Below are 70,436 nucleotides of genomic sequence, written 5' to 3'. Positions count from 1 at the left end.
AAGCCTGTTTATTCATCTTTTTAAATAAGAGAAAAGACCTTAGTACCTAGTAGTTTTAACTAGATAATGAATTGACTAATGTACTGACAGTGGACCTAATTGTCCTCTAGCTGCCAGCTACCATTAGCTCAGCCATCGATGTTACTAGAGACTTGAGAAGGATAAAGTGTAACTTAGATGAATCTATGTATCAGTTAAAATGACAGATATGACTAGCCAGTCTGCCACCTAGACAGTTTTCTCACCCAGGCTCCTGTGGTTTCCTGGTATCATAAGCATTGGCAATCTGGCCATCAGGCACAAAAGATGAGAGGCTGTTTCTGTGGAAGAAGAACATGAGAGACTGACCTCACCTTGTTTTGAGACAATAACTCTCCAGATACCCAGCTTTTTGTCCACAGTACATGCTGGACCTAGGAGCAGATGAAGCATTGGGGTAGCTTCCCCCAGTGATTAGAATGCCACAGTCCCACATAGAAGTCATTTGCCATGCCAAAAATCTTCTCAGAGACCTTGGGCAGTTACTGCTAGCATGTAGGATTCTCTGTCATAGTTAGTTTAAATATATTTAATGCCATATTCGGCAGATCTCTGACGAGCTTGAGGGCCAGCATATCTATGCTCACTCCTTGTCTGTCTTCAGCTATCTGCTCTAAGCTACATCTTACAAACATAAAATAGGATGTTATAATCTATAATCTGCAGACAAGTGTTAGAGGACCACATCTGTCTAATTTTAGTATATCTGAATTGGTTGTTTTTAGCCATATAGTGGCTGATTATTTTAGAAAACATCCACGATTAACTAGAAACCATAATTTTTAGTTATCTTAAACAGTTTGTGACAGTAGCTTTTGAAAGGACTGAAGCTGTACATAGTATTTTAAAGAAATACATAGGTATAACACCTTAAAAAGAATTGATACATAGTATGTTGTATTTAAAATACAACCTTAATTTTGTATCAATATACAAGGATTTAAACAATAAAAAACCATTTTGGGAATGGGATATTCTTTTCGTAGAATTATTTTATTAACTATCAGACAACTGAGTACCTGATATAGCTGACTAAAAAAATTAATAAATCTTAACTTAAAAGTATCTTTAGAATTACCCATTTTAAAAGTCTGCAATATAACAGTCTGTTAATCTGAATCAATCTTTTTAACAAGTAGAAAGCTCATTAGGACAAAGAAGCTCAAAAATTGTTGTCTTATACCATGTGTCTACCTCAAGATGGTGGAGTCACATGGCAGGCTGAAGACACATATGCACACAATGGCTGTTATTTAAAAACATCTGTGTTACAAACATATGTGCACACATATATGCTCTAAACAAGAGTTTGAACTTAGATTTTAAACAATCATACTCAATAAACACACTATAAACCTTTCGATAAGAGTTCATAGTATAATCTTAAGTTATATTGGCTGGAGGTACAGCTTTAATACCTTATTAAAGAAACATTGTTTAAAATATTATCTTTTATAAGTCTAGTTTTAAATACAGGACAAGAATTACATAAAAATCTCGATTTAAAAGTATCTTTGGAGACCTCTTGGCTTAGGTCACTTGTTGTTTAGAATGGCTCCAAATTTAAATTACAAGTTTAAGTTAACCTTTTTGTTATAGATGTTAATGATTTTTAACCATCCTTAATAACTATTAATTTATAACCAAGGTATATAGAACACAGTACATTTATACATTTAAATAAAACAAGTTAAATCAAACATATAATGGCCACATATTAATACATTTAAGATAGACAGACAAAGACTTCTTTACTTTCTCTAGCTGTAATTTGAAGGGAAGAGTACCTTGTCACCTGTTGAACCCAATTGATGCAGACAGGAGCTGGGGCTTTGTAGCGGTGTCCTGGATCAGGTGTGTAAGCTCAATTTTCTTAACAACTATATTTTATTATGAACTTATCAAACGAGCCTATCTCCCTTACAACCCAAGTAACTCAAACAATAGGAAAAGGAGATTAAAGAACTCAATAATGAAACCTTGAGGATATTAGTTTTGAGGAACAATTCTCCTGGGGTAGTCAGCAGGACCGCAGCAAACCAGCAATCCCACCAAAGTTGCTGCTGGAACCTGGAGCCTCAGCTGGAGCCCAAAGCCTGGAAGCTTTCCCTGCAGCAGTTCTCTCTAGGAGCGTCTCTTGAAGTGTTGATGAACAGCCAAAATAAACCCAAGTCCTCTCTCTCTCCTCTTGTTTTGGGCATATATATCCTCTCAGAGACTCTACTAGGATGTTTTCAGCTGGCAACATCCAAGCTCCCCCACAAAATGGTTTGACTTCTAAGGGGATAAACATCCTGCTTTCTCACTAGTCTGTTCCCCATCCCACACTTGGGATCAACACAAAAACATGTTCATCTCTCCTACACAGGTGACCAATGTACCACACTTGAGGGGCCAGGCTTGCGACAAGCTGGAAAAAGCTCTCACCAAGGCCGAACAGCAGCCACCCCAAAGCCCCACAGTTCCTGTGTCCTCCTGGTGCTTGTTCAGTGGAAGTGGTGGGACATTTTAAAAGACAAGGAAGGAGTAGGCAGCCCTTGACAACCCTGCTTTACCCCGCTCCAAATGCTGCATGCTCAGGTGTCTCATACCAGCAAGGATCCAATAGCCCCCATGTTTGTGGCTGGGGCTCCAGGAGGGCCCTCCACCCAGGCTCAGCAGCAACCAAGTGTTCAAGCAGGAAGCGGGAGGCACCAGGCTCAAGCCTCCGTGCTTGAGACCTGGCCCATTTCCAGAACTGAGACAATTACAAGCAAACAGAAATATAAAAAGAGCACACAAACAGAACTGTACCAGTACGGTGCATGAACAGAATAAAAATTCAGAACTGCAGACTGTTCTACAAGCCAGCGGGCTCTGTTACATTCCTCTAGAAACCCAAACAGTAGCCAGGCTCTCCTTGAAATGAGCCTGAACTGAGTTTAGGGATATAGATGGAGTCTGTCCCACAGCGTAACTCTTGGTCTTGTCTAAATAAGATCAATCACCACAGATAACCAGACAAACACAAAGCCAGACAACAGATTCCGCCAGGTGAGTGCGGGAGCGACCTGCTTCCTTTTCCCCAGTCAACCAGACTGTCTTGGGGACCCAGCCTTACACGCTTGGGGTGTACTATATCACCCCCTATTGGGACCCAGAATGCCACTCTTGGAACCCAGCATTCCACTCTTGGTGCTGTCCGTCTTCCCCAGAGTCTAGGGCATCCCACTGACCTCCATGGCGGCAGGGTCTTTGACCATGCACAGCCACACATCCGAAAGCTCCACACCTGCTGTGAGCTTAGCTGCTGTGAGCACTCACTAGAGGACACAGGACAAAGACACAGGACATGATATTTGGCCAAGACAACGCTCACCCGGGTTTAGATCCTCCGGTTTTGGGGTTCCTGAGGCTTTTGGGGGTATCCCAGATGAGCCCCAAGATGTTGTGCCAGATCTTGAGACCCCCCAAAAAAGGAGTAAAAAGACCCCAAACCGCTGTAATTGCAAGAGGAATCTTTCATCTTGAGCTGGGTCACGCCCGACACCAATTCAATAGTATTGAGAAGCGGACCTGGGGCGTTGATCTGGGGATCTTTTATAAGTCCCTTCCCCCACCCCCAAAGTCCCTTTCCTCACAATGCCCCTAAAGCAGGGGGGTCCTAGTTTGGCAGTCATCTATTGGTTGAGTAACATAGGGGCTGTAATGTCCAAAGGTGACAGGCCACAGAAAAAGGCGCCAAGACTGTCCATGGCTTAACTTTCTTTGTTCTCTTTGTTCACCATTTTGTCCTAGGAAGTGTCTGTTTCCTTAGTAACCCTATCTTGTAAAGAAAAGTTGTTTTTCAACCCTGGCCACTCAGTACCTTCTGAGATGGCCTCAGGGCTGTTCTATACTTTCTGAGAAAAACCACACCCTTTTACCTGTCCTGCACACCTGACAGTACATGATGTCCCAAGCTGATCTCTTGCCCCTTCAGGGATAAAAAAACTAGTAACTAATCATTTTAAAGGGCACTCTTAAGAACCAATCATGGTCCAACAACTCTGATTAACCGCCAATTCTGCTTCTCTAAGAGTATAAAAGACCTAAGCTTTGCTTATTGGGGGTCTCCAGCTCAATAGAGCTTGGTAGACCCCGTTGCGATGGATCAATAGAGCACCCCCTGCTGTTTGCATCGGACTGGACTCTCGTGTCTCATTGGACCTAGCCTAGCCTCTGGGGCTTACAATCTCAGGTGGGGCCCTTCAGGTCAGTTGCTAGGTAACATTGTCTCTGGTAGGGCTCTTCCTTGCAGAGTTGAGCTCAAATCACTTTATAGTGGTTTTCCTACGTTTTAAGTCTGTTTCTTCAAAGAACTTTGTGACCCATAGATAGGCCATACATGAGTTCTGGCGGCCTTGGTTTTAATGGCCATCCGGGTGGTTTGCTAGGGAGCGGTATATCATGTTAGCTCAGGAGGAGATGTGCTCCCCAGTTGCTCCCTGGGTCTGCTTAACTGCTTGTCTCTTATGTCAGGTGTTAGACACATTTAAAAATCTTTTAGGCCTCTCATTATCTTGTGCTTTGAGCTTGCTTTAAGACCCCACTAAAATCACTGCCATGGAGAACTGGCTTCTTGTTTGCTAGCTTTGGTACCGAATAACAAGGTAAGATGGATGCCCACTTGGCATCATTCCTTTGATGCCAATAAATGAAGTATTTTGAAAGAGGAATTTCTTATTAGAGATACAAAGACCCATTATGCTAATTGTAGCCGATTTCCCCCGCATCAAATGTCTCCCTGCTTCTGTTACTGGCAGTGACTGACGGCTGGCTTCATCAAATTCAAGCACTTTGCTTTCCTTGACCTTTACCAAGAAACAAATTTTTGAGCACTGCACATAAATGGGGTGTTTAATGTGGGGAGAATAATATGTGCATCATTCCTGGCAGCGAGGAGATCTGATTAGCTGTGCCATCCATATCCCACTCCAGAGTGGCATGGGAGGTGGCTGGGTTGTCACAGGTCTCATCCCAGCCAGCACATGCTGGTCTCTGGTTGAGGTGAGGAGGCTTGTGGCTAACCACTGCTCTCAAGTGATTCCCAAGTCCGTTTGTTTGAGTCGTCCCTGTGGGTTACAGTTTTCTTTGGGCTGGTTGAGTTGAACAAATTCCTAACTCCCACCCCATCCCCCTTTCCCCTGATTCCTGCGTCCTCTCCCGGTAAGACTGGGTAGTGCAGCGGCTGAGCTGCCAGGCCCTGTTGGCTCCGATTCCTTAAAGATTCTACTTTATTAGGAATTTATTAAAGGCATGAACCTCCCTTACAACCCGACTACCCTAAATAGGAGGGAAAGGAGATCAAGGAGAGCAAGAATGAAGCCTTCTGGGGATCAGTTCCGTGGGGCAATTCCCCTGGCGTAATTCTCAGGAGCCTGTCATCTGACAGAAGCAGCCACACCAACCCAAGGCACTGAACTTGGAGAGGTTCCTGTTACCGCTGCTGTCGTAGTCCTCCTATTCCCTGCACCATGTGGTTGGGCAAGAATCTCCCATCTCTCTCTCCAGTTCCCTCCTCCCATCGATGGTTGTTTTGCGGCACAACAGCCTGGCTGGAGTCGCGGCCCCTGTCTTTTGTCTTGGGCTGATATGGCTCCTCTGAGTCTATGTCAGGTGTTTACCCATGTGTAGAGACAAAGTCTCAGTGGGGTGGCATCCAGAGACTGTTTTCACCTTGGGCCCAGACTAAGACAAGATTACATTCTCTTCACAGTGCCCTCTGAAGTGTGGCCTGCTGACCACTAGAATTCAGGCCTTGCAAGGGTAAGGCAGAGGACTGCCCGTGTGTCCAGCATTCACTTGTTACCTGGTGTGGCGCACGAGCCACTCAGCGGCTTTTTACTTATATATCTAAAGCCGTCTCTATGAGTCCTCTTTCGCTTACTGTGTGGTCTTTGACATTCTGACTTCTAAAGTCCTTAGAAAATTGCCTGCGGGAAAAATTTCCCCTCCACACCAGGATTAGTTGAGCTATTCCAGAACCCGCTGGGGCATTTTACCCACCTGGTTGTCATCTCCTGGCACTGGTGAGTGAGCTCTGTCTGTGGGTGGCAGCCTCCTCTGTGAACAGCATCCAGGAAAAGTAGTCAGGGTTTTCAGAAGCATGTGCTCAGCGGTGCAGGTGTCCCTGTGAGTCAGCCATGTGCCATGAGTCCAGCCATGCAGCTTCCTAACATTCGGAGGCACTAATGATTTAGAAGCAAATTATTTTTTAAATGAATTTTAATAACTAGTAAGTTAATTATATTCTATTAGGAGATGTGTAAAGTTGTACTCAAACTGATTTTTCAAAAATTAAAATTAAAACAAGTTTATATATATATATATATTTTATCAAAACTGGATATTCTGAGCTAAATGACATTAGTATATTTATTCTTTGTAATTTAGTTAGGTTCTTGTACTTTATTCGGTTTCTTAACTGCTTTTCATTCTGTGATATGAATATTTTACTGAGGAATACACTTATGACCTTATTTTTATGTCTTCATTGTTTCCGTGTATGGGAAACCAACTTGAAATCACTTTACTTTTCTTCAAAGAACACAAGGTTGTTAGTGGATGAAATACCTACTACAGATGCTGAAGTATCCAGAGACCTTAGAGAAAACTTTGCTAAATAGAGCTATCCCAAATATATTTAGTTTTGTATTGATAGAGCGCTATGTCAACTCAAATATTTTTAGAACCACTGTCTTGTGTCTCCACTCTGAATGTCTTTCTATTGTCTATTTTTATACAATAGACGCATCAAATGTATGTTCAGCAAAGGACTGTAGATGCATTAAAAATCATAGATCTACTCAATTTCATCCGATTCCAGCACTGGATGTGATTATAAATAGGCACTCCATCACAGTTTCTCCTTAGAGGGACCAAAAAGCTGCAAGACACAAAGAAAACAAAATGAGACAACAACAGTTCTCCCAGTCTATAATTATATCAAATCTAAGTAAGATTAAAGCCCCCATCAATGTGGGTGCACAGGTATCGCTACACTGGGATACCGAGTCCTTTGGGTGGATGCCCACCGGTGCTATAGCTGGATCATGTGATAGATTGCTTTCCAGCTTCTTGGAGGAGCCTCCACACTGATTTCCATAGTGACTGAACCAGTTTGTGCTCTGACCAGCAATGAGTAAGTGTTCCTCTCTGTTTACAATACCCAGGACAGAAACAGCCTAGATGCCCATCAGCTGATAATGGATCATGCAAATGCGCTACATTAGCACAGCACAGCTTATTCAGCTGTTAAGAAAAATGACATGCCGGGTGTGGTGGTGCACACCTGTAATCGCAGCCCTTAGGAGGCAGAGGCAGGTGGATCACTGTGATTGGAGGCCAGCCTGAACTACAAAGCAAGCCCAGCACAGCCAAGGCTAACCCAGAGAGTCCCATCTTAAAAAAACAAACAAGAAAAAAAAAAAAAAAAAAAAAAAAAAAAAAAAAAGAAAAGAAAAAGAAAAGAAAAGAAAAATGACATTAAAAATTCTCTGAATCCTTATTATCACCCTGTATAAAGTAGTCCTTTCTTTGAAACGTATGGCTGCTGGCATGAGAGACATGTCTGACGTCTCTTTTCCAGTATCATCATCATCATCATCTTCTTCTTCTTCTTCTTCTTCTTCTTCTTCTTCTTCTTCTTCTTCTTCTTCTTCTTTCTGAGACAAGGTCTCTCTGTGTAGCCTTGGCTGTCCTAGACTCACTTTGTAGACCAGGCTGGCCTTGAACTCACAGAGATGCGCCTGCCTCTGCCTCCCGAGTGCCAGTACGTGCTTCGTGATGAATGCTGTCTTCTCTTTGCTTAGTGCCTTCTAACTTCAGGACCCTGGGGAGTTTCAGCTAGTGCAGCATTAGCCAGCATGATTATTCCCATGGAGAAGGTACCTCGCCAGCGATGTGTTACCCTCATAGATGTTTGCTCCTCTTGGAAGCTCTAGGTACTGTGAAATGCTGGCCAGGGTTATGGCTTGGCCCTAGACACCTAAAGGGCTTTTCATGCAGGGAACACAGGTTAGAATACTTGATGCCGTGGGAGCTTCCGGAGGGCTGACAGAGATGGGAGGTGACTATTGAGTACACTGCTGAGAAGGTAACTACAATGTAGCAAGCACAGCTACAGAATAGCACTCTCCTTTCATTCTGACAAGGAGAACCTGCAAATGTATTCTGTGATGGAGAACGTATTAAATTTTGTCCTCTTATTGACCCTCTATCTTATAAGAGGTACCTATGCTTTAAACAAAGATTAACAGGCATCCCTCAGACATTGTACGTGCAGTGTGGTGTTACTAGAACACAGACTGTTACTTTTGCTTGATTTGAAATCTTTTCTCAGAATGGGAGAATCAGAAAGGGACAAAAATTGGCAAGGAAAGAATATGGAACCAGAGGGAAAAAGCCATGTAACCCAGACTTCTGCCCTGCTCACCCCATCACTCCTTATTCAAAGGAAGCAAGTCCCATTGATTTGTGGTATGAACTCCATTTCCTTTAGGTGACAATTTGAGTAACAATAGAGCGTCTGTCTGGTTGGTTGATTTACTTTACATGTTTTGGGAGTACAGGCTACCCTACCCAGTGCCAATCTTTCCATTACTTTATACTTGTCATATAAACTTCTATATTACAGTCTAAAGCATTTTCTAATTTCTAATTTCCACAGTGGCGCTTTCTCAGGACGTCCATGGGTTTAAATATGCTGCTACACTTAAAGATCCAGGTGCCATGTACTAAGTTCTATATTGGTGCCGCCTGTCATCCAGAGTCTAGAACCCTCTGTAAGCCGAGAAAACTGATGAGCTGAAAAGAAACTTGCTGATCACCTCTGAGGTATGTGGAACTAAGGACTGTGTTTTCTATGTGCATCACCAAACAGTAACTACAACAAGATTGCTGCTCCATTATATAATAATTTGTGTTGATAAAGTTGTGAGGAGCAAAGACTAAAACGCAGTTCCAATGGGAGGCTGGTTATCTACCCAAAATTGGTCAAATGGCAGGTTTTCACTCTCTCTGAAATAAGCTCTGGTGTTGGTGCTGGGTAGATGAAATGGTACTTTGCCCTAAGCTAATTGTGCGAACACCCATCCTTCTGCATTGCCGATGGGCCTTCTTGCTTTTGAAGTGACTCTTCTTCTGAGTACTGACTGTCCCGATCGGAGTCCAGCAAGTGTTTGGCAAGTATTGCTTGATTGACAACCTGAGAGAGAAGTGATGTGCCTCGTCTGTCGATCCTGTTTATAGACCCATATGTTTGAGGCTAGTGTATACAAACGGCTGAGCAGTTGGTAGACAGCACCAGAATCCAGGGTAAGTATTTGCAAAGGTGTTGTCCTTTGAGCTCTGAGGCCCCAGGTGCGCTGCAGCAGAGATCCAGATGAGCAGAGGTGGGGTGGTCGTCGAGTCTGAAGCTGTAACGGGCCTGTAATGGAGTACGGAGGCTGTTCCCCTGGAGTGAGAGCAGGCGCCCATTCAGATTCGCGCTCTTAGGCAGAGAGAATCCATATTTTCATGTCTCTCTGAGGGAAAAGGCCCTGGTGTTACACGCAAGCAGGAAGGGAGTCCAGATGGCACAGTGCTTGGAAAGTGCCGAAGGCAGTCCCCAGAACCACAAGCAGTGAAGACAGGAGCTAAACTTTGTTGTGTATTCTAAACCTCATGCATTACGAGAAGTCTAAGCTAGGTCAAAAAGACCAAAAGGAAGGATGAAAGGGAAGGACCAAAAAGGCCGACCCCAACTTGTGAATCAGGGGTTAATAAGCCCTGGGAGTCATAAAAAGGGGAGATGCCAGGATATGGCTTCTGTTTGTAGTAACTACCTTGAGAGCCTTATCTCAAGGAGGGGAATCAGCCCTTGGTAATGCGGAGGTGGCTGTGAAGTTTTTATCAGAGCAGGACCAGGTCTGTGACACCTCTTACCAGGTGGGATTTAGGAGCCTGCTGAGATCAAAAGGGAGTCACCGCTCCCTGCCCCAATGGCAAATCTGAGGAGGTGGACTTCGACCTTGCCCAGCAATGGCCCACACAAAGGTGTTGGAATAAGCCCACATGTCCACTGGCAAAGCCTCCTGGAGGTGACTGCATCCCGGTACAGACAGTGTTCGCTTTTGTTTTGAGTTCAGGTGCAGCTAACAATCAGACCTCTTCCTTAAAACTGTTTGCGCTGAAAGAAGGTTCATTTTGCTGTATTTTATGAAAGAGATTTCAGCTGTGCCTCTCGATGTTATCATCAGATCATATTCCCCCACCCCCCAGCCCCCGCCTTAAGGCATTTGTGAGTTTTCTCCTCTGTCCAGGCTTATAGATTCTATCCAGATTCTAGGGGGCATTTTGAATACCTTTAAGCCTCCACTTACCAAATACTGCCCTGTGAATAGTCAAGGTTAAATATATGTTCCTTTTCCCTTCATGCTATCTATCACTGGATACTTTCCATAGCTAGCCCAAGTTAGCTTCCATTGTCTAATTTTATCTACAGTTTTGATTGCATTGTGGATAAAATAAATTTATATTTATACTCATTAAAATCATTAACATGCCAATATACAAAACAATGTTTATTTATATCATTAAAAAACAAAAAAAGGAAATTGTGAACTCTGCAGGTAAATGAATCATGCCGGAGACAGTCATCCTGAGTGAGGCAACCCAGACAGGCGAACACCATGTCTTTTCTCTCATTGGTGTGTGTTGGCTTTGACTCTTCAGATATGCGTGTTCCGTTTGGAATGCCTGTAAAGATCAGGACCTTAGTAAAGGGGCTTGGGGTAGACTTCAAAGAAGAGCAGTTACAGTGAAGTGATAGAAAGGGTTAACAGCCAAAGGTAAGCGCCCACGCTGGGGCCACTGTACATAGGAACCCACAATGCTGAGTCTGCATGCACGAGACCTACACACTCAAGCCTGACAGAGGTCTAGCTCACAGGGTGGAGGTGGGTGCAGAGACCCAGCCTAGACAAGGAGCTATGGATGGCTGATGGCTGCGGAGAGGGGAGGGTGGGGGAGCTTTATCTAAGGGTGTGGCCCCTTGCTGGCCGATCATGCTCCAGCAAAGGCCACACATCCACTTCATAGTTAAGGATATTAAAGTGAGTAGGCTGCTTAGTGGCCGAACACTTGCCTAGCATTTGGAAGGCTATAGATTTGATCTTCAGCGTAGGAAAAAGGAATAGGTAGAAAAAGATATCCCACAAAATCATAAACATATATATTAATACTACACCAAATATACTTTAAGTTAAAGACTGTTATAAAAGACAAGCGAGGATATCATGCAATGATTAAAAGACTAACTTACCATGAAGGTGAAATAATTATGAACATACATATATCTCATGTTCATTATATGTGTGTATTATACATTAGAGCTCCTTAGTGTACAAAACAAATGTTGATAAAATTGAAGGGAGCGTCAGACTGACATACAAAAGCGGTAGGAAACTTTAACACTCTCTCTCTGATAATGAATGAGTCACCTCATAGAAGCTCAAGAGGCAAGCCGGGATGTGGACAAGAGCAAAGGCAGTTAGCGCTAAGGAGCATGTAAGGAGCATCCGCCTAACCGGAGGAGCATGCACATTACCCTCAGGTGCACACGGAATGTCCTCCAAGGTAGAACACATACTAAACCCCAAACAACTCTCAGCAAATCAAGATGATGGCATGAAACTAGACATTACTAGCATCTAGAACCTGGACAGACAGCAGGAAGGTTGGCAGTTGAGCAGCACGCCTCTTAACAACCAAGTGACTCAAGAAGGAATTGGAAGGGAGAGTAGAAATGATCTGAAGAAGATGAGAAGGAAGCAGCAGATTGGGTCGCGGGATAAAATCGGCACCAAAAGGAAATTTACAGCACCTTAACACACACATTAAATGAAAAGCATCCATTTATACTGTATAGGACAAGAGAAAGATGAGCCCGAAACTAAGACAGGAAATAATTAAGACTGGAGAAAGACAAATAAAATGCGAATAGAAAAGCAACGGAGACAGCAAGGCAAGAATTGGTTCTTTATAAATGTCAATGTCATTAGAACATTAGCTGGGTCATGAGGAATAGGGAATCCAAATAACTAAAGGCAAAAGGAAAATGGGGGACACTGCAACTAATTTTACAGGATTTCAAGGGGTTATAAGTTTATGGCAACTGGCTACCCAGCAAAGAATGGGTTAATTTCTACACATACAATCTACCTAGAGTTTGACTACATATATAACTTGCTGGGAGTGGGTGTAGGGTGGGAGGGGTGTGTGGAGGGTGGGAGGTGTGTGTGGAAGGTGGGAGGGTGAGGTGGGGATGGGGTGGGTGGAGCCAGTTATGAAGTCAAAGAAAAGCTCAGGGCCCACTGTTGCCCAACTGTAAACTTCTTCTGATACCAGAGCCAAACACAAGAAAACATTTGTCTTCAATGTCCTCAATATAGATGCAGACAGAAAAAAAACATTTGACAAAATTCTATGCCATTTTATGAAAAAAAAATTATGAAAGAAGAAACCTAAAGAAATCAGATGAGCATAATATAGACTACACGGGAAAACCAGGCAGCTAATATCATAGCCCAAGGGGAATAATAAGACAAGAGACCCTACTTTTATCACCTGGGCTCCACTGAAAGTCCTAGACAGAGAGCAGACAAGAAAAATGGAGAAAGGGCAGAAAAAAATTTTAAAAGGAAGAATCATTTCTATTTGCTGAAAGCATATGTAAATCCCTTAAAGATCATGCATTCACATACATGTGCTCACGTGAATGCAGGGACATATACACAATCCTGTTCTAGCCCATATACAAGTCGGCAAAAGTTAGAAGATATAAACTGAAACATGGAAAATTCATCTTCTCTTCATCAAGATAGAATAATCTAAGAAGGACGTTAAGGAAATAATTCAGCTTAGTATCCAAAACAATAAAATACTTTTAAACACAGACAAGTGACGTGTGCAATGAAAGCTATAAAACATGCTGAATGGGGCTAAACAGAACACAAGATCATGGAAAGACACTGGAGGATCTAATGCTGCACAGAATGTCACGCTTTCCGAAAGGACCCACAGAGTCAACAGAAACCCTACAGCACTTCTGGAGGTGTGACACCACCTCACACTTGTTAGGGTGGTGGGCATGAAACAAAACAAAACCCAGAAACTGACAAGTGTCGGAAAAGATGTGGAAAACCTGGAACCTTTGTCGTCCACGGGAGGGCTGAGTGGTGCGGCCACTGGGCTGAACTGAAAGTATGGTTTCCCCGTGACTCACACATGCCACTTTGAACACAGCCAGAGGAGCTGAAAGGAAGATTTCAAAGCCGTGTTCACAGACGCATTCACCACAATCGCCAAAAGGTTCAGGCGGCTCACGTGCCCAGCAGAGGGCTGGAAAGGCAGGGAGGTGCGTGTCTTCAGTGGAGTCTTACTCAACATAAACAAAGGGGAAAGCTTGCATGCAGGCGACATCACAGGAAGCTTGAGGGTGCTGTGCTCAGTGCAATGATCCGTAATAAAATAAGAGTAGAATTCCACGAAGGAGCTGTAGGAACCAAATTCACAGAGGTTGAGAAGTAGAGGGCATGGATGGAGTGGGGACCAGCTAATTTCAGGTACGGAGTTTCAGCTTTGCCAGAGGAAAAAGTCTGCGGGTCAGCTACCAAACAGACAACACAGGAGCAAGCAGTTCGCGTCCCTGAGCAGTGCACTTAGAAGTGGCGAAAGTGGAAGTTTTCGTGCTGTGTGGTGTTTGTTTTGCCACAGTTTAGAACAAGATTCTTTTCATGGTATTCCAAAGTACCCTCAGAGTTAAAACTGTGTTGTTTGATTTTTTTATCCCCTCTTTTCAGTTCTTTTAGCTTTTCCCAATAGGTACATGAATGTTTCTGTTTAGGTAGGGCCTTTGCTTTCAGTGATCTGCAATTTTCTTAAAGCTACAAAATTTAAGTAATTTTTTCATAGTCATTGAGTATATTAACTGAAAATTTTAAATTGCTTATACTCAAAAAGGAGCCAAAAAATGTAGAGAAATTTAAATTTTAATATAACTATAAGATACATTAGTTGAAAAATACTTCTTCAAAGGCATAAACATTTCTAAAATCTGACTGACAACAGAACCCATGAAGCGAGGAACTATCTTTAAAGACACCCATGGTATGTCCTCACTTATAAGCGGACATTAGCCATATAGTACAGGATAACCATACTACAAATCACGGACCCGAAGACACTAAGTAACAGGGAGGGCCCAAGGGAGACGCTCCTTGGATCTCACTCAGATGGGGAAATAGAACAGACAGTGGAAGAGGAAGCAGAGAGGGAACTGGATAGGAGACGGTGTGGGAGTGATATGAGGAGGGGGTTTAGATGTGCGGAGAGTGGGGAAGGGGTGTTTGAGGACCTGGAGAGAAAAAAGAAACCGAAGGCAGGGGCATCACTGAGACAAGCTGGAGGCTTGCAACAGGGTAGGCGACAGGGAGGATATGGGGCTGTCTCTAGCTGAGCCTCCTAGCATCAGGGGACAGGAGACTGAGGAGGCCACCTTCTGGTCAGGCAGGACCTATAGTCGTGGGAGGGGCACACCAATCTACCTATAAAAACCTTCTAACCAAAATTGAGCCTGCCTACAAGATGTGCAGAAATAAAGGTAGAGTTGAAACTGAGGAGTGGCCAACCAATGCCTGGCCCAAGCTGAGACCCACGCATGGGAGGGAGCCAACCCGTGACACCATTAATGATACTCTGATAGCTTTACAGACAGGAGCCTAGCTTAACCATTCTCTGAGAGGCCCCCAAACTCCACCAACAGCTCATCTGATCGATGCTGAGACTCACAGCCAAGCATTAGGCTGAGCTCGGGGAGTCCTGCGGAAGAGTGGGAGGGAAGGATAGAAGGACCCGGAGGGGACAAGAACACTGCAAGAAGGCCAACAGAGTCAACTAACCTAGACCCATGGGGGCTTACAGAGACGGAAGCACCAACCAAAGAGCCTGCATGGGCTGGACCTAGACCCCCTACACATATGATGGGCAGGTTGATCTTCCTGTGGGGTCCCCTGGTAAGGTAAGTGGGTGCTGTCTATGACATGGACTCTGTTGACTGCTTCTGAGCACTTTGTCCTAACCGGGCTGCCTGGCCTGGCCTCAGTGGATGAGGAGGAGCTCGGTCCTGACTTGACTGGATGTACTGGGGTAGGTTGGTGGGAAGGGCTCCCCTTTTCTGAGGACAAGGGAAAGGGGATAGGGAAGAGGATGGGAGGGAGGGACCGGGAGGAGAGGAGGGAGGGGCCTACTATCAGGATGCAAAGTGAGCATACACACTACAAATGAATTTTTAAAAAGTAACCACCTTCTGTTCTGAATTTATTACTTATGTTTTCCTAACATTTACAAACATGTCTAGTGTTTTACTTTGCCAAAATGAAGTTCCAGAAGCTTTACTATGACACAGAGTGACCAAAGCCAAGGTTGATTCTTTGTTGGAATCATCTTGGACTGTTCTTTCAGTTAAAATCATGTGATAGTGCCGATATAAAATGCTTCTAAGGTAATTTATTTTATAAGTGGAGCAATAATTATTGCCTCAGTTGATTGCCGACACTAAAAAAAATGATGAATTAGAGCAATTTAGCCTAGGAGGATGATTGATTGATATCTCATCCCGTAGAGCACTTAGGGCTCTTGCCCAGCACCTCTGAGGTTTGCTTCTAGGGCTCCTTCACCGCCAAAATCACGGCAACCCTTCTAAAGTAACTTCTGTCGGTTGCACACATGCTAATGCTTTTGTGGCATATTCATGTCTTCTAGCTTTGGGTGCTCCTGAGGAAAATCACAGCTTCCCTCAGTTGCTTGAAACATCTCAAAGGCCACTGATGGCTGGCTTGCCAAGAAGCCAGTGCAGAGGCCCACGCTGAGCACTTTCCAATTTCTGTTGGAGGACCTGAAGGGAAGAGGTGGCCTGAGTCTATCTGCACCTACTCCTGATAGCTCCGCCTACTCACGTGTGACCTTCCAGGCAGGCATTTGAGTGTGCGATTCCTGCTTCTAGAATGTTTTACTGCCTAGCCCCAGTCAGGCAGAATTTTGTTTCTAATTCTTTGATTTCTCTGGACAGTTTCAAAGACCTCAGTATGTACCAACCTATGTTCTCAGCTTCCTGTGGCAGACTTGAGGTCCTCTTTCTTCCCGCCATGCAAGCTTAGAAGTTTAGCTCGTAGAGGGAGGCACAGGGATGGGGACCAAGATTCATACTTGGCCCGAGACTGCTTCTTACAGCAAGGGCTAGCAGAGCAGAGGTGGTTTACAGTCGGAAAGACATCTTTATGTTGAGAGTCCCCAGGTCCTGTGGAATGAAGCTTAGGTCTAAAGCGTCAGATGGCTTCCTGTCTCAGGCCTGGCCTTAGCAGCAACAGATGCAGACGCTCCTAAGACAGAGTCTTTGCCGTGAAATGCACACTCGCAACACTGAGAGCAAACGAAGGGAAATACATATTAGTTCAGGAGAAAGCAAACGCCAAGAAAGGAAAAGGCGAGAGAAATAGAGGCAGGCATCAGGAGACAGAGCTGTTTAGACCGAGAGGTTCTTCATGAGGAGGCATTGTGGACAAAGGTGGATGAACAGGCCATCTGGGGACATGGCGGGGGTGGGGGTGGGGAACTGTTCCAAGCACTGAGGGCAACAAGTGCCAAGATTTACTGGAGGGATGGGTTTGACATGACCTGGGGAGGACAGGGCAGAAAGTGTAAGGACAGTGCACTACGTGGGAGGGCAATGGAGGTCAGTGAAGTTCGGCCACGCAGCATGTTGTAGCTGGAGGTAAGGCTCAATGAAGCACGGAGAGACGCCTGCTTTATTTAATATTTGCAGGAGCGTGTTCACATCTTTCTTCCATTCTCCCTCCCTTCCTTTTCTGTGTTTTTTTTTTTTTTTTTTTAACCTTCTTTCCATTTCTTTTCTATGCCAACAGGGGCTGACCATATTCCTAACCTGAGATTAACACAGCAGCTGGCACGTGGAGGCACACACGTATCTCTTTGAGTGAGGAGGAAAACTGACACTCAGAAAGATGAAATAGCATTTTCAAGGCCATGTGCATATTTAGTGGTAGAAGCCAAAGCCAGATCTGTTTTCAGTTTGTTTCCTGCTCCTTTACCATACCAGGCACATGGAAACCAAAAGCAGATCCAATGAATTTTATAATTAGTATGTGTGGTTTATTTCCTGTCACTGACTCTGAGCACAGTCCAGACTCACACGGTCACCCACCCAGATAGGACCTGAGCCGAAGGCCCCTCACTCTCTCATTGAGAACACTTGGTGATTCACTAAATTAAGACAAATGGTTTCGGGGTGACTGAGGGCCTCAAAGATGTATTGTTTTGTAAGGAACCGGGAAGGTGTGCTAGCAAGAATGGAGGGGCTGAACCGTTGGCAGTGTCAGGGACACATGTAGTTAGAGTGCAGCTCTTCATTAAAGCAGCGATAAAATATTGTCAAAGCAAAAAAAAAAAAAAAAAAAAAAGCATATTTCGAGGCCAAAAAGCAGCCAGAACCAGAACCCAGGCCCATATATTGAGTAGGCATGGACAGAGTGGACATCTTTGTCTTGTTCCTGATTTTATTGGAAATCTGCTATATAGTGCCTTTTATTATACTGAGGTCTGTCTCTAGTCTTTTGTAGAGATATTTGATATTGGGGAGGGGTTTCTATTCACTCATTCTAGCTCCCAAATAAGTGATACAGAGCCTTATAAGATTTATTAATAAGGTTTAAGCACCAAATAACTGGGCAGATATCCATTTATACTAATCGTCCATACTAGTCTGGCTATTTTCCAGCCCTGTGCCCCAAGTTACTTGCTATATTGGTCCTGCCTGGCCTGGTTAGGTTTTTTTTTGTTGTTGTTGTTGTTTGGTTGGTTTTGTTTTTGGTCTTTTGTTTTGGTTTAGATAGGGTTTCCATGTGTAACAAGAGCCCTGGCTGTCCTGGACTCACTTTGTAGACCAGACTGAACCCACAGATATCCACCTGCCTCGGCCTCCCATGTGCTGGCATTAAAGGTGTGTGTCACCACGCCTGGCTCAGGTCAGCTATTAATCATCTTTTCTCTACCACATGCCTCTTCCTTCTTTTCCCTTCCACATCATGGTCCCTACCTGAGACCTCCTGTCTTCTCTCGCCCAGCTACAGGCTGTCCAGCTTCTTTATTAACCAATGAGAGATGATTGGGGAGCAAAGTTTACACAATATCGATCAGGGTACCTGACAATGCTCTCATCTGAACTGCGGCCTGATCCGGCGCTGTAATCAGATCCCAGGCCCAGAATTCAGCATCTGAATACACAGAGCACCAGACCAAGCCCCAACGGTCTTTCCAGGACTTTTATCATGAAGATATGTTGGATTTTATAAACGGCCTTTTCTACCTCTGCTCATATGATCATGTGGTTTCTGTCTTCCAGTCTGTTTATGTGTGGATCACATTTATTGATTTGATATATGCATCTCCAGGATGAGGTGAACTTGATCAGGGTGGATAATCTTTTTTATGTGCTCTTGAATTTGGTTTGCAAGTATTTTATTGAGAATGTTTACATCTATGTTTATAAAGGACATCGGCCTATAGCTTTCTTTTTGCGTTGGGTGGCTTTACTATCATGGTAATAGTGTCTTCATAAAAAGAAGTAGGAAATGTTCCTTCAGTTTCTGTTTTGCAGAATACTTTGAGGAGTGTTGGTATTAAATTCTTCTTTGAGAGTCTGGTAGAAATCAAGGACAATATGTGCAGTAAACATTGAACCCCTACCCAGATCTAGCCAAGGGACAGGTCATTCTCTACAGATGAGTGGAGTGGGGACTGACTTTCACATGAACTCTGGTGCCCCATATTTGACCACGTCCCCTTGATGGGGAGGCCTGGTGGCACTCAGGGGAAGGATAACAGGTTACCAAGAAGAGACTTTATACCCTATGAGCATATACAGGGGGAGGATATCCCCCTCAGTCACAGACATAGGGGAAGGGAATAGGGTGAAAGTGAGAGGGAGGGAGGAATGGGAGTATAGAAGGGATGGGATAACAATTGAGATGTAATATGAATGAATTAATAAATAAATAAACCTAAAAAAGAAAGTCTAGTAAAATTTTACACTGAATTCATATGTCATGAGCTTTTTTGTTTTGTTTCGGGGGGTTCTTTTCTTTCTTTCTTTCTTTCTTTTTTTTCTTTTTGGTTGCAAGACATAACATTTTTTTGACATAGGGTTTCTCTGTGTAGCTCTGGCTGTACTGGAACTCATTCTGCAAACTAGGCTGGCCTTGAACTCAGAGATTCATCTGCCTCTGCCTTCTGAGTGCTGGGACTAAAGGTGTGCACCCCAATGCCTGGAATAGTTACAAAATGTTTGATGACTGTTTCTATTTCACTAGTGGGTATCAGTATTTATAAATCATTTAGTTCATATTGATTTAACTTCAGTAGGCCATATATGTCAAGAAATTAATCCATTTCTCTTAGGTTTTCCAGGTTGGTGGAATACAGGTTTTGAAATCACATTTTTATGAGTCTCTAAATTTCTTTGATATCTGTTGTAATACCTCTATTTTCATTTCTAATTTTATTGACATGGATTATCTTTCTATATCTTTTGTTAACTAGGCTAAAGGTTTGCCAATACTTTTTATTTTCTCAAAGAGTTAGCTCTTCATTTTATTGATTCTTTGTACTGTTTTCTTTTGATGTTGCTGTTTCTATTTCATTGATTTCAGGCCTGCGTTTAATTATTATAGCTAGAGCAATAAGACAGCTGCAAATAGTAAAGGAAGAAGCCCAGGTAGCTTTATAAATAGATGATATGATAATGTTGCACACACACACACACACCCACACACATACACACACACACACACACACCACTTAAAAAAAAAAATGTCCAACATCCTTAGCCACCAGGAAAATCCAAGTTAAGACTGCTTTGAGATTTCATCCTACTCTGGTCAGAATGGCCGAGATAAATAAAACAAGTGACAGCAATCCTGGCAAGGAGCTGAGAAAGGGGGAGCAGTTGAACACTTATTCATTGCCAGTAGCAGTGCAAACTGGTACAGCCACTATGGTACAGCCACTATGGTACAGCCACTATGGTACAGCCACTGTGGTACAGCCACTGTGGTACAGCCACTATGGTACAGCCACTGTGGTACAGCCCAATGTGGTACAGCCACAGCCACTATGGTACAGCCACTATGGTACAGCCACTATGGTACAGCCACTATGGTACAGCCACTATGGTACAGCCACTGTGGTACAGCCACTGTGGTACAGCCACTATGGTACAGCCACTATGGTACAGCCACTGTGGTACAGCCACTGTGGTACAGCCACTATGGTACAGCCACTATGGTACAGCCACTATGGTACAGCCACTATGGTACAGCCACTATGGTACAGCCACTATGGTACAGCCACTATGGTACAGCCACTGTGGTACAGCCACTGTGGTACAGCCACTGTGGTACAGCCACTGTGGTACAGCCACTATGGTACAGCCACTATGGTACAGCCACTATGGTACAGCCACTATGGTACAGCCACTATGGTACAGCCACTGTGGTACAGCCACTGTGGTACAGCCACTGTGGTACAGCCACTATGGTACAGCCACTATGGTACAGCCACTATGGTACAGCCACTATGGTACAGCCACTATGGTACAGCCACTGTGGTACAGCCACTATGGTACAGCCACTATGGTACAGCCACTATGGTACAGCCACTATGGTACAGCCACTATGGTACAGCCACTGTGGTACAGCCACTGTGGTACAGCCACTATGGTACAGCCACTATGGTACAGCCACTGTGGTACAGCCACTATGGTACAGCCACTATGGTACAGCCACTGTGGTACAGCCACTATGGTACAGCCACTGTGGTACAGCCACTATGGTACAGCCACTGTGGTACAGCCACTATGGTACAGCCACTATGGTACAGCCACTGTGGTACAGCCACTATGGTACAGCCACTGTGGTACAGCCACTATGGTACAGCCACTGTGGTACAGCCACTATGGTACAGCCACTATGGTACAGCCACTGTGGTACAGCCACTGTGGTACAGCCACTATGGTACAGCCACTATGGTACAGCCACTATGGTACCAGCCACTAGCTGGGTACAGCCACTATGGTACAGCCACTGTGTACAGCCACTATGGTACAGCCACTATGGTACAGCCACTGGGTACAGCCACTAGGGTACAGCCACTATGGTACAGCACTATGGTACAGCCACTATGGTACAGCACTATGGTACAGCCACTATGGTACAGCCACTATGGTACAGCCACTATGGTACAGCCACTGTGGTACACCACTGTGGTACAAGGCCACTGTGGTACAGCCACTATGGTACAGCCACTATGGTACAGCCCACTGTGGTACAGCCACTGTGGTACAGCCACTGTGGTACAGCCACTATGGTACAGCCACTGTGGTACAGCCACTATGGTACAGCCACTATGGTTACAGCCACTGTGTACAGCCACTATGGTACAGCACTGTGGTACAGCCACTATGGTACAGCCACTATGGTACAGCCACTGTGGTACAGCCACTGTGGTACAGCCACTGTGGTACAGCCACTATGGTACAGCCACTATGGTACAGCCACTATGGTACAGCCACTATGGTACAGCCACTGTGGTACAGCCACTATGGTACAGCCACTGTGGTACAGCCACTATGGTACAGCCACTGTGGTACAGCCACTATGGTACAGCCACTGTGGTACAGCCACTATGGTACAGCCACTGTGGTACAGCCACTATGGTACAGCCACTATGGTACAGCCACTATGGTACAACCACTATGGTACAGCCACAGTGAGCAGGTTCCTTAAAAACCTGAAAAGTGATCTACCACAAGAGCCAACTGTATCACTCTTGGCCGTGTACCCAAAGGACTCTTTGTCTTACTGCGGAGATACTTGCTCATCCGTGTCTTAATTACTGCTCTACTCACAATAGCCAGAAACGAGAAACAGCCCAGATGTCCACCAGCTAATGAATGAATAACGAAAATGGGGACATGTCCACAATGAGACACTATTCATCTGTTAAGGAGAGTGAGATTTTCAGGTAAATGGATAGAGCTAGAAACAATCATCCTGAGTGGTACCCTTACCCCAAAAGACAAACATTGTACTTTTTCTCTTTTATGCAAATGCTAGCTTTTGAGCTTTAGTTTTGTGAGTTTTGATCCAAATAACCACCGATGTTAGGCAGCTGGCAGGGGACCGGGGAGGGGAGTGGGGAAAAAGGGGGGATCTTCCAAAGAAGGGGTACTAAAATATAATGTTATAAAGAGATAAAGAGGAAATATAATAGGGGATTAGGTGAGGGCGGGGAATGGGAGGACAGGATAAATGAGAGATTATTGGAACAACTAATCCTAAGCCACATGGAAATCTAATACTATAGAAGTTTCCTAAATATATATAAATATGCGAAAGAAATTTAAATAGAGTCACTGTGTAATGGTGGAGACAGACAATGCTCCAACTAGACCTCTTATGCCACTGAGTAAACCCTACAGTGCCAGGCATAGGCTACATCTTGTTGAGTTGTTGGCTAACGGGGTCTCAGAGTCACCCTAATAGGCTCTTGTCAAGGCTAGTGTTTGGTCTACAGCCTGATGGTAAATCCCTCTTGCTGAAGACACAACTTAAGTCACTGAACATGGAAAATTAGAGCAGGTGCCGGCCGAGAAGCTTCATATCTATTGTCTTGTGTACACGGTACAAAACTTTGTATGCTACCAGAGGAGAAAAGTAATCACCCATCCCACCCAGCTACCAACTCGATGACCCCCTAAGCCAGTCATTCTCACCTGTGGGTTGCAATCCCTTCAGGGGTCAAACGACCCGTTCACAGGAGTCACCCAAGACCACCGGAAGACACTGATATTTACATTATGATCCATTACAGTGGCAAAACTACAGTTATGAAGTAGCAGCAATAATAATTTTATGGTTGGGGGGGGTCAGCACAGTATGAACGACTGTACTAAAAGATCACAGCCTTAGGAAGGCTGAGAACCACTGTCCTAGACAGGAAATTGCCTGCAAGATACACTGATACAATGTTACAGAAGTCACTAGCCACTGCTTGCCTGAGTTTAAGGCCTGCTTCATGATGGAACCCATACCTGACATTGCTAAAGTGGCCAAGAACCTGCCACTAGAGAGGTCATGGGCCTCGAGGAAACCTGTTATTATTCTGCTAAAGGAACACAGAAATACAAGGATTCCTAATGACATATACCTATACCCACAGACCAGAGCCTTGCTCAACCCTCATCAGAGAAGCTTCTTGCAGCAGATGGTAATTAACACAGAGACCCACACCTGGACAATGCAGAGTGGACGACGTTGACGTTGGGGCACCGTCAAACTCCTCCCCTCAGCCCAGGGGGTAGAAAGACTGTCAGAGCACGAGGTGATGGGGCACTCCAAGGAAACAGCATCTTCAGATACAACAGGGCTAACACTCAAATGAACTCACAGAGACTGTGACAGCATACACAGGACCAGACAGGTCCAAATGAGACAAAAATCCCGCCACTGAGAAGGGGACACAGGCATATGGTTCCACCCCTAACGAAGTGGTCTTTTGCCATTCATACCCGTTGGGAAAGGGAAAATTGGCTTTCTTCAGTGGAGTGTCACAGGGTATACCAACACTTCAGGGTAGGCACTATGCCCAGGAGTAGTTGGCCAACACAAAACATACTACATGGGTTGTTTTGTTTGGTGTGTGTGTGTCGTTTGGTATTTTTTGTATTATTGGATTGTTTGGGTTTTTTTTTTTTTTTTTTTGAAATTATTTTTATAGAGAGAAAAAACATGAAGTTGGGTGGGTAGGGAGGTGGGAGATATCTGGGAGGAGTTGAGGAAGGGGAAAGAATACCATTAAAATATATTGTGTAAAAAAATTAAATAAAAAGTGTGACCCCATATACTTTAGAAAGCAGTAATGCAAACGGCCAAGGCTCGTAGCATTTCTTCTGGGGCGCCAGAAGGAGGTCAACAGTGCTTCCGAAAGATGTGCAGAAAATTTAGGCCGACCTAGAACTCACAGAAATCTGAAAATCCAAAATAGGCGCCTGAGATGGATGGCACCCCACCCGCACTACTCCACCGTATCAGCTCCACAGTAAATCTAAAAAGCACCCAAGGGGGTGGAAGGAAGGCACTTTCTTGGGGAGCAGAACCCCCCCCCAGAGGGCGTCCTCCAGTTACTGAGGCCAGGAGGGGGCTGTTACTACACAGTGAAGCCAGCCCAGGTCCTCACTGGGGTAGGAATGACTTGCTTGGCTCCTTGGTGCCGACCAGAAGAGGAGGAGACGCCTACAGTGTGCACAGGGTAAATGGCTGGAAGTAAATGGTGCTGCAGGGCCCCCAGCGCTGACAGCACCACCCACCCGCTCCAGGATGGCTACAGCAGCAGGCACGTGAGGCACAATAGCTGCTGCTCCCTAAGCAGAAAAGCTTGAAGCTGTAGGGCTGATCGGGATGGGCCAAACAGCTCACAGGATGATGTCCGGGATCACTTGAAGTCTGCTCAGGGCCGGCTGCCACACGCAATAGTCTTCGGGAAAGCCTCAGAAATCTGCTTAAGCTCTTGAAGCTGCCAATGAACTTGCACAATGCCAGTGGAAATTTGGGGAAATGATGTAGAGTGGAAACCGCGGGACAACCTTCACCACGGGTGACGAGCATTGGCTGCTCTTGCAGAGGACTGGGGTTCAGTTTGCAGCAATCACACTGTGGATTATAGCATGTTCCAGGGGAGTCAGTGCCCTCTTCTGGCCTTCTTGGACACTGCATGCACATAGCGCCTGTAGAATCGTAAAGGTAAACACTCGTACGCATAAAAAAATTAAATTAATTCATCGCCTGGCGTGGTGGTGCACATCCTCAATCCCAGCGCTTGGGAGGCAGAGGCAGGTGGATTTCCGTGAGCGTAGACAGGTGATGTCATCAGTAGGATGTACACTGGTGAAGAGATCAAGAGTCAGGCACATCCACTCTGCAGTGTGGCCTGTCTTAGCAACTTTGATCCTTTTCAAGCATTTGTTAATGAGCAGGACTTGTGGTTTTTGCCGGCTTTGTAGAGAGATTCAGTCTTTTGTGTTGATTATTTCTAGCCATTCCATTTTCCCACTCGGCTTTAATTACTGGTTAATTAACATCGAAAAGTTCCATTGGGTCAAATCTGTTACACTTCTTTGTCTTTTGGTATTACTGAAAGAACTTCTATGTTATCATATCCTAGAATAAAAAAGCCATTAAGAAGTCTTTTAAAATGTGTTTCTGGGGCTTTCCCATTTATATCTCTTCCCATCGCCCCTCCCCTCCCCCAACACACTTATTCATGCAACTTGAAATTTGTATACCTATAAACCAGTCTGTAGTGTATTTGGCAACTGTGCAAAGGATTTATTACACACTTAAAAAAGATTTATTTATTTGTTTTATGTATGTGTGGGCTCTGTTTTCATGCACACCCAGAAGAGGGAATCAGATTCCATTACAGATGAGCCACCATGTGGTTGCTGGGAATTGAACTCAGGACCTCGGGAAGAACAGCCAATGCTCTTAACTGCTGAGCCATCTCTCCAGCCGATTACACATTTTAAGAAGCCCCCTGAGTGTCCTTTGAGTTCATCTTCTCTGATGCATTTTTCTCTAGACTTGTGTCGGTTTTCAGAGTTCTGACACTCCCAAGCGCTTTGAATGATGTCATCTTTCTGGCCTGATGCCCCTGGATATTTGGCTACTGTCAGGCAGACCAAGAACCAGGAGATGTGAAAGGCTGTGTGGAAGACACTGAACAGCCTGGATCTATCACAAAGCAGCCGGGGCAGCGCGTGGTGCGGACTGAAGAATCCGAGAAAGCTCAAGATGCCTCCAGATTAGATTGCTTATCTGGCTCTTAAAATTAAGCTATTAATCCCATTTTTATTTTTAGTTTACGTCTTATATGTTTGATTACCCAGTGGTTCTCAACCTTCCTAATGCTGTGATCATTTAATACAGTGCCTCATGTTGTAGTGACTCCTGATGATAAAAATTATTTTGTTGCTATGTAATTTTGCTGTTGTTATGACTCAAAATATCTGATATGTGACTCTCAAAGGGCTTGTGACCCTCAGGTTGAGAACCACTGTATAGACAAAAAGTAGCTTATGTTTATTGGTAATTTTTTTTCTTTTTTCTTTTTCCTTTTGTTTAGATAATCTCGCTGTGTCCCAGGCTGGTCTGGAACTCATTCTGTTGCCCAGGCTAGTCTCAAACTAGTGGCAATCCTCTTGCCTCAGAATCCTAGTGGCTGGGATTACAAATCGGCACAACCATTTCTGGTTTCTTGCTGTTTTTCATGGCATTATTTTGGTTTCGGTGAAGATAAGCATTTGTTGTTGCTTTTGTTTTTTGAGGCAGGGTTTCTCAGTGTAGGCCTGGCTGTCTTGGAATTTGCTCTGTTGACCAGGCTGGACTCTAACTCAGAGATTTGCCTGCCTCTGCCTCCTGAGAGCTGGTATTAAAGGCATGTGCTACCACCAGCTGGCTTGAAGATAAACATTTTTATTATTTAATATTTTGCATTTTTTCAATTGCCTATTTGGATATTTGTCTATTTCCCTTATTAAATATAATAGCATTACATATTCTAAGGATCTTGCTCTCTTTTTGCAATATTTTCATAAATATTTTCTTTCTTTTACAGTTATCTCTTAGTTTTATTTATTTTTCTTTTTTTTATTAATTTATTCTTGTTTCATCTCAATGGTTATCCCATCCCTTGTATCCTCTCATTCTTCCCTCCATCCCATTTTCCCCTTACTCCCCTCCCCTATGACTGTGACTGAGGGGGACTTCCTCCCCCTTTATATGCTCATAGGGTATCAAGTCTCTTCTTGGTAGCCTGCTAGCCTTTCTCTGAGTGCCACCAGGTCTCCCCCTCCAGGGGACATGGTCAAATATGAGGCACCAGGGTACATGTGAAAGTCATACCCCACTCTCCACTCAATTGTGGAGAATGTCCTGTCCATTGGCTAGATCTGGGTAGGGGTTTAAGGCTTACGGCCTGTATTGTCCTTGGCTGGTGCCATAGTTTGAGCGGGACCCCTGGGCCCAAATCTGCCTTTATTTTTCAAGTATTTAAATTTTAATGTGGAAAATGTATTTTTCTGTTGATATATTACCTCTTTGTTGTTATTGCTTAGTATACCCTTTGCCATTTGAAATCAGTGTAGGTTTTTTACTGTTCTTTATAGCTTTTATTTTATTTTATTTTAATTTTTTGCCTTAAACTCTTTTATTCCCTCCCTGTTGCAGTTTGGAATGCCACTTCCTCTAATTGTTGAAGCTCTTTTCATTGTATTTGTTTGTTGTTTTCTGAGACAGGGTTTCCCTGTGTAGCCTTGGCCAGGCTGGCCCTGAACTCCGAAGATCCTCCTGCCTCTGCCTCCCGAGTACGGGGCTCAAAGGCATGCGCAGCTGCCCACATGTCCGTTGCCTTTTTATTGCTTTACTTTATGGAATTTAAGCCATCACACAAAGTACAGGAGTCGATTCAAACATCAGAGAATGTAGATAACGAAGGGAAAACGTGTAGTTTCTCTCCCTCGACCTCAGTGTCGGCAGCTTGCTTCTGCCCTCCAGACATTTCCTGCCATGGATGGAGGCTGTGTGTATCTCCCCTCCAAAAGGAATCAAATTGCAGTATGCTTCTATAGCCTTGATGTCTTCCATTTAGTATTGTATCATGACTGCTTTCCAAGTTGATCACTGATTTATAGCATTGTATCCTTTGTATTGCGATACCCTGGATGTTCAGAAAGGTGCATGTTCATCGGGGGCACAGCTGGGTAAAGAGTTAAAAAAAACAAAACAAAACAAAACAAACAAAAAAAAACAACCAAAGATCTCATCTCAGCGGCTGCCATGCCATGCAGACATGGGGCACTCATGGCCCATGCCACGGAGGCCCCATAGTCACCCACCCTTTCACTCTCTGCCAATGGAGCCACTGTCTTTCTATCTGGGTCTAACAGCTGCAGACTCACTTCACCGCCTTGTGTTTTCACACATCCGCGTCACTTGTTACAGGTTGCATTGTGCTATCCCAGGAGGTCTTCTGGAATCCCAACACAGGACCTGTGAGCATAAGCTTCTTTGGAAATCAGGTGTTTGCTCATATAATCAGTGAATGGGATGAGACACAGCTGCTCCAGCGTAGGGTTGAGGAGGATTTTACAGTAGATTTGAAGGAGAGTACAGCCAGAGGCATCTGGAGATGTCCAGAGCAGGAAGAGAAAGCAGTGGACTAAACATGACCAGTAGACAACCAGGCCATGGTGTGTGTGTGTAGGGGGGGGTGGTATGGGGGGTGGGCAAGCAAGGAAGAGAAGAGAAGAGGAGCAAAAGAGACTGAGAGAAAAGACCGGGGGCTGAAGAGAAGGGGCCAAGAGAACGCATGGACAAAATGGCGGGGTTATATCCAAATCAGAAGCTGGGGAAGGGAGCAAAGGCCATGGGCTGGAGAGGTATGGGCAGCAGGGAGGCAGGGCGGGAGGAACCGAGAGAAGCCAGCATCCTCTTCGGTGTGCTAACAGGCTCTGCAGTTAGTTAGCCAGCTGTCTTGATTTTCTTTGGGAATCTCACAACGAGGACAAGATGAATCCCTTTAGAGTGGATGTGAGCCCCTGGGACCATTGTCAACAGAGAAGAGGTGTAAGGCGCCCATCCGGGTGACAACAGAGGAGCGACCCAGCTTGCAGGCTACAGAGTACCAGAGGAATGGTCGCCAAAAGAAAGAGCCAGAGAGGGCTCTGTCCCTGCATCAGGGGAGCACGCCTGAGACCCCTAACTTGCTGTGGGACTTTAACCTCCCAGAGCTAATAGAGACTGAGTCACTGTTGTTTGTGACACTTCCTTATGATAGCCCTAACTGCCGTAACCTGATGTCGAATGATACTGCTTTTCCCCCTATCACATTCTCCTTTATAGGGTTACATATGAATATTTACTTTTTTTTTCCCTCAGGAGAAAGTATTAGTGTGAACTATCTACATACAAGCAGTGGATGTAAGCCACCAAGTCCCACCTCTGAGTCCTACAGACTAGGTGCAAATGTCACGGCTGCCATTCTGGTGAGTTCTACCCAATTCCCCAGCCCGTGGGGACACAGCGGCCTCCATCCACGTAGCGCAAAAAATCAGCCCTTTGCCTCTGGGGTGTGTATTTTAGGACTGAAAGTGCCTTCTCTTGCCTTCTATCCACTCTACCTGTCAGCACATCTTCCTGAAAGACATTTGGGGGTACTGTCCATGCTACTCCCCCTAAGACCTTAGGCATCAGAGGAAGGACCAGTCTTACAGCTTTAGGGGCTGCAGATCTCTCACAGGAGAGAACTTTCCTCCTGCACTTCAGGCCCCAAAGCAACATCTTTCTACCACGAGGCTAAAGCAGGAAGCCTGGAATCAGGGGCGGAGCCCAGGCTAGGGCTCCATCCTTTCCCAACGGCTGCTCCATGCCATAATGTTGACAGCCATGGGACTTCAGCCTCCATGCCGAGCTCAGCAGCCAAGGCCCTGGTGTTCAAGCTCATGGCCTCCCCCACCATCGCTGAAACAGCCATGATATTCTGATATTAACAAGACAGATTTCTTTCTGTTGCAATTCCTTTTTAAAAAAGAAAATCCTTCTTTGCTATTTTCCGTTTATACTTCCAAATACAGGTAGGAATAGTTTCACCATCTTCTAAAAGAATCCCATGAAGACTCTTTTGGGGAGGGATATTAAAGGTGCGAGATTAATAAAAACATTACTATGCTTTGCTTGTCTGGGCTTTTGTTCAAGGGCATGCTCCTGCATCCGTCTGCATGTCCTTTCACACACACACACACACACACACACACACACACACACACACATCCCAGGCAAGGTTCAGGGAGTGGAGGAAGGGGGGCGTGTGGCCAAAGAACCTGCTGAGTGGGCTTTGGGAGGCACTCAAGCCTCGTTGGCTTGCTGGCTCTGGCTCACTTTCCCCGAGAGGTAATTGGCACGGAAGGCAGGATGAGATGTGAGCCAGCTCTGGAGGAGGGTATGCTGAACGCGAATCTGATGACAGCAGCAAAGGAGCTGATTTAGTACATTTACCAGACAGGAGGAACTCAGGCCGGGCCCTGGAGCCAGGGACAGTGGACAGAAGGGCAAACAGAGCAGGTGGAGAGAGGGCTGGGCAGACGGGGAGAGCGCCGTCATGGGCCAGCACCAGAGAGGGCCTTGCTAATGAGGCATGAACCAGTTCACAGGAGAAACACTGTTAACAGCTCACGAGGCTGGAGAGATGGTTCAGAGGTTGAAAGCACTGTCTGCTCTTCCAGAGGTCCCGAGTTCAATTCCCAGCAGCCACATGGTGGCTCACAACCATCTGTAATGAGAGCTGGTGCCCTCTTCTGGCGTGCAGGTGTACATGCAGGCAGAACACTGTATAGATAATAAATAAATCTTAAAACAAATAAACAAAAACACAAAACAACTCATCAGAACACTTTGCTGTCTTAAGTGCCCAATATGGTACATTAAATACATTGCTGATGTGCAACCATCGTCACTACTCATTTCCAGGACCCTATCAAACAGAGCAAGCTGCTCGACAATAACATCCGCTCTCTTCTCCACCATTCCACTTTCTGCCTGCCCTTGCCTGCTCTTCCTCACCCATGTGGAACGATACAGTGTTTGTGAGGCTTTGTGACCAAAGTATTTCACCCAGTGATGTTTTCAAGACTTACCATGTGATAGCATATGGCGGCAATTTGTTCCCTCCTCTCCCTATCTAAAGAGTATGGAAAATTGCAGGATACAGTGGCACTCATCTTCAATCCTAGCACTCAGGAGGCAGAGGCAGATGGGGTCTCTGTGAGTTTGAAAGCTGTCTGATCTACACTTGGAGTTTCAGGCCAGACATTAGGCAAGGCTACATAGTGAGACACTGGGTCAAAAAAGGAGGGTGGTGGGGGGCTGGAGAGGTACTTGAGCAGTTAAAAGCACTGGCTGCTCTTGCAGAGGACCTGGGTTCAAGTCCCAGCACCCACAGTAGGCAATTCACAACCATCTATACATCTTCTTCTGGGCTCTAGAGGCACCTGCATGCACAAAGTGCACAGTGTATGCACATGCGCGCGCACACACACATACACATAAATAAATAGATATTTTAAAATGTGGGAATACAAAAAAGTAAAAAAGAGTGAAAAAAGCCAAGGTCTGGTGGTACACACGTTTAATCCCAGCTCTTGGGAGGCAGAGGCAGGCAGATCTCTGAGTTCAAGGCCAGCCTGGTTTACAGAGCTAGTTCCAAGGACAGCCAGGGCTACACAAAGAACCCTGTCTTGAAAAACAAAAAAACAAAACAAAACAACAACACCCCCCCCAAATCTTAGATTGTGGGAACACATACATTTACTATTACAATAATTTTAAGTTAGCCAGGCAGGAATACTAAGCAGTCCTTGCTGTCTCACCCCCGTTTACCAGCACCCATCTCACGCCTCTTTGGAGCGCTTTTCATTTTATGAAAATAAAATTCTGCACCCAATAAGCAACAACACCCTAGGTTAGTCAGCTTCCTGTCACTGTGACAAATGTCTGGGAAATTTCACTTTAAAAAGGAAAATTTGTCATGGCTCACCATTTCACAAGCCTCAGCCAGAGGCCAACTGACTCCTCTGTTTTGGGGTGTGTGGTGAGGGCAGACCGTCATGACCGGGAGCACTCGCGGTTATGGGGTCTGCTCATTAGTGACAGTCGCAAAACGAAGAAGGGTGAGATCCCAAAATCCGCCTCAAGCACACCCAATAACCTAACTTCCTACAAATAGGCCACACCTCTTAAAGAGCACACACCTTGGTTCCATAGCAACGCAGACTGCTGCCAGACCTTTTCCAGATTTTTTTACGGGGGGGGGGGGAGGCAGGCATTTAATTTCTAGTCATAATGTACTCTGACTCCTCCACTTCTCTGAGCTTCTTTCTCTACCTTTCTACCTCTCCCTCTGTGAGTCTGACCTCTCTTGGTGGCTTAGGTCAGTAGGATCCTGCAGTGCTGACCTGTGGGGGCCTGCCTTATTTCACTTAGTGTAGTGTGCTAGTGGGTAGAAACTCTCCCTGCTTTAGGCATAAGTTAGACACTCTTTCCTTTTCAAGGCTGAATGTGACTCCGTTATGCATCTCTGTGAGTCCGTCTATGCCACATTTTGACCTTTGGTTTCCCACTCATAGGCACTTGGACTGAAAGCTGACTCTAAGAAATGGCAGCTGTTGCTACTGGATCCTCTGTTTTGTGGGCACAAAACTGGTTTGGGAGAAGAATTTGGGAGAAGGTCTAAAGGATGCTGTGAAGAGAGCTTACTGCCATGTTCTGGGGGCGGGGGGAGGGCGGGGGGCGAGACTGGAACTCAGTCTGGACAGTGGAGGCCTGGATTGTGGGGTCTCTGTGGAGCACAGAGGGGCACTCTGAGGAGCTGGCCTATAGGCTGCCTGTGTTACGTTCTGTCTGGACCCTGGGGACTTGAGTGAAGCTTAACTCAAAAGCAATGAGCTAGTTTCTTTGGCAACATAAATTTGAAGACGGCATAGCATTTGGGCTGTGGCCTGGTTACTGTTAATGTCTCTTTCTCAGAACAATAGTGAGAGAGAGAGAGAGAGAGAGAGAGAGAGAGAGAGAGAGAGAGAGAGAAGAAAGATTAAAATGTAGAGGAAATGAGTTTCAAGAAAGGAGATTGACGCTACAGACAGGGAGGCTGCTGCTGCTGACGTACCTGTAATGGTAAAGGAGATTAGATAGTCCATCGCTCTATGCTTAGACAGTAGGAAAGGTGTCTCAAGGACAAGACCCCACCAACCGAGGCCTCAAACTTGAGAAGATGCTAATGCATTTGAAAGAAGAGAGCCTAAACCGAAAAGGCCACCAAAGATTCCCTGTTTAGAAACAACCACCAGCCATCTCGGGAGGTGCTTTTCCATGATTGACAGCTAATACGATCCGACTGCGCTGTCGTTGTCACAGCTATAACAAGACAGTCGTGCTACGTCTGGAACCAGCAGCAGAGCTTGGCTATGTCATCCATTTGGTGCTGGTTTTACAGGCATGCAAAAATAAAAGAACTACAGGGCCCCCTAAAGCCTCAGAAGCCACCGAGGCCCAGGCAAAATGAGACTGCATTGGGTCTTTTGAGAGGCCACTGCGTGAAGCATGTTTGAGATGCCGGGACCAGGAAACATCACTGAGAAAAGCTTTGGGATGGAGTGGAGCTGGATAGACCCAGGGAGGCTACACATACTACAGGTGGCAGAACTGGGGAAGCAGGAACACTGGTTGTCAACTTGACTAACAGCTGGAGTGAACTAAATACCAAAGTTCCAGGGAACACGTGTTCGGGACTTTTAGTTAAGTGGGTCACTTGAGGTCAGGAGACCCACCCTATCTATACAAAAGGCAAGGAAGTAGGAGGGTTTTCCTCTTTGCCTGCTTGCCCTCCCTCTAGTTTCCCTGGCATTAGAGCCTGCTTCTTCTGGATTCTGGCTTATACTGGAAACCAGCTGAGACACGCAGCCCTGTGGTCTGAACAAGTGCTGGATTCTTGGACCGTCTGTTCATAGGCGGCCATCGTTGGACTAGTGAGACCACAGGCTGTGAGCCTCTCTAATAGACCTCACATATATGTATATGGGAAGAGAGAATTGCTCTATTCCTCTAGAGAAATACACATTGTTGTACCAGAAGTGGGGTGGGTCTTCCCACTCCACTCGATCTGGGTCTTCCTAGCTCAAATGATCCAATTAACCAAAAAATCTCTCTCTCTCTCTCTCTCTCTCTCTCTCTCTCTCTCTCTCTCTCTCTCTCTCTCTCTCTCGTGTGTGTGTGTGTGTGTGTGTGTGTGTGTGTGTGTGTGTGCGCGCACACAAAGACTTGAGCTTTTCGTTAATTCTAGATGTAGTCAAGTTGACAACCGAGAACAGCCATCACAGTTGCCTGTGCCCATTGGTAGCCACGTGGTGACACAAGTCACCAGATGCCAGATATGGGTCTGCAAAGTTTGATGTTTGCTCTGCTGAGTTTCAGTCTTGTCGTATCCAGTATCTCTTTACTGCCATCCTATGGATGCATTTATCCTATGCCACTGTAAAGTAGAAATACACAGCTTCAAAAGCATAAACAGGGGCTCACAAGAAAGGAATTGGTGGGGGCCCTACAAGAGACTTGCACAATGTTGGGCCTGTTAAAAACTTAGAAGACTTCTGACTTTGGAGTGAATGCACTTTGTTTTATGAGGTGGCCACGAACCTTTGGGAACCAAGCATGGAGTATAGCAGTAAGTTTAAAGTGATATATTTGGGTATCAAGTTGACAAGGGGTGGCCTTCCGTTGGTTACTCTTGATTATTATCCTGGTAGAATGATCTAAGAGACAAAACTCTGGGCATGCCCGTGAGCATATTTTCCAGAATGGTTTAACAGAGGAGGGAAGACCAATCCTGAATATAAGTGTCACCACTCTATAGGCTGAGGACTTGCGCTGAGAGAACAGGAGAAAGCTAGTAGGGCACCAGTGCTCATCTTCTGCTCCCTAACTGCAGATGCAATCACCTGGTCGCCTCACACTCCTGCTGCCACACCTTGCCTGCTGTGATGGACTGCCTCCCTTCTTTAAGCCCTGAACCAAACTAACCCTTACTTTGTCAGTCTGGCTTTTACTCAATGTTGGCTACGGCAAGGAGGAAAATAATTAATGCAGGTGGCTTCAGTGTACCACCCACTGCTGTGAACAGGATATGTAAACAGCTCTTTGAGACCCTGTATTGATATGATTTTAAGGTAATACCCAGGAGCGGAAACGCTGGATACTAAGGAAAGTCTATACTTTTTTGAGGAAGCATCCTACTGTTTCCCACAGCTGCCACACCGTTTTACACCCACAGCAGTGCAGGCGACCTGTTACAGTTCACTCATGTTGAAGGCTTAGTAGTATTCAAAGATATGCACACACTTCATTGTTTTTCCCGGATCAGTTGATTGGCATTTGGGTTGTTTTTTCTCTTTGATAACAGTGAACAGTGCAGCTGTGGATATCAATGCACACATACCTAAATTCCCATTTTCTTTTTCAATCCTGTATTTTAGATGGGATTGCTGGCTGTGCGGCAATTCATATTTAACATTTGGAGACCTGGTCATGCTGAACAGACGTGGGTGTGGAGACTTCCTCCCTGCATGGACTCTCCAGAAAGCCCTCAGAGCCTAGGTATGACAGAGGGCCGGCAGCTGACAAAGCTCTCAGCTGAGGCCAACAGAGATTAGCCTGGGGTGAGGTCTGAGCGTCCCAGGCAGGGAGAGTAGCAGGGGAAGAGATTCTCCGTCCTTTGAAGGTGCCAGCCTTCCGTGACCAGTCCGCCCACTTGGGCAGCAATAGGAAAGACAGGTGAAAGAGGTGCCCGGTGCTCAAGGCAGGCGTGCAGGATTGCCAGAGTTGGTGTTTAGGCGACACACGGAGCCACCCACTTCTGCATCCAGACATCTCAGCAGGCTCAACTCCAGCCGACTCGGGGGTTCATTTGGAGCTCAGGGGGTCCACGGGGTGGGAGATAGCGACTGAGAGGTGAGAACAGAGCAGACATGAAGGTGAGCACGCGTTGGGGGACAGCTGGCATAGGAGGGAGATCACTGACTATGGGCGGGAACATCGGGGCAGGGCGGGGACAGCGTACTGTGGGCGGGGCTGGCTGGCCTTAGCCTCTGTACCGTTCGTTCGCTGAGGTAGCAGGAGCCCAGCTGCCACCCAAGCAAGAACAGACAGAGGGGCTCCTTTCCTTTGCTGCAGAGCTCCGGAGGAGCATCTGGTCCTCGCTCCGGTCCACAGGTACCAACTGCCCCGGAGCCGCTCAGAGAACCACGCGTAGAGGGTGGACGGAGCCTAGATTGCCTCTCTTTTACAGCCTTAGGTGAATGAAGCAGGAGAGGGTCCCTCGGAACTGCGGCCCCAGCAGCAGAGGACAGTGGGTAGTGGGGCTGCTCCCCAGAGGCGAGGACAGTTCCAGGAAAGACCAGGGCACAAGTCCTCCCTTAGGCGTCGATTCTGGACCCTTTCTTTAAATCCTGACTTTGAGCAGGGCTGGCAGCACGCTTATAGGGGTGCCCCTCAAAAGGGATATGCCTACGCTTCCGGAAGGGTGTGCTGGCCTCTCAGCTCTGGGTTCTGCCTCTTACCTAATAGTAGGAGCAGAGCTGGGGGGCTGAGCTGGCCAGGACATAAGGGCAAAACCCACTGAAGAGCTGTGAGAGGGAGCAGGTGGGACAAGCCTCCTGGGGTGCAGGGGAACTTCAGCCTTGTCTTCTTAACACCTGGGCATCAGGCTTCCTGGGGGAATCTTGGGGGGGCAACTTATTTTCTCCCTTTTCCAAGATCTCAGGATTGGCAATCTTGTTCCCTTCTGACATTTAGGGTGCTTTCCACATCCCAGTCCTCCCCCATATCCAGTTCCCTGATCTGATGTCTTCACATCTTGGGAGAGGTGTAAGGGAAAAGTCAGGAGGGAGATTCACTGCTGACAGACAGACCCTCCTCTCCTCCTGGCCTGCTCTGTAGGATGCTGGTCTCTGGTCCAGGATGTCCTCTTTTCCTTGCAGCTGGTCGAGGGGCCTGAGCACTGACTCGTGTGCTTCTGGGCCATAACACTGCCTCTCCAACAGCTCTGATCTTTACAGACAGTATTGATCTGACCGGAGGATGTTAAAACTCTACGTGTTTAAGCTATTAACCTGAGGACACACCACTCACCATGGGATTTTGCTTTCAGGTCTCCTTTCTAACCCTCTAGGTTAAGTGACGGCCTGTGACAAGCCTCGGCACACACTGTGCCAAACTTAAAGGAGTCACAGCAGAATCTGACAGGGCCACAGGAAGCTCGGTGAGGAGAAGTGGCAGCCGGAGGCCTCTGTGTTCCTCTCTCTCTCTCTCTCTCTCTCTCTCTCTCTCTCTGTGTGTGTGTGTGTGTGTGTGTGTTCCATGTTCAGGGCTCTGTGAGTCTGCAGTTGTGTTTTGCTGAAACCCATGAGATGGCATCTCTTTCCAGATGTGGGAATCAGTTATTGCTACCGCTGAATGGGGCCGCTCCACAAGGACAAAGTTCAAGCTGTCAGTCAGGGGTTGGGGTTTGAGGCAGGCTTTCTCTCTGCTCCACCTTCTTCTCGTCCTCCCAGCTTTGAGCTTTGAGGAAGAGCATAGCTTTCTGGTCTCCACTGGAGTGGAAATAAATGGAGTTGGAGCCTGTCTTCACAGACTCCCCCTCTGCCCCCCTCCCCACGCTTCCCCTAACTGAGTGGATATGTGGTTTCCATTCTCTTGTGTCCTCCCACTGGCCCCTTCCTTTCACTCCATTATCTGCGTGTACTGCGAGCAGGTGGCTAATGGGTCCGCATAGGTTTTCAGGATGATTTTTAACTCATCCAGGTTCACTCTCAACATGTAGCCAACTGAGTGTATGTCTTTCAAAGGTTGAAAATGGAACTCGGATACTGTGTCCCTTGTATGCTGGCTGGGAAGGTTTGATTCACCAAGAAAGAGCCTCGTGCCTGCAGAAAGAGAGAGAGAGAGAGAGAGAGAGAGAGAGAGAGAGAGAGAGAGAGAGAGAGCCGTCAACCTTCTAGACACTTCTCCGGGACAGCACCCAGTGGTGTTCACGACCCCCCACCCCCCACCTAGATGGAGACCACTATGGGGGCTCTGGGTGAGAATGCCACCACAGACACTTTCACCAACTTCCTCTCTGCACTCGATGCCAGCGGAGCCCAAACGGCTCCCTTTCCGTACACTTTCAGCTATGGTGACTATGACATGCCCTTGGATGAAGAAGAGGATGTGACCAATTCTCGGACTTTCTTCGCTGCCAAGATTGTCATTGGCATGGCTCTGGTGGGCATCATGCTGGTGTGTGGCATCGGCAACTTCATCTTCATCACTGCCCTGGCCCGCCACAAGAAGCTTCGCAACCTCACCAACCTGCTTATTGCCAACCTGGCCGTCTCAGACTTCCTGGTGGCCATTGTGTGCTGCCCCTTTGAGATGGATTACTATGTGGTGCGCCAGCTCTCCTGGGAGCACGGCCACGTCCTGTGCGCCTCCGTCAACTACCTGCGCACCGTCTCCCTCTACGTCTCCACGAATGCCCTGCTGGCCATCGCCATTGACAGGTGGGTACCACAGAGAAGCACAGAGGGAAGTGTGTGTGTGGGGGTGTTGGCTTTGAGCCTTCCTTTCCAATAGCTGCCTGCTGCTGATGTGTCTGGAGTCCCCATGAATGTGACCTACGAGGGACTCAAAAGCCCCCATAAAGACAGACTGAACATCTAGCTTTAGTCAGGGCTGGCGGCAGCTGAAGCCTGGAGTCGGGCAATAGGGAAGTCTTTGATCAGTGTCTGTGGATGTTCTCCTTGGATGTGCCTGGTCACGCGGCTTAGACAGGTAGGAGGGAGCGCTGAGAAGCGAGGTTAAGTTATATGGAGTTACTTCTTACAGAACCGTGAAAATCTGGACTTTCTCTAAAAACTATGATCTCGCAACACTAAGTGATTTTTTTTTTTACATAAGATTGAGGGAGTTGGTTTGGATGAAAAGATGGGGTGGGGGGCTCGCGAAAGAGAGCATGTGGTTTCAGTGTTGCATCAACTCCCACCCTCCTCACTTCGCACTCACCAGGCTACAATTACAAGGCTTCTCTAGCACCGCCAGGAAGTGAGATTGGTAGAAGTTACCTCTGCATGCCTTTTTTAAAAAAATTAATTACGTCATTTATTTACTTTACACCCCGTCACAGTCTCCCCTCTCTTCTTTCCTCCCAGCCCTTCAGCCCCCTCCCCAACTCCTCCTTCATTTCTCACCAGAGAGGAGGAGACCCCTCCCCCCCACCCCCGGACATCAGCCAGCCCTGATCCTCTTGGTATAAAGCTGTATTAATGAACCGGGTCACCATGATTTTAGGGAGTCTGTTGCAAGCTTCTTTGTGCTTTTTTTTGACTCTAAGCACAAGGCACCTTGTTATGGTCTGTGGACAGCTTTCCTGAGGGACTAATCAGGCTTCCATGGTACCTTGACATCTCTTCATCCAGAGAGCCTAACCACAGGCTCTCCTTGTTCCATGGCCTGAGGGCTCTGGGGCGTTTGACCCGTGCTCAAAGTCTGAGCAATGGAGCAAGTTTGCTAGCAAAACAGCTGGGGGCAGGAGGGCCCGTGAAAGGTCAACTTCTAAGGAAAAGGGACACGAAAGAGCCTGGCTTTAAGACCTGGGGTGGTGGCGGGGGAGCAGATCTCCTGCCTCCTTTCCCCAGAGAAGGAAGTCAGAGAGTCAGAAGCTGACAGGGAGCTCGGTCTGTCACCCATTAAGAGGTATGTTGAGGCCCTCAATACAAAGACACTGACCCTGGGGCATTTGCCCACTTAGTCAAGGAATCCAAATAAACCTAGCAGAGGATCCAGTCAGCCAAGAAGACAGCTGTATCCCAAGTGACTTTCAGAGCTGCCCGGGGCAGACACCTGCAGCTCTGTCTTCTCTGGAAATGGGACCGCTGCTTTGCCCCTTAGCACAGTCACAGGATAAAACACGTGGGATCATCTCCTGGGCTTTCACAGTCATGACACAGCGATACCCAGGAAATGCTCTTTGCTATCAGAAGTAGGATAGATGGGAGCACGCATGAGATCCATTCAACAGCGAGGGGGCTTACAACTGCGGGAGAGAGATGCCAGGATAAACTGAGGTGCACTGAGGCGCTATCAACAGGATTATTGATCAGCCACGATACGGGACTAATATCCTCAATACAGTTCGAGTGCATATTCCACTCCCACCAATCTCAGCTGCCTTCATACGTGGCGTACATCTCTGCGCAGTGCAAACTAGACACACGAATCAAGTCACGTTTTGCCCTGGGGACAACTGTTGATGCTTAGAGTGGGATTCTGACTGAATTTGCACACAGATGTGTGAGAAAAGCCCCAGGTGCAGGCTCAGGCCTCCTCAGTCTTAGGTGACTAATTGCCCAGCACAGTCGGTTTTTGTTGATTAAACTGATATTTGCCCCACGTGGTTTTTACTTCACCGTGTTGTTAGCATCTACTTTCAGTTTTGTAGTTTAGGAGTCAGTAATGTTTGTCTTGTGTGCCGTTCGAAACACAATGACTTTTCAGGTTTGATTTTCCTTAGTTTGGAGCAACTAATTTTTTTACCCAACGTATAGCAAATAGACACCTCGTTGCTAAAGCATCTTTATCTGATGAAATTTCTGCAGGAGTTTTTAGCATGTGCTTGATGGGAACCAGGTATCTGCCCTCCTGCTGCCTCAGGTCTTGAGGACAGCAAGAGCATCTCACGTGCTGGGATGAAGAGAGAACGCAACCATATTTGCAATACGAAGTGTTTCCTTTTTCAATCTTGGTATTTTGAGACTGGGTCTCACTGTAGAGTTTAGGATGGCTTTGAACTCACAACCCTTCTGCCTCATGCATCCGAATGCTTGGGCCACAGGCATGTGCTGCCATGCTTGGACAGAACGATGTGAAGTCAGAACAAGCACCAAATAAGGAGTGGATATCGCGGATATTAAGTTAACATCAAAAGGCATAAGTGACAACAAAACTGAATAAGCCAGTGCTTCCAGTAAAGCCAAGAGTTGTTTTTATGATGTGCAAATCATACTGGAAGGCTAAGAAAGGGGCTCTGACGTGTTGCCTCGCAGAACAGTTTGTCTTCGGCCAGCATGGATGCAGTGTTTCCTGTTTTTGCTATCACTGTCTTCCTAAGCATCAAGGCTGGGAAGTCTCTCGTCCTGGCCAGTGTCTCCATTCTAGAACATTTGATCCATTGTCCTGGTCATACTTGTCACTGCAAAGGTTCACTTGGCTGCGTAGTCCCAGCCTCCTCTACTTTGGGCCTTTTGATGTCAGTGTCTCCTGGGTCTGCCCAGCTGCCCTGGTCAGATCCATCCTAGCTTTTTATTCACTCCTGCACACATGCATGAATGCATCTGTGTCGAATGACTACTCAATATCGGGTGCTATTCCAGAGGCTGGGGATACAGGGGTAAACAGAAGAAAACATCTGGCCCCTGACAAAGCTATGTCAAAGGGATGAAGAGAGTTCTCTGTCAGGCAAGGAACTGTGGAAGGTAATTTCAGAAGTTAGAAATACAAAACAAAACAAAGAAACACAGCAGAAGAAACACTAAGAATGCCTGGGTAGGGGAGCCAGTCTAGACAAGCCAGGGGAGGTCATTTGGGAGGCCCAGGAGGGATGGCAAAGTTTCATTTTGTCAGGACTGAGAGAAAGTGTCACGGCTAAAGGGAGTTGTGGGCACAAAAGCCTTGAGGCAGGAACAGACCTGATATGTTCCAGGAACTGAGAGAAGGCTTTGTGGCTTCAGGGAGGTAAGCGGGCTACAAATGAACGGGTCTTCTTCATGAACATAACTTTGCTTTCTTCCTGGAATAACTGATATACATTTCAAACCTTGTGAGCTGAGGACAGAGGTGAAATGTCATGTCAAAAGCAACACACCTAGCCGGAACTGCACCTTTCTGCAAAGTTCAGCTCTATTAACTCTCTTACTGTGTTTCTCGCGCCTTCTGTTGCTCAGCTCTCCACTGCATCTGGGCTCAGGCTAAGTAAACAAAGATGCACTTCCCCAAAAGTGATAGTGGCCTTTTTGACAATGAATGTTTCGATTCACCCAATACCAAACCATCAACAGGGTGATGTTTTATTAGATTTATTAAAACTGGATGCCCCAAACTCACAGATGACAAAAGTGAGAAAAGACATAGATAAGACCTCCTGAGGCAAGGAACTAATAATGGCAAAATGGTTAAATGAAAAACAAGGGTCGCGTTCACAATGAACTTTGGAGAAGGGCAGTATAGCGGGCAAAGGAGGTGGCGCGGAGGAGGTAGACTTTAATGCGACTACCAACAAATGAGAGGAAAGGTCTTCTAAGAGCCCAGGCCAGTGTGTGATGGAGCCAGGAAGTGAGGATGCTGCCACTGACTCCAGAACCTTGGGGGAGCATGTGGACCAAGGGCCGGATCTTCAGAACAGTGTTCCAAAAGAGATGAGGTCACATTCCAGAAGATATACAAATCTACCAGAGGACAACCTGAAGGAGTTGGCAAGATCCTGCAGGAAGTCCCTAGCCCCAACCCGCTCTGGGCCTCCTCCTAGATGTGGAAACAGACACTGGAACTGCCCTTGAGATGTATGGAACCTTCTGGTCTGCTGCTTATGAAATGCTGGAAGACTCCTCTTCCTCTGGGCTGGGGCGCTGAGCAAACTAGCCAGGATATGTGTCCACTGGTGTTGAAAGCACAGATGCCCCGGCTGAGTTCGTCCGTTGGGATTGGTTGGTTGGTTCTCCAGCCATGATCAGCCCAGTAGTTGCTACAACCATTATGAGAGACCTTAGTTGGGGACAGGCATGGAGTCCCAAACTCTGCTGACGCACCCAGCCCTCGGCTATCTTACAACCTCTGCAGAACTATTTCTTTGCCTGGGAACCTTTATTTGTTCTCTGTTGGCTTTGGGTGGATCTGAATTTAAGCCACTGTCGTTACAGACACAGGGCAAGTGAAGCCACGCTCACAGAGAGAGAAAAGGAGCTGCCAATGGCCCAATTGCTTTGAGGAGCACCGTAGGTAGAAAACCAAGTCTGTGGTAGAGAGAAAAGAGAGGGATCTGGTGAAGGTCAGGCAGAGGGGAGTATGCCTGCTCCTGATGGAAAGGGAGGCAGCAAATGGCGTCTCCATCAAATGGGCAGCTTTGCTCTCTTACTCCTTTGGGAAGGTTGAAGTTACCTAAATGAAAGTATGGGCTCCAGAGCAAGGGCTGGGGGAAGTCTGCATTTGGCCTGTTGGTTCGTGGCTCAGTGGCGGCCAGCGTTAACTGTGGGTGGGATTGCTGCCTGGGTGGTGTACGAAATGTCTAACACAGTTCGAGCGCTGGCGTTCATCCCTCTATTGAGTGTGGATGCGATGTGGCCAGCTGCTTCAAGCTCCTACTTGCCTTGACTTTTTTGCCATGTAACCTCAATAACTCGACTGTAACATCACACTGTGAGGCAAAATAAACCCTGCCCTCTTCAAGATATTTTTGTCAGAGTATTTTACTCACAACTCAGTAACTAAGACATTGTGTGTGTGTGTGTGTGTGTGTGTGTGTGTGTGTGTATGTGTGTTTATACAATGTGAACCAAGAGCCTCTGAATGCCAGACGGTCCTCTACCACTGGGCCACACTCCCGCCAGCATGATGGCCACTATAAAGGGCCTGTGAATGCGCAAAGCCAGCAATGTGCATAACCCTATTCCAGTTTTTCTGCACTGAGAAGTTGCCTAGAGCTCCAGGCATGCATGCGGGTGGCCAGGCCAGCAGCCATCTGGGTGTTCAGAGGGTAAACATACCCTCTCCAGCTTCTCTAGACTTCTGGAGCCGAAAGAGAACGGGGGTGGGGTGGGGTGGGGGTGGTCTCATTCCATTGGTCCCCCGCCCCAGGTTCACCCAGTGTGAGGCGATGAATTGTGAAATGAGATCAGAAAAAACACAAGAAAGGATCTTTCTGCAGACCAAAATCCCAAGAAAGATGATCTCGAAGGGGCTGTTTACAAAGGGGTCTGGCACTTCCTCAGGGTCCTGTCACACTGCCATCATCTCTGCCTGGGATCAGCTACGGACACAAAAGAGTTTGTTTCCAGCGCTGCCTGGTCCTTTCCACTTCACTGCCGTCCTTCTCCTCCCAAGCCTGCCAGCCGCGAAAGCCTTCCAGGAAGCCGGAGCTCTCTGCAAAAGTGTGCACTCTGGGAAGGGTGCCATCACACTACCCGAGTGACTCACAGCCCCCACAGAGTGCTCTCTGCTGCCTGGACCACTGTGGTAACCGCGTGGGTTCTTTGGGAGTGAACAAAGGCAGTATCTTTTACTGCCTGATGTTTTGCGGTTTAAAAAAAAAAAAAAAGTCATGTATATACTAATTGATTTTCACATCAGCCCTGTGAGATAGGGTCTAAATGCTTTCTGTCAAGGGTCTTGTGGCATACAACCTTGAGGAAGAAAGCTCTCCATCTCTCAACAGCCTCTCTCTTTCCAGGTGGAGAGTGAAGTAAATACATTTTTTTCCTCTCTGTGAGCAGAACAATGCTTTCAGAACCGCAGAACGAAAACAAAACTCTGGCCCATGATTTGGTTGGAAAGGTTGATTCCCCCCCTCCCCACATCAACTAGTTCAAGGTGGAGCCGTCAGTCAGACCTACTTAACTTTGAACTTAGCTGCCTTTAGGAAAAATGATGGACCAGTGCCTGGTCAGAGACCTGTAAGACGTATAATTACTACATTTGAAAGTAATTGTCACCACATTTCTCAGTGTATGTCAGATTTAAAACTGAACCAGTACTGGGGTTGGAGAGATGACTCAGTGGTTAAGAGCACTGACTGCTCTTCCAGAGGTCATGAGTTCAATTCCCAGCAACCACATGGTGGCTCACAACCATCCACAATGAGATCTGGTACCTTCTTCTGGCATGCAGTGCATGTAAGCATAATACTGTATACATAATAAATAAATAAATATTAAAAAAAATAACTTAACCAATACTATTGTATTCATGATCACGTCGAATCTTTAAAGCACTTGAAGACTTGGATAGACGAGAAAGCTGAGATGAGGAGAAATTAAGAGGTGGAGCTGAGGTTTGCTGCAGACCCCTTGCCCTGGCCATATCCCTCGGGTAACATCCCTTGTAGCTGCATAATGTTCCCAGAGGGAAATTCTTCCCCCCCGGGGGGGGGGGCCTCCTTCCAAGGATGACTCCTCTTCTGTTCTTGCCCAGGTATCTGGCCATTGTGCACCCGCTGAGACCGCGGATGAAGTGTCAAACAGCCGCGGGCCTTATCTTCCTGGTGTGGTCGGTGTCCATCCTCATCGCCGTGCCAGCCGCCTATTTCACCACCGAGACGGTGCTGGTGATCGTGGAGAGCCAGGAGAAGATCTTCTGTGGCCAGATCTGGCCGGTGGACCAGCAGTTCTACTACAAATCCTACTTTCTCTTGGTCTTCTGCCTCGAGTTTGTGGGCCCTGTAATCGCCATGACCCTGTGCTACGCCAGGGTGTCCCGGGAGCTCTGGTTCAAGGCGGTGCCGGGCTTCCAGACTGAGCAGATCCGCAGGAGGCTGCGCTGCCGCCGCAGGACCGTGCTGGGGCTGGTGTGCGTCCTCTCGGCCTACGTGCTGTGCTGGGCGCCCTTCTATGGCTTTACTATCGTGCGCGACTTCTTCCCCTCCGTGTTTGTGAAGGAGAAGCACTACCTCACCGCCTTCTACGTGGTGGAGTGCATCGCCATGAGCAACAGCATGATCAATACGCTGTGCTTCGTGACGGTCAGGAACAACACCGCTAAATACCTCAAGAGGGTCCTGCGGCTCCAGTGGAGGGCCTCTCCCAGCGTGAGCAAGGCCAGCGCGGACCTCGACCTCAGGACCACAGGGATGCCTGCCACTGAGGAGGTGGACTGCATCAGACTGAAGTAAGCGTGATGGTACCACAGCGCCTGGACGCACATAGCCGCGGCCAGCTTGGTTTCCCCGCAGAAGGCAGAGGAAGGTGACAACCACTTAGACACGCTATTCAAGGAACACTGAGGTGTGGGGCGTCTGAAGTGCACCAGCGGTCAGCGTTCATTCAAGACCTAAGTTTGGCAAAGAGTAGACACCAGTGAAAGTCATTTAGTTGACTGAGATTACGTGGGGATTCTAGCAAGGAAATGTGGCGTGGAGTGCCTGGGCTCCGCGTGGGCCTAACTCACCTCTAGCAGTGAGCTTTGGTTCACAAGCATTAGCAAGCCTGGAGCACAGAAGAGGGTCCCAGATCTCCTGCAGGCCTTCTCTCTTCACCCCAGAATCCCCTCTGGGATGGGATTCAGACACATGTGTGGATACTCCAGGACCCACGGCCAAGTTCTGAAACCTCCCCTGACCCCTGCCCGGGCCCCACAAACCTATGGTCCCCTTTTAGGCCTAGGGCTTTGCACATAGATAGCAGGTGAGGGCAGGGGCTTCTCTGGAGCATGGACTTGGTGGAGAAGCCACATGGACTCTGGGTTCCATTTAGCTAGGGAATTTGGGGTTCTGAGTCACATGAAAAGAGAAGCCGGGGCTCAGATGAACATGGTTTCCTCACTATGTGGTCTACTCACCGCAGGGGAAAAGGGGATGAAGAAGAGGAGAAAGAGTCGGATGGGGCTTGTGGAAATGTGTGTAGGTGAAAGGATGGTGCCCTTCTGCCTCTCAGCTACCATGGCCTGGACCACTTAGGCTGTTTCTTGGGTCCTCATGCCTCTGTGCTTATGGAGTATAGACCCCTTGAAGGTCAACCTAGCACCTTGCTTTCCCATGCCCGCTAGCTCCCCGACACAAGGTGTTTCAGCCCACCCAACCCATTTGATGAAGCTCCCTCTCACTACTGTGACTGGGAGAAAGAGTTCATAGTCACTGGTGTCTGAGTCTTGGCCTGGTCATGATTCTGGGGATCGAGACTTGCTGCTCTTTTAAAATGAAGGGGACCGTGGAGAAACTACATTTCTGCTCTTCCGCATGAGTGAAGACTTGCACATCAGCGGTGCAGCCTGGACACTCAGGAAAAGAGAGGTTGGCCTAGCAGCGAGGTCTAGTGACCTCCCCCCACCCCACCCCCCCCCCGCCTCGACTTTGTAACTTTCCTCCTTGGTTTAGATTCTGGCTTAAGAAGATCTGAAGTCCAGCTTTGACTGTGTTGTCTACACAGATTGAGATAAGACTTTCTGAAGACAGAGGTAAAACTTAAGAAACTTTATTAGAATTCTGAGGTCAAATAATACATGGAAGACATGCTTTTAACCATCTGAGTAGTAAACTACCACCAGCACCTCCACAACTGTGGAGTGTCTGGGCAAAGACAAACTTGTGTGTATGCGTGTGTGTGTGTGTGTGTGTGTGTGTGTGTGTGTGTATAGTGTTTATATATCTATTAGTCTAAATAGCTCAATGTTCTTCGTGTGAATTATTTTCTTAGGCTTCTCCACAGTGCATCGGGCCATCATAGCATGTTGGTACAAACAAAACCATGAGTTTTCATGGCAGATACATAAAGCAAGTGGTACATGGCCTGTAGTGAGGAGATAAGCACCAGGTTTTATAGCCTCCAGAATCAGAGCATCCTCATAGGCTGTCATCTCACACATGTTCCCAGTGAGCATGAACAATGTCTCTCTCAGCCTGCTTTTATTCTCATGAGCGGCAGAGGGGCCTTGTCCTTTTCCTCAGACTTCATTATAGGACAAGTCATTAATAAGACTGAGTGGCACCTGTGTGTGTTTTCTTTCCAAATACAGGCAACTCTATTTTTGACTACAAGGTTTTTTTTTAACTGTCTATTTTCCCAGGAAATACATTTCAAAGCCCCATTTATTTATTCTTGTTTAGTACCCACATTACTTTAAATTAGAATTCTCTCAGAGGATAAAAATTCATTAAAGTACAAATCTAAACCAAATACAGAGGGGGAAAAACCTATTTTTTATTTTAAACTTTATTACAAAAAATGCAAAAAAAAAAAAAAGAAGAAGAAAGAAAACCATATACCAAATTAACCAGACCAAAAAACTCTTACTTCTTAGAATAAAACCTTATTGCATTATAAAATGGCTAAGTTAGTTTGGGGATTTAGAAACGCTTGGATGATATAATTTATTGAGATATGTTCTCTGTTCTTACTGCTAAGGCTAAGTGAGAATTGACTCTGTTAATAATCATTGTTTTTTGTTTTTGTTTTCAAATTCAGGATAAGTGAACTGTTCTGCCTTTAGGCCTAAACTGTATCAAAGTTTCACTCATCTGAACTCTCTGTAGTACTTCCAGATATTAGTGTCTGCTTGTGATTTTTTTATGGTGAATGGTTGTTAGCTGTGCACACAGGACCACTGGCTGCACTGTGCTCGCATCCTTTCCCAAGCTCTAGAATGACCCTCTCTGAGACAACATCGACTAGATTCCATGATCACAGGATTTGTGGGAACAGCGCTGCCTCACGCTGCTTTTGCCAAGAGCTTCCCACCCCCCTCAGGAGCTGTGGCTGATTTATGTGCCTTCTTCCCGTGAGTCTGGGCTGATGGAGCCAAGAGTACCTTTCAGCATCTGAGTCACGATTTGATGTCTGTGGACCCGTTTATGCTGACTCTAGGAGTGAACCCTTGAGCAGGCCCAGTGTCCACCTGTGCAGAGAAGATGAGGGAGAAACTGCATACAGATTCCCTGGGCTAGCAGCTCACCCAACAGACTTCTCAAAAAACAAAACAAAACATAACAAATTAACAAATGAAAAAACTCCACACACACAAAAAAACCAACTAGTGGCAAGATCAACAAGTTGAGACCCATGAGAGACATTGCTTTTGTGTTCTCTGTCAAAGGACATATGCACATACATCCTATGCAGAAGGATATAGATGCAATTTTGCAAAAATCATACCATTTCCATAACTAAGAGAAGACATAAAACATAAATTCTTCAGCCAAAGACATTAAAACAGGTGATGTGGCAGGCAACACAGCACGCGCTGGAGCATGGAGCAAGGTGCATGCTCGCTATGGACAAAGACGCTAAAGCTCTTGTAAGATGAGCAGGTGATAGATTTGACGCCTGTTCTTGAAAAACATGACCTTGCTGGGCTGTGGTGGCACATGCCTTTAATCCCAGTGCTTGGGGGCCAGAGGCAGGTGGATCTCTGTGAGTTCAAGGTCAGCCTGGGCTACAGAGTGAGTTCCAGGACAACCATGGCTATTACACACACACACACACACACACACAAACACACACACACAAACACACACACACACAACTCCTGTCTTGAAAAAAAAAAAAAAAAAAAAACAGAGCAAAACAACAAGGGAAAAAAAAAAAAAAAAAAAAAAGGAAGAAAGAAAAAGAAGCATACTATCTTTTGTAGCCTGGCTGCAGAGACAAGCCCAGTTTTCCTTCCTAGAGTGTGAGAAGTGAGATTTAACACTCAGATTCTACAGTTGTAGAAACGGAAGTGCAGCAAACATGGGCGATGGAGGGGGTGTGGGTAAGAGGAGGGTGGGGCGGGGGAGAGGAGGATGGACATGACGGAGCTCGATATCACACAGCTGGACACTGTGAGAGCCAGTTAGACTTCAGGGCTCCTGAAGCTGAGCCCAGCATTGGAACATAGAATTTCTTGGTGCAGGGTGCATAACATCTTAGAGAGGGGGATTCTGTCCAAGAATCCTTGAGATGTCTGTTCAACCTGACTGGCCTTCTCTGGAGACCCTTAAAGAGTTTAACAGACACATTCCTGGCTCCTTTGCAAGCCAAGTTTTAGCTCATTCTACCCCCTGGACCTCGCAGCCAGCCCCAGAGGCTCCAAGGTTGGGGGAGAATGGATCAGAGCTGTTGCTGATGGCTCTATCTACCTAGCTTGAGGCCCCTAGGAATGGGACAGCTGCAGTTTAGAGGCTGCACAGAGCCCGCTCATGTCCTTCCCAGAGAGGCCTAGAGTGAAACATTTGTGACTGAAGCGGGATTTGAACTTGAGGAGCAAAGCACAGAGGACCCTGTGTCACAGGAACCTTTTTTTTTTCCTGCTCCTGGTGAGCAAAGGCTTCCCCCACATGTTGAAACTGTCTCTGGGACAAAAACAAAACAAAACAAAACAAAACAAAACAACACTCGAAAACTATATAAATGCAGTAAAAGGCCACCCAGCCTTACCCTTTCTCTTGTGACACTTTCAAAGGCTGGAGTGAGAACACTCGGAATATGTAGGGGAGCCACTGTTCTTTTGGGGGTTTGCGTGACAGTCAGTTTTGATCATGAATCAATTATATTATTAAACACTGAGAAGACACACTCTGCTTTGTCTGTGACAGCTTTCGGGGGAGGATCAATAGAGGAAGAAAGGCCTGTCTGCAGTGCGGGTGCTCCTTTTAATGGCTTGGGGGCCTGGACTAAATGAAAAGCAGAAAACAGCGTTGCCGCTGGCTGGCCGAGCACCAGTGTCCACACCTCTCTCCACTTCTCTGCTCATGGAGACCCAGTGCCACACTCCCACCGCCACGCACCCTTAGATGCCCTCCCTTCTTGACCAGGATGGGTTTTATTCTCTCAAACTGTGAGGCAGTAAAGCCTTTAACAAAATAATTTATTCAGATTTACATCTCAATTGTTATCCCCTCACTTGTATCTTCCTGTTCCCCATCCCTCCCTCTTTCACCTTATTCCCCTCCCCTAGGTCTGTGACAGAAGGGGGACGTCCTCCCCCACCATATGACCACAGCCTATCAGGTCTCATCTGGATAGCCTGCTTCCCCTTCCTCTGAGTGCCACTGGGCCTCCCCACCAAGGGAAAGTGGTCAAATGGGGGCACCAGAGTTCATGTCAGAGGCAGTTCCTCCGCTTCCCACAACCATGGAGAATGAGCTGTCCATTGGCTAGTTCTGAATAAGGGAGTCTAGGTTTACAGCATGAATTGTCCTTGGTTGGTGCAACAGTTTGTGCAGGACCCCTGGGTCCAGATCCATCAGCGTTGATGGTCTTCTTGTAAGGTTCCTTGACCATCTGGGTCCTTCTATCTCCTCATTCTTCCATACCAGTCTCACCTGGAGTCCCAATAGCGAGTCCCAGCATCTGTCCTGATCCCCCGCTGAGTGAAGACTCTCAGAGAACATCTATATTGGCCTAGAATCCAATTATAAGTGAGTATATACCATGTGTGTCTTTCTGGGTCTGGGTTAGCTCACTCAGGATGATCATTTCCAGTTCCATCCATTTGCATGCACATTTCAAGATTTCCTTGATTTTAATAGCTGAGTAGTATTCCATAGCGTAAATGTACCACAGTTTCTTTATCCATTCTTTGACTGAGGGACTTTTAGGTTGTTTCCAGATTCTGGGTATTACAAATAAGGCTGCTATGAAAATAGTTAAGGAGACCCAGGCATGGTGGTGCATGCCTTTAATCCCAGCACTCGGGAGGCAGAGGCAAGTGGATTGCTGTGAGTTCAAAGCCAGCCTGGTCTACAAAGTGAGTACAGGACAGCCAAGACTACACAGAGAGACCCTGTCTCAAAAAACAAACAAACAACAACAACAAAAAAGAAAATAGTTGAGGAAATGTCCTTGTTGTGTGGTGGAGCATCTTTTGGGTATATTCCAAGGAGTGGAATAGCTGGGTCTTGAGGTAGCCCTATTCCCAGTTTTAAGAGAAATTGCCAGATTGATTTTCAAAGTGGTTGTACAAGTTCGCACTCCCACCAGCAATGAAGGAGTGTTCCCCATTCTTGCCAGCATGTGCTGTCACTTGAGGTTTTTTTTAAAAAATTATTTATTTATTTATTATTTATACATTATTCTGCCTGCCACAGGAAGGCACTGGATCTCATTACAGATGGTTGTGAGCCACCATGTGATTGCTGGGAATTGAACTTGGGACCTTTGGGAGAGCAGCTGGTGCTTTTAACCTCTGAGCCATTTCTCCAGTCCCCATCACTTGAGGTTTTAATTTTAGCCATTCTGATGGGTGTGAGATGGAATCTCAGAGTCCTTTTGATTTGCATTTCTCTGATGACTAAGGACGTTGAGCATTTCTTTACGTGTTTCTCAGCCATTCAATATTCCTCTGTTGAGAATTCTCTCTCTGAACCCCATTTCTTAATTGGGTTATTTGATTTATTGGTGTTTAATTTCTTGAGTTCTTTATATATTTTTGGATATTAGCCATTTGTCAGATGTAGGGTTGGTGAAGATCTTTTCCCAGTCTGTAGGCTGTTGCTTTGTTCTGTTGACAGTGTCCTTTGCCTTACAGAAGCTTCTCAGCCTCATGAGGTCCCATGGGCTGTTGGTGTTCTGTTCACTTTTTCTTCTAACAGATTCAGTGTATCTGATTTTACTTTGAGGTCTTTAATTCACTTGGATTTGAGTTTTGTGAAGGGTGATAAATACGGATCTACTTGCATTTTTCTACATGTGGACCTCCAGTTAGACCAGCACCATTTGTTGAAGATGCTATCCTTTTTCCATTGTATATATTTGACTCCTTTGTCAAAATTCAAGTGCCCATAGGTGTGTGGATTCTTAAGTTGCATTTGCCGGGAGTTTAGTCACAACAACAAGTCGGGTGATGAATATAGTTTGGAAACAGATTATATTTGCATCTGTCACGTCTGCATCTGTTTCTATCCTGTCATTTATTTGGTTACATTTGATGACACAAGTGCCCATGTGCTATTGAAGACTGTTGTCCTGAAGGTGTTTAAGTTCTATTGCTGTGAAGAGACACCACGACCAGGACAACTCTTACTGAATACGAATCAATTGGGGCTGGCTTACAGCTTCAGGTGTTTAGCCCATTGTCATCATGGCAGGAAGCATGGCAGCACACAGGCAGACCTGGTGCTGAAGAAACAGCTGAGAGTTTTATATTTGGATCCAAAGGCAACAGGAAGAGAAAGAGCCAAAAGGCTTAGCTTGGGCCCTTGGGAAGGCAAAGCCCCGGTGACCCACCACAGCTACTCCAGCGAGGCCACACCTCCTTTCCTTCTCAAGTGGTGCCCCTTCCTGATGATCAAGCATTCAAATATAAGAGCCTATGGGAGTCCATTTTTATTCAAACTGCCACAAGATTAGTGGCCAAGACAGGAAGCAGAGAGACTGATTTGGAGGCAAAATAATAGATAGATGAGATGGCTCTTGCAAGGCTGTCTAGCTTTTTGACATGTCCATAGGATGGTGTCATCTACAAATGTGTTTGGCTCCTTCTATGCTATCCTGGGGTACAGATGGGTCACAAGTCACAGTTGGACATATCTGGAACTTTAAATTATTTTGTAGGCTAAGTAAGGAAGCAAGTCTGAGTAATTTGAACTTCTGGGACAGGAACTGATTTAATAAGTATACCAAACATTAGTTGATATATTGATTTGAGGTATTGATAAAATAGTTAGGCTGTATTTCCTGCAAGTAGCCAGGAAGAGCAGTGAAGAATTCAGAAACAAATTGTAAGTCAGAGAAGATTCCTTATGAACTTTTTCAGGTCCCTCTCTCTCTCTCTCTCTCTCACACACACACACACACACACACACACAACTAAAGCTATATTCTATTTTCCAGGATATTAGACCCTCAAAGAAAATCTAATCAGAACAATTCCAGTTTAATTTTTAGCAAGACTATGAGGAAGACTTAAAAAAAATGACTTCTTTAAAGTGCATCTTCTTCTTTTTTTAAAAAAAAATTTACTTACCTTTATTTTATGTGCATTGGTGTTTTGCTTGTATGTATGTCTATATCAGAGTGTCAGATCTTGGCATTACAGACAGTTGTGAGCTGCCATGTGGGTGCTGGGATTTGAACCTGGGTCTCTGGAAGAGCAGTCAGTGACCTTAACCATGGAGCCATCTCTCCAGGCCCTAAAAGTGCATCTTCCTATCAAAGGCAAGTTTTTCTTTGTTTGTGTTGTATGCGTATCTGTGTGTGCATGTATATATGTAAGCATGTGAATGTGTGTATGTAAGTGTGATTTTATTTCACCTTTTTTGTTTTTTCATTGATGTTTTGAGGTAACATCTCATTGTAGAGTTGGCTTTCAATGTTGGTTTCAATGTTTCATGTTGCTTTTCCAAGCAGATATCCTAGGCTGGCTTTGAACTCAAGATTTTCCTGACAGCCGCATGCTATCATGCTAAGCAAGGCGTTCTTTCTTTAAAAGTCCCTAAATGCCCAATTTTGCATGTGCCTCGAACATAACACTACACTCTTGCATTGGCTCTAGTTATCCAAATGCCTCTGCAGACTGTGTGCATGCATCATAAGCACAGTGCTGTTGAGAGCCATGGTAGTGGGCTCCGGAAGGCTGCTGGTCTGGAGGTGGTGGCGGCGAGGGGTCAGCTGACAGGTGAAATCCAGGCTTGTGTGGCTGTAAGCTATTGTCTGGTATTTTTCATGGTCCATAGATGGGGTGGGTGCAAGCACAGTCTGACTGAGAAGTGAGGATTGCTCCGAGAAAGCCACATCCATTTGGTGAAGAATCAGCAGTCAGACATTAATACCCTTTCTATGAGAGCATTTTCTTTATGTGCATGTACCTGTACACACACACACACACACACACACACACACACACACACGGTACTCTTTACCTTGCAAACACACACACACACACACACACACACACACACACGGTACTCTTTACCTTGCAAACACACACACACACACACACACACACACACACACACGGTACTCTTTACCTTGCAAACACACACACACACACACACACACACACGGTACTCTTTACCTTGCAAACACACACACACACACACACACACACACACACACACACACACACACACACACACACACACACACACACACACACACACACACACACACACACACACACACACACACACCACACACACACACACACACACACACACACACACACACACACGGTACTCTTTACCTTGTGATGGCTAAAACCTTGGCCCTGGGATATTTAGTTCTTAATTCCAGGAACCTGTGAGTGCTGCCTCATGTGGCCAGGATGATTGCATCAGTGATCGTGGAATCTAAATGTGGAAGTTCACCCAGCGAGCCCTGAGCAGCAACCAGAAGCACCCTTGCAAAGGGAAGGTGAGCTATGTATGATTTTTAGGTGGCTGTGAGGCGACTCTGCAATCAGAGGGTGGAGGAACGTGTCTCGACACTAGGGAAGGCATCACAAACAAGGAGGCACCAGACGCTCCGCTCGGGAAGTCAGGCCAACTGCTTCCCTCTCCCCCCGCCCCGCCCCCAGCCCCAGGCCCCAGCCTTCAGAAGGAGCCAGCCCTCACTCTGCTGTGCTGCAGTGTGGTGACTTTGGACTTGTGACATCCAGTGCTGAGGACAGGGGGCTCACTCAGGCCTGTTGCTTTGGGGTCCCTCTGAGAGGTTAGTGTCTGCAGCCTTAGCTCCGCTTTCAGCCTCTGCAGACAGACTTTGCTGCTCCTCAGTTTAGCCTCTCGTTGCTTTGGGCTAATAGCTGGACTCCATGGCTGGCCTTGCTGAGGACACAGGCTCTTCCCCGAGGCAAGCCCTTTTTGGGCAGTGAGATGATTATTCGTGATAAAATGAGTATTTTGGATTACCAGTGGGTTTCTCCTGTTGTTCTCTCTACGTCTCTCATCATAGTAGAGATATTCCTGAAGATTTTCATGGTTCAAAACCATCCCTGCCCGGCACTGTGGTCCTCAGGTCTTGGAGAGGGAGCTCAGCTCTGGGACCTTTCTTCCTCCCAAGCCCTTGGTCACAAATCACTCAGCTGGGACGGATGTGGCTCTTGTTGGTGAGCCGGCCCCTCCCTCTGTGTCGCTCTGGTGGGAGCGTTGTGTTTTTGCCGACTTCAAGCCTTGAACTTGTTTATACACTCAATCGAGATCGGTGCGCTGTTATTCCCTCCTGTGTTTTAGGATCTGCATGGGGGGGGGGGGGGGGGGGGGGGGTCTGTGCAGCTCTGAGAGCCGTTATGTTAGCACTGCTCATCCCAGATCATAGACGCATCACTCACCCCAGGGTTTGTGGGCGGAACAAACAACACAAAACCAATTTCCTGCACTTTGCACAAACTGCTACTTTATTATTTTGCAAATGAAAAACATTTAGAAATTCTATGAAAATGATCATTAGTGTTCCCACCCAGTGTTACTCAATCATTAGTTAACCGGTTGTCTGTTTAGTGTTTGCTGTATATTCCTACGCGCTGGGAATTCAGCAACGAACAAGGCAAATCTATTGTCTTCATGAATTCTACCTCAATCTAACGACCCCGAAGAAAAGCATGCACAGAGAAATCCCTATAGTGCTAAGTGTTATGGGAAGTGGGGTGAAGGAGGAATGGGGCAGAAAGGAATTGGGGGTGGTTTGCATTCAGGGACAGCTGGCCTTCTTAGAGATGAAGATGAAGAGCCTGGCCCTGCAAAGACCCTGGCAGTCTTTCCCAGGGTTGGAGTTTGCAAGAGCAAAGGCACAGAGGACCAAGGATCTGAGGGGAGGCACTGCACGGAGCTCTGTGTCTGGAACAAAGAAGAGGTGGGTTGAGAGGCCACTTACCTCACCAGCCAGAGCCTCACAGGCCTTAGGAAAGATAATGGATTCTCCTTTTAAGTGGGAGGGTCACTGTGGCTCTGAATTAGTGTTTAACGTTGTGTGTTCAGTCCACTGCACTGAGAACAGTGAGTTGGTGTGGGAGGGAGAGCCATGTGTATCAAGCCAGACACCAATGTGGGGGTGTGCTGTGAGGCTCAGACTCTGTCCCTGGAAAACTCTCACCCCTCTGAGCTTGTCAGGGTGTCCCGAGAGCTTTGCTCACCGAGGCGCGGGTGCTTCTCTTAAGTATTTCATCGAATAACATATTTCTTGTTTTGTTGATACAATGCCTTCTTTTAGTTCACACAGGGGAGTATGATACTTTTTGAAGTTTTTTTTTTCTTAATAGTTTTTATTACTAACTAATATGCTTTATTTAATTTATTGGAGCACACACACATATATGTATGTATACACATATATATGTATACACACAAATATATATATATATATATATATATATATATATATATATATATATACACACACACATGCTGTGTAATGAATAATTTTAATGTCAACTGACACAAGCTACAGTCATCTGAGGGGAGGAAACCTTAATCTGGAAAGAGCCTCCACCAGTTTGGGCTGTAGGTAAGCCTATAGAGTATTTTCTTAACTAGTGATCAATTGAGGAGGGCCCAGCCTATTGGAGGTGGTGCCGCTGCTGGTCCTGGCTCTGTAAGAAAGCAGGCTGAGCACACCATGGGGAGCAAGCCAGTGTGCAGCACCCCTCCACGGCCCTTGCATCAGCTCCTGCCTCCAGGTGCCCGCACTATTTGAGTTTCTGTCCTGACTTCCTCCAGTGACAGACTACAGTTGAGGAAACAGAAGCCAAACAAACAAACAAACAAATAAACAAACAAACCCTTTCCTCCCCGGTTTGCTTTTCGTCTTGGCGTTCATAACAACAGTTATGGGAACAAAACACAGGCTGAGCAGTCATGAGCCAGATGGCCTAGTTAGAATAGTAGCTTCTCCGCTTACCAGGTGACTTCAGGCAAGTTCCTTGGTGCCTCTTTCTCAATAGAGATAACAACATCATTGATTTCTGCAGCTAAGGCAGGGGGATTGCGAATTAGAAGCCGACACTCACTGTACTACACAGTGAGAGCTTGTCTCAAATAAGCCAACAGGCAGACCAATACCCGCCCACCTCAAATATTTTAACTAAAGTGGTTTGCGAGACCTGGTTATGTCCTCAGCGCAGTGTCTGGCCCAGGTGTGCACAGTGAACGCACTTTCGCTCATCTTTCCTGTTCTCTTTGGCCTGCCTGTGGCAGGAGAAGCTTTTCTCCAATGCTGGGTGGGACGTCTTGATCTTTGCTCGTGCTGAAGAAGGGGCAATCCTGAGGGCATCTTGGAGGCAGCTGCGCTGTGGGAGTGCCTCACGGGTGGGTCCTTAGCTGGGCTGCGTTTTTTGAGAATGACGTCCTCCCTCGGTACCCTCACCCGTGCTGGTCAACCGCAGGGAAGGCAGTCTACTCTCCCCTCTGCTTTCTCAGCCTTCAGCTCAGAGCTTTCATGTAACGCCCCCCCCCCCCCCCCGCCGCCACCTTACAGTGACAACTCCTCCATCAAATATGCTGGTGTCCCAGATGGACGATCCCTTGGCTTGATCCTTCCCCAAAACCAACCTTCTGGTTTCCTCACAACGAGGTCAGAATAGGCATCCTGCTCAACAGAGATGAGGGAATCTGGAATCAATAATTTTCTCAACAGGCTCTTTCCGTCTTCCGGCTTCCACCCTCATCTCTACTCTCACTTCCAAAGATGCAGGACTATAACAGATGCTTGGCGCTCTGGGGATTCCATGGTGCAAGTACGACTTCTCATCTGTCGGCACCAAGTGTTGAGATTTAGCTTTCTTGGACCGTGAAGGCTGTTTGGGTTCCAACTTCTAAACTTTATTGCCAATTTTACTCTCTTGATTATTTTGTTTAAAATTCCCAGAACAGTTATTCGAGTGGCTTTGGAAAGGGTCAGAGACACATGTGCAAACGAACATGTCATGTCTAACCGGGGCATAGCCCTTTGTTACATACCGGAGGTCCGAGGCCTGGGGTAGTCACACAGATGGCTGGGGACAACATAGAGAACAGACAAGTGTCTCTGATTTGTGGCTAAATCTCTTCTCAAAACCTTTCCCTTAGCATGGGCGTCCTGATGCAATAACATTGGACACATCTTCTTCATGACCTCATTAGGGCTTCCAGAAGGGCCTCGGAGTCCCAGAAACTCATAAGATTGTGGCTTGTCATTGTCCCCAAGTCCTCGCCTGTAAAGCAGCTGGCGGCACCCGCAGAACAACCAGCTGTCTTCCAACAGCCAATCCCTGACAGAGGCTCCTTGTCTTAATAAGTTAGTTTCTGTAAATAGAGAAAAATTTTTTCATGGTACCTGAGTAATATGATGGATGTTTCCATTCAAGAAAAAGCCTGGTTACAAGCATGGCAGGTGTATGGTTAACTGTAAGGAACCATTTCTCCAGGGGATCTGAACTCCACTTCAGCAACTGACTGTTGCTGAGATGCCTTGAGACCAGATTCCGCCCTGGCTTATTGGGCTGGGCAGCTATCCTTCAGTCAAAAAGGAGTTCTCCTGCTTTCCATGTGGCTGGAACTTGAGCAGGCTGGGGGTGACAAGGGAATGAAAAGATGACCAACTCATGTATAGAAAAGTTGTGGTCAGCTGGGCCAACAACCCAGAACCCCAGGGCTTTAGTTATGTGCAGCACAGTGAGGGACTCAGCAAGTCCCCCTGTGAGGTCTCTGTAGGTGAACAGTGTCAGCGGGTAAACACCCAGGAGGAGGAGGAGGAGGCTGTGGCTGCTAGATTTTGCACACATTATCAACATTTGCACTTGGACCATACAAAGACTTTGACATCCCTCTGAGCCTGACTTGAAGGAAAGGCTTTGCCAGTTCCTCTTGGCTCCAAGGCTTTGGTCCTTGACCAAGTCAAAGACCCACGTCAAACAATACATAACCACTCAGGACTTCACTCTTTACACAGAAGGGACTCCTGGGTCCCCACACACTTCTATGGAATTTTCAGGCCCACACACATATTACATTACGAGGAAGAGACTTTAATGATTACTTAATCTAAAGGTTATATTTCCTAGAAAAATGTAGTTTGGACCTAGAAATTTGCTCAAGATTGCACAAATAATTATCAGGGTTTTGTTTTTTGGTTTTTGTTGTTGTTGTTGTTGTTTTTTTTTTTTTTTTAGAAAAAAATATCACTTTTCATATAGGATTTCATGGGTTCAAAGACATCAAGTTACCATTCTTCCCAAACATATTTATTCCGCATGTACCCTGTGGCAGACAGCGCCCTGAGCACTGGAGATCCTGGGCTGGACGCTCACACAGAGCTCTGGGTTCACAGCGTTTGTTCTGGTTGAGATGGGAAAGTCTTCTTTCTAAGTGCACATTAAACAAAGGAACGGGCATTTGTAGAAAACTTCCAGTATAGCTGAAGTAAGTGGGGAGACCAATGAAATGTGTATGTACATGCTCATGTGTGTAAATAGACACACATACATGCTATAGAACATGAAGAAGCGTGTCAAGGACTGAACAACATGGAATGATCTGACAGAGGCCTATTAGCCCAACATAGATGTCCTCTGAGAGACTCCACCCAGCAGGGGGTCAGGACAGATACTGAGACGGACTCTTGGTTAAGAGCTGTGAGTTGTATGGAAGAGATGGGGGATGGAAGGATGGGTGGGGGTGGGGGTAAGGGGTGTTTGGGGGGGTATCAGACTTCACAAGGAGACTATCAAGGCTGGTGGATCTTGCAAGCAGAGGACCTAGGCCCCCTGTCTTTCATTCTCCACATGGAGAAGGGGAGGGGAGAGCGGGGGACTGCCTCTGACATAAACTCTGGTGCTCATGATTTGATTGCTGTCCCTTGGTGGAGAGGCCCTGTGGGCTCACAGAGGAAGGGGAGGCAGGCTATCCAGATGAGACCTGATAGGCTGTGGTCAGAAGGTGGGGGAGGAGGGCCCCACCAGTCAGAGGTCTAAGGGAAGGGAGTAGGGCTGAAGAGGGAGGGAGGATAGGAACAGGAAGAGCCAGGGGATTACAATCGAGATATAAAGTGAATAAATTATAATAAAAAACTTTTTAAAAATTGACAAAGCTGGGGCTGGAGAGATGGCTCAGAGGTTAAGAACACTAACTGCTCTTCCAAAGGTCATGAGTTCAATTCCCAGCAACCACATGTTGGCTCACAACCATCTATAACGAGATTTGTATACATAATAAATAAATAAATCTTTAAAAAATTGACAAAGCTCTCTTTGAAGATGTGACATGTGAACAGACATCTTAGTTTGAAGGTGAAGCTGCCGATATCTGGCCTAAAAACATAACGCCATGCTGAAGAAACAGAAAATCAAAACAAAAACAAAACCCTGAGATGAGAGAGCAGAAGGCCAGGGAAATGGTGGAGACGGAACAGAAAGGAGCAGCATAGATGACAGGGGAGAGACCAAGTGTCATAGGATCCTGATGGCCACTGAAGGCTTCTCAGTATTTAGCAAGTGAGGGGGATGGTTTTTTTTTTTTTTTTTTGAGTAAAAGAGTGACCAAAATAAACTGCCTTTAAAAATGTTCCCTCCCCGCTATAGTGTATAGAATGGTCTATTTCGGGCAAAGAAAAAGACAGACCTGTTATGAGAATAAATGATTATAAGAAGATAATATGCATTTTAACATTGGGAGACACTATTATGAAGACATTTATGGCAATATATTCTAAAAGCCTAAATGTTTACCAAATGCAAAATACACATTCAAGTGACTTCCCCAGGTAGACTATGTGCTGGCCCATAGAGCAAGTTTAAATACATTTTAAAGAGCTGAAATGGTCCAGACTGTATTATCTGAAAAAATGTGATGGAATTACAGATGAATATCAATATTAAGATAATTCTCCAAAATTCGGAGACTGAACAAGACATTTAAAAGATAACGACATGGAAAAGGGGGCAGAAATACTGTAAGGGTGTGAGGATGAGGAGGGGTCTTCTGCATGTGACGCTGTCCATGCCATCACGAACAGGCAACAGCTGTGCCTTCCCAGGACAGGGACGCCAGAGAGGGCAGATTTGAAAGAAGAAAGAGATCTTCAGGAGTGGGAGGGGAGATAAGAGAGTGTAACAGGTTGATTGTGTTCACAATATATTGCACATATGTGTGAAATCATCAAAAATTAAATGTAAAAATATTTATTAAAAAAAGAAACAAATAAAACAAACAAATAAATAATTACAAGGGAAATATAGAAATGTTTTGAACTGGATGATAGTGAAAGAACACACCAGTACGTTGTGGAACACAGCAGAAACAGCTCTTAGAGGGAATTTATAGTTTTAAATGGCTATTTTGAAATGAGTTTAAAACTAATAATATCAGTTTTTTACAAAGATGCTGGAAAACTAAAGAGAAAACTAAATCCAAATCACACAGAAGGAAGCAACGATAGGAATGGAAGTAAAAGAAATAGAAATAGATAAAAAATGAGAAAAAAATCAAATTAAAAGACTGCTTTTTATGTTTTAAGACTTTAAAAAAAGATTTAAAAATTTGAATACTAAAAATTTTTTTAGCAAGACAAATCAGTAAAAGATAGAAAAAGAAAAAATCAGCCCGCAACCATGCAGTTCCAGAGTGAGATGGGAGACTTCCATAATGACCCTACATGGATTCTACATATAGAAAAAAAAAAAAACCATAAAAGGTGCTAACATGAGCATCTTACACTAACTAGATCTGGGATTCAGATAAGTGGACAAATTTTCAAAATCACCCCATATCAAAAATCACCCAAAAGAAAATGGAAAAAAATCTTAGCAGCTTCCTATCACTAAAAAGTTAAATTTGCAATAAAACTTCGTCCTCTTTTAATACTTTTCTATCACCAGCAGCAGCAGCAGCAGCAGCAGCCATCGGGCGGTCACCAAACTCTAGTCCCAAATACTTTATAGGACAGCAGTCTGGTGGAGATTGCACAAAGCAAATTACCGGCTAGTGCCCCTTGTTAATCTAGATGAAAGATGGTGCACACCTTTATAATCCCAGCACTCGGAAGGCAGAAGAGGCAGGCGGATCACTCTGAGTTCGAGGTCAGCCTAGTCTACAAAGTGAGTCCAGGACAGCCAGGACTACAAGAGAAACCCTGTCTCGAAACTCTCCCCCCAAAAAGATTTAATAAAATCACAACCTGAACTATGTCTCAGGATTGCCAGATTGGCGCACCACTTCCACGTCAGCCAACTCAGCTCAACACGTTAACGGACCAAATGATAAAACCTCATGTATGATCAGCTAAAAAGAACATCAGGGATCAGTTTTTCAAACTTCACCTGAAGCATCCTTAACCTGCAGGAGGGCATCTGAGTCAACATCCATCCTCTTGGACCAGGGTCATGACCTGGGCACGTGTTCTGACTCATTCATGTCAACAGTACTGCGCCACAAGCTGCAGCGAATCAGGACACATTTTTTAAAAAATTTTTTATTATTAATTTATTCTTGTTACATCTCAATGGTTATCCCATCCCTTGTGTCCTCCCATTCTTCCCTCCCTCCCCTTTTCCCCTTATTCCCCTCCCCTATGACTGTTCCTGAGGGGGATCCCCTCCCCCTGTATATGCTCATAGGGTATCAAGTCTCTTCTCGGTAACCTGCTGTCCTTCCTCTGAGTGCCACCAGGTCTCCCCCTCCAGGGGACATGGTCAAATGTGAGGTACCAGAGTACGTGAGAAAGTCATATCCCACTCTCCACTCAAAGACTCAACAAAGAAAGAGAATTTCAGACCAATTTCTCTTATGAACATCGATGCAAAAATACTAAATAAAATACTTGCAAAACGAATACAAGAACACATCAAAGATATCATTCATCATGACCAAATAGGCTTTATACCAGGCATGCAGGGATGGCTTAATATACGGAAATCCATCAATGTAATCCACCATATAAACAAACTGAAAATAAAAAACCACATGATCATCTCTTTAGATGCAGAGAAAGCATTTGATAAACTCCAACACCCATTCATGTTTAAAGTTTTAGAGAGAATCAGGACACATTTTACCAAAGGCATCAAGATTAGGGGAAACGCCGTCAATTATAGGATGAAGGGAGTTTCGCCTGTAACCTATATGCAAGCTGTTAGAGTTTGCAATTCAACTTAGTGAGTCTGCAGATTGCTAGTCAATCCGAACAGAAAGCCAATCACTTAAGTACATAACAGCAGCAAGCAATGGGGAAACAAAGTACTACTGTCTATAATAGCATTGAATTTTATCAAACGTTTAAGGAGAAAAGTTGTGAACCTGTCTACACTTATAGCTACAAAATTCTATAATCATTAAAAGGGGGGGGGGATGGAATCTAATTAAGAACAATGTAAGACTAACCTATCTGGTCTTCAACCCCATCAGAGATTTGAGAAGGAATGAAACTTAATTACCTCAGCCAACTGGAAGTGGAGGTTAGCAGCTTCCAAAATGAAAGAATGACAGGGACAGTTTACTGCCTGAGCAGTCACCCAAAACTCTATAATGTTGGAGCATCATCTTCAGCCTTCTGGTTCAATATATCTGACAAACATATTTGTGAGGCAGGAACTATTGAGGACTTGCTTACCCTGTCTTGACAGAGTTTGGCCGTCGACTCTGCCTGCATCCAAGCTTGCCCTTTTTTAGGCAGAATTCTGTCTGTGGCAGAAATGACAATATTTTGCCCAGTGGCTTTTTTTTGCCACATTTGAAGCCATTTCCATAAGGAGGTTCTTTGATGCTCATCATCTTCTTTGAGGTAGGCTGGGTGTTCTAGGAATTAACTTGTCTTGTTGTCAAAGAATCTTTAGAATAATGAAAACATCTTTAAATACCAGATTCTGTAGGTCTCTGAGGCTTTTGAAGACCTTATTTAACAATTTTACTGTATATATTTATGGAATCATATCTATTTGTTAGACCTAGGATATATATTCTTGTGATAAAGTAGACGAGTAATTGACATGACCATGATTTGTTCAACTAACAAATTACTTAATTATCCTAAACAGCCTGCAGCACCACCTTCAATAGTTTAGTCTTACAATTAAGCTTAGTTGGTTAGGGGTTAAGATGTTTTTAGATCTAGATAGGTGTTTAAATTAATAGAGATGAGGTATGCTAGATATTGATTTTCATTCAGAATTTTAGACTCACGAAGATAGGAAAGATGTATACTTCGAGTTTGCAAATACAAATAGCCAAATCACTATGAATGTAACATTTATGTAATTCCTGATTGTTTTGTGGTTCTTCCTGCTGGATGTAGTTTATTTTATTTATGTGTAATAATATAAATGTATATGTTAAAAAGAAACATAATAAAAATGAAAAAAAGCACAATTTAAATAGGCACATCCAATCAACTGGTCAATGTTTATGGATCAGAAGACTTGGTTTTGTTAAGATTTACTCTTCCCACATTTTCTAATTAAATTAAGTGCCCTCTAAAATCCTAAGGACTCTTTTCTATAGACGTTTCCATGTTTAGCCTCAAGGTTTATTTTTTGTATGTGTGATGTTTACATATGTGTGTCTCTGTGTGGGTATGTGCACACATGTGCAGGTACCTGTGGAGTCCAGAAGAGAACACAGGATTCCTTGGAGAGCTGCCTGATGTGGGGTGCAGGGCACTGAACTCAGGTCCTGTGCTGGAGCAGCACATCATTTTAACCACTGAGCCAACTCTCCAGCCCCTAAAGACTCTTTCTAAGACTCATGCAATCTTCTATGGCTCTAGATCCTGGGAGAATCTTAAAGAGAGAGAGAGAGAGGCAGGGTTAACAGAGTTAATTTTAAACAAAGTTAAAAGAAACATGCCACCCCACTCCACCTCAGACAGCACACCACCACACTGATGAACGCATGCTGGTATTGGCATGAGGTAGGCAATGAGTCAAGGGAAGGGAGGTGGTCTAGAACAAATTCACGCTCATGCAGGCCCATGCAGGCAATTCATTTTTGAAAAAGTGTCAAGGCAAGGTGTAAAAAGAGCTTTTTGTTTGTTTTTCAGCAAATGTTGTTAAAACAGCTGTATATTAGACCAGCAAGGAATGAATTTCAAATATTCTCTCTATAATAGAGTGAAGTGAACAAAATTATTTTAGACAAATGAAGGATTTAAGACATAGGTAAGAACTGCAAAGAAAATATCAAGGAATGTCTTCAGAACCTTAGACACCAGATCTAAGTCCATCAGACAGAACATAAAATGCTTAACAGAAAATACAAATTAGGTACATTAGAACTTCCTGAAATTCAAGTTTTCTCCTTATTTGAGATACCAGGATAGGCAAGCCATAAACCAAGATAAAACATTTGTAATATGTACCTTGGAAAGGATTTAAATCTATATATCTTAATGGATATTAAAAATTAATAATAAAAACCAGGCTGGGCGTGGTGGCACACGCCTTTAGTCCCAACACTCAGGAGACAGAGGCAGGTGAATCTCTATGGGTTCCAGGCCAGCCTGGTCTACAGAGTGAGTCCAGGACAGCCAAGGCTACACAGAGAAACCCTGTCTCAATAAGCAAAAAAAAAAAAAAAAAGCCAAGCAACTAAAAGACAATCAAACAAAAATGACGAGAGACTTGGCCACATCACAAATGAAGATATAGTACAAATAAATAATTTAAGGATGGATCTCGGGATCGTACCAAACACAGAACCAGTGGGAGGGTAGAAATAAAAATAATAACTATCAAAGCTAAAACTAATGTAACAGTGTCCAAAAGAACAACACATACAAAGCACAGAGGACTGGTGAGCTAATAAGTTAGTTAGTTAGTTTTTTTTTTTTTTTAAGATTACCAAGCCTGACAAATTCCAAAAACAAGTTAGAAAAGGAGAGACTCAGTAGAACTAGACATGAAAACATTGATGCCACTGTACTCCAATGGATCGTTAGGATATTTAAGAAACATATACGTCAACAGATTGCAAACTCTAGAACAGGATAAACTTTTAGACTAAGATGACCTTTAAAATTGAACCAAGAAAACAGTCTTAAACTTAAGCAGATCAGTGGAGTGGTAGCGATTCTCTCAACAAAGAAAACTGCAGGATAGGGGCTTCCCTGCTGAGGTGATCTACATCAAAACACAGACGCTCCTGAAACCCGTCCATAAAATGGAAAGAAAAACGCGCTTTTGAGGCCATTCTTCAAAGCCAGCGTTGCCCCAAACCAGACAAGGACTTGATAGGAACAGAAAATACAGACCAGTTTCTTCAATGAACACAGATGCAAAAACTCTCAACCAAAATCTTGCAAATTAAACTTGGCAACACGTTGTGAAGACCGAACCTCATGAACGGGTTGGTTTCATTCCAGGATGAATGACTGTTTCAATAAGTGCAAATCAATAAATATAATGCAGCAATAACTCAAATCGAGGATGAAAATGACAGGATCAGCTTAGCAAGCAGAAGAGTCATTTGAGGGAACCAAACGAACTTGTGCCAAATTCCTGAGGAAACTGAGCATACGGGGTTGTATCTCGTCATAGAAAAGCCCAGGGCAACGGCTGGCTGAGGCTACGGCTGGGTGCAGAGTGCTCCCCAATAGCCACCGGCCTACTGACTCAGTGGGGTTGAACTGAAAGACTTGCTCCAAACTCAGGAAGGAGACCTGTAAAGAAAGAAGAGGTCAGCCGGGCGTGGTGGCCCACGCCTTTAATCCTAGCACTCGGGAGGCAGAGGCAAGTGGATCTCTGTGAGTTCGAGGCCAGCCTGGTCTACAAAGCGAGTCCAAGACAGCCAAGGCTACACAGGGAAACCCTGTCTTGAAAAACCAAAAGGGGGAAAAAAAGAAAGAAAGAAAGAAAGAAAGAAAGAAAGAAGAGGCCAGATTATTCGCATTTGAGGTGCCATGATTCTACAGTGGCTTTCTGAATAAGATTCTAATAGTGAAGGAATTAACAGCCAGAACTGACTAATTCAATTATATAAAATTAAAAGGCATATTCAGAGAAATAATTACTGGAATGGAGAGAAAGTTTACAGAATGGGAGCAAAGTCTCTGTCCATTGTTTAACCAATGTGGGATTGATACACCAAATACATAAAGAGCTTTAAAAAAAGTACATACTAAAAAACAAACAATCTAACCAATAAATCAAGAACTGAATTAATCAGACAATTTTTTTTAAAAAAAATCGAAGTTATGGTTAATATATGGATGAGAACTAGATGGCAGCTCCAGTGACATCATCAGGGACGCAAAACCGCAAATGGCAACAAGGATGTGAAGAAAGAGGAATCCTTTAATCCTGCTTGTGTGGGTGTAAATTTGTGAAGTCATGATGGAAGTCAGTACTGAGGCTTCACAGAAATTAAAAACAGCACAACTGTACAGTTCTGCTCCACTGTTCCTAGTCTATTCCCCACAGAATCAAAGTCAGCAGACGGTAGGGGGCGCTTCCCTGCCCATGTCTAGCAGTACGTTGCTGACCGCGACCAGCCTTAGTGTCCTCCATCACGCTGATAGGCACAGAGAGTATGGAGCCGATGCTCAGTGAACAAAGAGGGACGAGACGTTTGCAGGACACTGGGTGGAACTGGCAATTATCATATTGAGCAAAATAAAGCCCGACTCAGAAAGACGGCTAGCACGTGTTTTCTCTCACACGTGGAATCCAGGCATCCATGGGAGCCTTCTGGGAGGAGGGGAGCCTAAGGTGTGGCAATAGAGGGATGATTATGATCAAAATAAGTTACCCACGATATGAAAATGTCACAGTGAAACAGTTAATACGTGCAGACACTGTGCTCAGAAAGGAAAAAGATAAATGGCTAACAAGTACAATAAAAAGTTCTCAGCATTATTAGCAAAGGGATGCAAACTAACACCTCAAGGAGATTCCGGTTCTCACAAACAGAAGGGTTACTATTTAACAAAAACATTACCAAGACAGCGAGGACCAGCTTTCACATACTGCTAGCAAAAACACAAAGTGGTGCAACGCCTCCCTCAAGATGATGTCATCTGCCATCCTTCTTTGTAGCTTTCTAGTAGTCGTGGTCTCACGCGAGCCACCAAACGGGTATGACACATACCTGCTCTTCTTCTTAGACACCCATGTTTCCATTGTCAACTTGATGCAACCTAGAGTCATCAGGGAAGGGAACCTCGGCTGAAAAAAGATCACCTTGAGCAGACTGGCCTGTGGCCATGTCTATGAGGAATTGTCTTGACTGATGATTGACGGGAGAGGTGATGCCCACCGTGGGCGGCATCATCCCTGCGCTGGTGGGTCTGGGCTGCATAAGGATGCTAACTGAGCATGTGATGGTGAATGAGCCAGTAAGCAATGCTCCTCCTTGGCCTCTACTTCAGTTCCTGCCCTGACTTCCCTCAGTGATGGACACCCTGGAAGTGTAAGCCAAATAAGCCCTCTTCTCAGGGCGCTTTTAGGCAGAATGTCTGTCCATAGCAACAGAAAAGTAAACTAGGGCAACTGTCCAGGAGTATTGTCTGTCTCTCTATACCACCACGGGAGCTTCTTAGCTACTGTGTATTTGGTAGAAAAAGCACCAATGCACAACCAAATTTACGGCAGCTATTTAAAAGTAAGACCGAGCACAGCTCTACTGCCTTCCACCCATTTGCTCTGTGTCCTTTTCTTTCATCTTAGGTCTTCAATCTTTTCTGTGTTTCCAGAGCCCAGTCCTATGCTGCACTAAAACAAGGCAGAGGAAGTGTGGGTTCGCTCACTGTCATGTGAAACTCACGTAAGTGGCAAGAAAGGAATTGGTTAGAAAATATTACATTGCTCATGTATCCCAAAGCAGTTAAAATGTTATATTTATTTTTATGTATGTTTGTGTGCACACGTGTGTGCTTTTGCCATGGCATATGTGTGGAGGTCAGACCATAAGTTGCTGGAATCCTCTTTTCCTACTATGTGGGTGCTGGGGAATTGACCTTAGGTATCAGGCTTGGTGGCAAGCCTCTCTTTCCTCCCTGCTGAACCATTGTGCTGGCCTGCCAAAACAATTTTGAGCCTTTACTTTCTAGTTATTAATTGAATGAGTTAAAAGAACAGTCACAAAACCATTTACTGATTAGCCACAGGGCAGAATGGAAATCAGAAAATAGAATATGTTAAAGTTTATAATTAAACCGATATTGTAGCTGCAGTTGAAATAGCATCACATTCTAAATAAGGGGAGAGAGCATTTTTGTAAGGAAATATGTCTAGCATGAAAACCAATAGTTTATCAGTGGCATTTACAGGAAGCCATTTTTAGCCAACAAGCTATTTGCTTTGCATGCTGAATTGCTACCGGGCTCAAACCTTGGGAACGTCAGATCATGAAAATGCTTTTATGCTACATAACTCACCCTGCCCAGGAAGGCATCTTATATAGATCACCTCACCTAGCCTGCTTGCTTTTCAGTTGAGGAGCATGTTAGGGAGATTAGCCATCAGGGTAAGGACTGCACAGCTAGTTTAGATTTGGAGGAAGGCTCAGGTCTTGGAACTCATTGATTTTTCTGTTACTATGAGAGGGAAAATCATGCTGTGTCTTATTGTCAGGGTCCTGGGGAACAGAGTGTCAGTTTTGGGGAGAGTTGGTTAATCATGGAGTTTTCAGAAGCACCAACCCTTGGGAATCGAACCCTGTGCCTTCCTCCTGTCTGTATCAAACATGGCCTCTTATGCTGGTTTGGGTCAGGATGTGGAAAGAGGACTGGAGGCTGAGAGCAGAAGAAAATTCAGCCCAGCCAGGATTCCACAGAAGCTGGAAGGAGCTGCCTGAGGAGGGGCTTGCAGCTGTGACTGTCCTCATAGCAGCTTACATGCTCCGTAAAGCCACATGAGAGCATGGGCCTGTGGCAGCTGATTTTGAGTGTTGCACTTAATGGCCTCTGGGCTCTTTTTCTGATTGTCATGTCATGAGGTTATCATTTTACTGGTTGGTAAGTCAGACAAACAGAAAAGCAGCTTGGGCAATGAAGC

At 45.6% G+C, this 70,436-nt stretch overlaps 1 protein-coding gene and 1 long non-coding RNA gene across 2 annotated transcripts; both read left to right on the top strand.

Moving 5' to 3' along the window:
• Window positions 1-35,943: 35,943 nt before the first annotated feature.
• Window positions 35,944-37,782, top strand: LOC127196818 (uncharacterized). Its single transcript, XR_007831554.1, has 3 exons — window positions 35,944-36,044; window positions 37,003-37,092; window positions 37,679-37,782. It is a non-coding gene; the product is annotated as an uncharacterized LOC127196818 (long non-coding RNA).
• Window positions 37,783-37,877: 95 nt separating this feature from the next.
• Window positions 37,878-45,815, top strand: Prokr1 (prokineticin receptor 1). Its single transcript, XM_051154861.1, has 2 exons — window positions 37,878-38,374; window positions 45,051-45,815. The coding sequence occupies exons 1-2, from the start codon at window positions 37,887-37,889 to the stop codon at window positions 45,745-45,747; spliced, it is 1,185 nt and encodes a 394-aa protein (XP_051010818.1). The 5' UTR covers window positions 37,878-37,886; the 3' UTR covers window positions 45,748-45,815.
• The last annotated feature ends 24,621 nt before the right edge of the window (window positions 45,816-70,436 follow it).

The sequence above is a fragment of the Acomys russatus genome, chromosome 13 (assembly GCF_903995435.1).
Source record: "Acomys russatus chromosome 13, mAcoRus1.1, whole genome shotgun sequence".
Lineage (NCBI taxonomy): Eukaryota > Metazoa > Chordata > Mammalia > Rodentia > Muridae > Acomys > Acomys russatus.
This window is presented reverse-complemented; position numbering and strand designations above follow the sequence as displayed.

Bases quoted from the DNA above. Each gene is read 5' to 3' on its own strand.
- Prokr1 (XM_051154861.1), top strand. From the start codon at position 37,887: ATGGAGACCACTATGGGGGCTCTGGGTGAGAATGCCACCACAGACACT. The intron at 38,375-45,050 runs GTGGGTACCACA...GTTCTTGCCCAG, and splicing joins CTGGCCATCGCCATTGACAG to GTATCTGGCCATTGTGCACC.